This window comes from Aquarana catesbeiana, linkage group LG11 (genome assembly GCF_042186555.1).
Source record: "Aquarana catesbeiana isolate 2022-GZ linkage group LG11, ASM4218655v1, whole genome shotgun sequence".
NCBI classification, from domain to species: Eukaryota; Metazoa; Chordata; class Amphibia; order Anura; family Ranidae; genus Aquarana; species Aquarana catesbeiana.
Genome location: NC_133334.1, coordinates 9,633,268 through 9,694,215, shown reverse-complemented (window position 1 = coordinate 9,694,215; position 60,948 = coordinate 9,633,268). Strand labels below are relative to the sequence as shown.

At 43.5% G+C, this 60,948-nt stretch overlaps 1 protein-coding gene across 1 annotated transcript; it reads right to left on the bottom strand.

The window, feature by feature from the left end:
- Positions 1 to 239: 239 nt before the first annotated feature.
- Positions 240 to 40,366, bottom strand: LOC141112904 (vomeronasal type-2 receptor 26-like). The gene is made up of 6 exons (XM_073606008.1): positions 40,353 to 40,366; positions 38,025 to 38,316; positions 33,105 to 33,908; positions 24,483 to 24,710; positions 2,827 to 2,950; positions 240 to 1,144 (listed from the first exon to the last, which is right to left on the bottom strand). Exons 1-6 carry the CDS (start codon positions 40,364 to 40,366, stop codon positions 240 to 242), a joined length of 2,367 nt encoding a protein of 788 aa, XP_073462109.1.
- Between the last annotated feature and the right edge of the window lie 20,582 nt (positions 40,367 to 60,948).

The following is a 60,948-nucleotide window of genomic DNA, read 5'->3' as shown; positions in this document are numbered from 1 at the left end:
GAAGATGCAACTCTTTAATATCACTGTAAGGCTGAGTTCACACTGCCGCATGGAGCGGCTCACAGCAGGGGTCCAATGCGTCCCTGTTCACGGCTTTTTGGCTGAATTCGGACCTGAAATGGACCAGAAGACACATAGGACTCCTATGCAATTCACACTGGAGCAGCTCTCTTGACAAGTGAACTGGATGCAGGGAAGCCCGCAACCGATTTGTAATAGTGTGAACCCAGCCTAAAAATTTATTTGCATCTGTTGTCAAGCAAATGCTTCCTTGAATTTAAGTTGGGCTGACAAAGAATTTTGTAACATTTTGGAAAAAAGATACAAACTAGAAGTCCAGCATTTGAGGTCAGGATGGCAAAAATCTCCACAGCCACCATATATTTCCCTTTGGTGCTCAGATAGGCCGGGATCATGGCAATCCAGACACTGCAGAACACCAGCATGCTGAAGGTGATGTATTTGGCTTCATTAAAACTGTCCGGTAATGTCCTTGCTAAAAACGCTGTAATAAAACTGAAGGCAGCCAGGATCCCCATATAACCCAGGACAGAGTAGAACCCGATAACTGACCCTTCATTACACTGAACGATGATCTTTGTTTGATATGATCTTTTGTCCAACTCCTGGAACGGGGGAGAGATCGACAACCATGCAATGCAGATTAAAGCTTGCAATGATGAGCAGATGAAGACAACAGAATTGGGCAGCTTTTCTCCAACCCCTTTTTTCCACACGCTGCCCGGTTTGGTGGCTTTGAAAGCAAGCCAAACCATCACAGTCTTGCCCAACACAGAAGAGACCGCTATGGTAAAAAGAAATCCAAAAGATGTTTGGCGTAGCCAGCAGGTTGTATCCATGGGACGACCCAGGAACAAGAACACACAGAGGAAACCCAACATGATGGAGACCAGGAGGACAAAGCTGAGGCTCTTGTTATTGGCTCTGACAATGGGGGTATCTCCATATGAAATAAATACAGTCATTGTCAAAAAAGTTAAAATGCAAAGGAATAAAGAGATAACCATGAAAAATAAAGATAGATTATCAGTATAAGACAAAAACTCCATAAGCTTGGGATCACATTCAGTTTTGTTCTCATTTGGCCATTCGTGCTCCAGACACTTCATGCAGTTATCACTTCCTAAAAAAAAAAATTGTTGAATTGTGTTTGAACTTAGTTTTTAATTTACACAGATTAAAAAGTATTTTAGACAAAAACTCCACAACGTTTTCATATGGAAAAAGCCAACGTAATATACATATTAACCATTTGACCTCTGGAAGATTTAACCCCCTTCATGACTAGGCCATTTTTTTGCAATACGGCACTGTTTTATTTTAACTGACAGTTGCGCAGTCATGCAACGCTGTGTCAAAATGAAATTTATGTTCTTTGTTTCCCACAAATAGAGCTTTCTTTTGGTGGTATTTGATCACCTCTGCATTTTTATTTTTTTTTTGCACTATAAACCAAAAATACTGTCAATTTTGAAAAAAAAGAAACAATATTTTTTTACTTTCTGCTTTAAAACATCCAATTAAAAAAAATGTAAAAATCAAATTTCTTCATTTAGGCCAATATGTATTCTGCTACATGTTTTTGGTAAAAAAAAATAAATAAAAAATTCCCAATAAGCGTATATTGATTGGTTTGCGCAAATGTTATAACATCTACACACTATGGGATATATTTCAGGAATTTTTATTCTTTTTTATACTAGTAATGATCAACTACTTATATCTGGACTGCGATATTGCGGTGGACAATCGGACACTCACTGATATTTTTGTCACTTTGCAGGAACCAGCAACACCAAAACAGTGATCAGTGCTAAAAATATGCACGGTCACTGTACTAATGACACTGGCTGGGAAGGGGTTAAATATCTAGGACAATCATGGGGCTAGCTGTGTACCTAGCCTCTGTTTTTGTGTACTGTACTGAATCTCATAAAAGTGAGTACATCTCTCACATTTTGAGAGGTGTACTCTCCTTAGTCTGCTTGTCTTCAGCAAACTGTTTGTTGGCTCTCTTGTGCAGCATCTTTAGAAGAGGCTTCCTTCTGGGACGACAGCCATGCAGACCAATTTGATGCAGTGTGCGGCGTATGGTCTGAGCACTGACTGGCTGATCCCCCACCCCTTCAACCTCTGCAGCAATGCTGGCAGCACTCATACGTCTATTTCCCAAAGACAACCTCTGGATATGATGCTGAGCATGTGCACTCAACTTCTTTGGTGGACCATGGCAAGTCCTGTTCTGAGTGGAACCTGTCCTGTTAAACAACTGTATGGTCTTGGCCACCATGCTGAAGCTCAGTTTCAGGGTCTTTGCAATCTTCTTATAACCTAGGCCAACAAGTCTTTTTTTTCAGATCTACAGAGATTTCTTTGCCATGAGGTGCCATTTTGAACTTCCAGTGACCAGTATGAGAGAGTGAGAGCGATAACACCAAATTTAACACACCTGCTCCCCATTCACACCTGGGACCTTGTAACACTAACGAGTCACAGGACACTGGGGAGGGAAAATGGCTAATTGGGCCCAATTTGGACATTTTCACTTAGGGGTGTACTCACTTTTGTTGCCAGCAGTTTAGACTCTAATGGCTGTGTGTTGAGTTATTTTGAGGGGACAGCAAATTTACACTGTTATACAAGCTGTACACTCACTACTTTACATTGTAGACAAGTGTCATTTCTTCAGTGTTGTCACATAAAAAGATAGAATAAAATATTTACAAAAATGTGAGGGGTGCTATGGGTTTCCTTGCATTGCTTTTACCACCAACAGAAGTCTTAGAAAATAGTAGTAAAATCCACCTGTTTCATTGGACATCTCTCCTTCTGAGCATGGGACACAACCATGACAGCATTCATGTACATCTGAGCTCGGCACTTCTCTGTTTCCTGGTAAACAGTCCTCAGAACACTGCGATCTCGGGATCTAGACAAAGAAAATTTTTTGTTACTTTCAACTTTCAGGAAATACTTTTAACCACTTAAGGACCAAGCCTATTTTTCACACTTGTTGTTGACAAGTTAAATTTTTTTTTTGCTAAAAAAATTACCTAGAACCCCCAAACATTATATATATATATATATATATATATATATATATATATATATATATATATATATATATATATATTATTTTTTTCAGACACCCTAAAGAATAAAATGGAGATCCTTGCAATACTTGTCACACCGTATTTGGGCAGTGGTCTTACAATCGCAATTGTTTTGTAAAAAATACACATTTTTTAATAAAAAAAAATAAGACAACAGTAAAGTTAGCCCAATTTTTTTCTATATTGTGAAAGATAATGTTACGCCGAGTAAATTGATACCCAACATGTCAAGCTTCAAAGTTTCGCCCAGAATGGCGACAAACTTTGGCACTTAAAAATCTCCATAGGCGACGTTTAAAAATTTCTACAGGTTACCAGTTTTGACATACAGAGGAGGTCTAGGGCTAGAATTATTGCACTCGCTGTAACGATTGGGGTAATACTTCAGATGTGTGGTGTGACGAAACCCTGTCTTTAACAGGACTATGTCCGCCGTAAATGCTTCCTTTGTCCAAAACCAGCACTATCCAAGACCCTTTAGCCCACCCAGTCACCAGCCGTAACTCAGTGTAGGGTGAAAAACATCAGACTCTTTATTCAAACACATGTAACAACAGATATACAACTCAGCCACACTCCCCCCCTCCCTTGGATTCAGGGTGGGATAAACTTTCCAATAACAATAGACACACAGGTCAGGTGTATTCAAACTTCTCATCAGTAAACAGTCTTAGGAGGGGCTGCTGGAGGAATTCCCCCCCCTCCACATAGACATACATCCCATAATATACTTTTCTCCCAAGGCAGACAGACACAACAGAACCATGGGATACAACCACACCCAAAGTGACTCCCGTCACATGTGGTTTGAACACCGTTTACATATGTGAGTGTGACTTATGTATGCGTTTGCTTCTGCGTGTGAGCACGGAGAGACAGGGGCACTTTTTTCTAATTTATTTTCATTTTTATTTTTCCGTTTTTTTATTTTTACTCTTTCCCTTTAAAAAAATTATTTTGGATCACTTTAATTCCTTTTACAAGGAATGTAAACATCCCTTGTAATATAACCTCAGATATTACACTTAAAAGCAATAAAAAAAAAGATTTTTTTTTTTCAATTAAAAAAAATTGTCCCTTTAAGGCCGTTGGGTGGAAGTGATTTTTCATGCCACTCCGGTCCTCCAAGGATATAGAGTCGAGTGGGGGCCATCATGCCCTCACTCGACTTCCTGTCCATCAGGTAAAAGGATTGGTATGTCTCCGTTTCTTCCAATGGCTCCGGAAAGCTGCGGGGATCCCCGGGATGCGGCGGGAGGGGGGCACCTTTCCCGCCGCCCATAAAAGTGATTTCCTGGTGAATCTGCCGCAGAGACCACTTTTATCTTAGAGCGGACCACCCACCGGGGTTATGGCAGCTATCTGCTGCTATAACAACGGTATAACAACGGTATTTAATGTCAAAGTAGCGATGTATAACGAAGGTTGATAGTCCGGAAATGGTTTATCCACTTGCCGACCGCCTGCCGTCGTTAAACGTCGGCTGATTGAAGAGGAATATCATTGTTATGGCAGCAGCTAGCTACCTCTTCTGAGGCGGGCGGTCGGCTTTCAGATAAAAGTGGTCTCTGCAGCGGATTTGCCACAAAATCACTTTTATCGGTGGCGGGAGAGACCCCCCTCCCATGCTCCGGTGCCCTCCGCCACTTACCAGTGCCATTGGTAGCGGCGGAGGCGATCGGATCCTTCTTGGTCTGTGGTATGGAGCTGACTGAGGAGAAGATGGCCCCCGCTCGGCTCCATACCATTGCAGGGCAGAAGCAACGTCAAAACATCACTTATACCCATAGCTCCTAAAGGAACTTTTTTTTTTTTCAAACAACATTTTTTTTATTGCATGTTAGTGTAAATATGAGATCTGAGGTCTTTTTGACCCCAGATCTCACATTTAGAGGTCCTGTCATGCTTTTTTTCTATTACAAAGGGATGTTTACATTTCTTGCAATAGGAATAAAAGTGACACATTTTTTTTTTAAAGTTTAAAAATAAAAAGTAAAATAAATAAGAATTTTTTTTTTTTAACGCGCCCCATCCCGCAGAAGTCAACGCATACATGAGCAACGCCCACATATGAATACAGTGTTCAAACTACACATGTGAGGTATCACTGTGATCGTTAGAGCAAGAGCAATAATTCTCACCCTAGACCTCCTCTGTAACTCAAAACATGCAACCTGTAAAAATGTTTAAACACCGCCTATGGAGATTTTTAAGGGTAAAAGTTTGTCACCATTCCACGAGTGGGCACAATTTTGAAGCGTGACATGTTGGGTATCAATTTACTCGGCATAACATTATCTTTCGCAATATAAAAAAATTGGGCTATTTTATTTTTTATTTTTATATTTTAATTTAAAAAAGTGTATTTTTTCCAAAAAAAGTGCGCTTGAAAGACCGCTGCGCAAAAGTGGTGTGATAGAAAGTATTGCAACAACCGCCATTTTATTTTCTAGGGTGTTAGAAAAATATATATATAATGTTTGGGGGTTCTAAGTAATTTTCTAGCAAAAAAAAATTATTTTAACTTGTAAACACCAAATCTCAAAACGAGGCTCGGTCCTTAAGTGGTTAAATAACAATATAATCCCTTTTTCTTTAACAACTTTAGTACAAGCCTGTATATACCCCTTTATACCATGTCATCTTTTCAGGATAGCTTAACTAAAAATTAACATAGCCATGCCACACTGTGCCCAAATTAATTGTATATATATATATATATATATATATATATATATATATATATATATATATATATATATATATATTTTATGTAAATAATAAAAAAAAATTGATTTTAGATATTTAAGGCTGCATAGTAAAGGCCCAACTTCTGTTCAGCATAACTGTAAAAACACATTTCCACCCTGTTGAGTTACACTTTAATCTTTTTAATGTTAACGTCTGCAGCACATTGCTTCTTAATTTATGGGACTGCAAGCAGTAGACATGTGCACTGCTGAAAAATTACGGTAATTCATTCTGGTTTTTGTTTAATTTGTTTTTTTTTTGGGGGGGGGGGGGTTCCGTTTTTCGGGTCATTTGTTATGATCGAAATTCAAAAATTTGAAATTTGAAAATTTGAAAATTAATAACTAACCCATAACAACTGACTATTAAATTATAGGTATTGGAATTTCCTTTAAAATTTGGCTGTTAGGGAACGTAACGAATACGAATTTATCCAAAGTTACGAATTATCCGAAATAACAAATGCCGCATCTAAACAAATGGAACATAATTAATTAATAAAAAATAAATAATAATAATAAAAAAGTTTGTATTATTCTTATTTTATATTAATAATTTTTTGCGTTCCATTTGTTTAGATGCGGCATTCATTATTTCGGATAATTCGTAACTTCGGATAAATTTGTTACGTTCACTAACAGCCAAATTTTAAAGGAAATTGCAGTACCTATAATTTAATAGTTAGTAATAATAATTATTATTAGTTAGTTAGTTAGTTATTATTAGATTTTTGGGTTTTGGAATTTTTACATTTTCGTTTATTTTGGATTTTCATTCTTTTGAATTTTTGGAATGCCATGTGTGAGAAATAACTTGGTAACATGCCAATTTTGTGGAAAAATTTCTTCATTTTCCAAACAATTGTGGGAAAAAATTGCAACTTCAAAAAACTTGCCATGTCTCTTACTAAATACTTTAGACTGCCTTCTTTCCAAACAGGGTCATTTGGGGGGTATTTGTACTGTCCTGACATTTTTGGGCCTCAAGAAATGAGATAGGCCAACAGTATATCAGGATTGATCAATTTTAAATGATACGTAGCCTAGTTTGTAGGCACTATAGCTTTAAACAAAGCAATCATCATGCACTTATCAGGATTTTTTTTACCAAATACATGTAGCAGAATACATTCTGACCTAAAATTATGATGAAATGTGATTTTGTTGGATTTAAAAAAAACAGAATGTAGAAAATATTGTTTTTTTGTTTTGTTTTGTTTTTTTGCTCTTTTTTCGCTTATATAAAAAAATGACTCCCCTGCTGAATCGCCGTAGCTGTGTGGTGGGCACTTTAAGGGGTATAGGGGGCGCGCCCGCCGCGGTAGTAAGGGGGCCGATGCGCGTGCCCAGAGGCCGCGATGTCCGCTGGGCACACGCGATCGCCCCTGACAAAGCCAAAACGAGGATCTGTGTGTGTAAACACACAAATCCACATTCTGACAGGGGAGAGGAAACAGATTGTGTGTTCCTAGTATATAGGAACACCGATCAGTCTCCTCCCCAGGCAGTCCCATCCCCCCACAGTTAGAACACACAGAGGGGACACATTTAACCCCTTGATCGCCCCCTAGTGTTAACCTCTTCCCTGCCAGTGACATTTATACAGTAATTAGTGGCTATTTATAGCTCTGATCGCTGTATAAATGTCAGTGGTTCCAAAAAAGTGTCAAAAGTGTCCGATCTGTGTGCCGCAATGTCGCAGTCCCAATAAAAATTGCAGATCACCGCCATTATTAGTAAAAAAAAATGTATAAAAATGCCATAAATCTATCCCCTATTTTGTAGACGCTATAACTTTTGCGTAAACCAATCAATATACGCTTATTGCGATTGTTTTTTTTTTACCAAAAATAATTAGAAGATTACATATCGGCCTAAACTGAGGAAAAAATGTGATTTTTTTTTTAAATTGGGGGATATTTATTATAGAAAAAAGTAAAAAATATTGATTTTTTTTCAAAATTGTTGCTCTTTTTTGTTTATAGCGCAAAAATTAAAAACCGCAGAGGTGATCAAATACCACTACAAGTAAGTTCTATTTGTGGGGAAAAAAGGACGTAAATTTTGTTTAGGTACAGTGTCGCATGACCGCGCAATTGTCAGTTAAAGCGACGCAGTATCATATCGCAAAAAATCGCCCCGTCAGGAAGGGGGTAAATCTTTCCGGGGCTGAAGAGATTAAAATGCATCTAGAAATTTTAATTGCACCTTCATAACACCCTGAAAATGAGCCTTTTGTTTCCTGTTTTTCTCTCTTCAGAACTGTATATCTGCAGTGTAATATCATCTAAGGTGCTGCTGCCTCTGACTGATGGTCTCACTAGATGATTTGAAGTGAGATTTGATGATGTCACTACTGTGCTGATCACTGTTCTTCTTGCTGGAAAGAAAGCTGTACATGAGGGCCTGCAGTGCAGGGATCCCCCTGCTTCTTTTTTGTCTATTCTGTGGATCTTTGCTTCCTCCGCATCTACTACTTCTTTCTAAACATTTCCCAACATTCATCAAGTGGGTAACTCTGACATTACGAAGCAAAATGCTACTCCATTACCAAGATGGCTACCTTTACAGAGACCTGACAAAGCGGGATAAGCCAGTGATAGGGAAAGATCACAGGCCTCTTACATAATACAGGTCCTTGTTAACCATTCGCTGAATGGCTCATGCCGATATACATCGGCAAAGTGGCACAGGTGCGCAAAACAATGTACCCATACGTTGCTGCGTCATTCCCGAAATGGGTTAATTTACACCTCTCACATTTTAAGAGGTGTAAATTTGCTGTCCCCTCAAAATAACCGTGGAACTACAATATTCCATCCTTAATTCTCATGTAGAAAAATAATTATCTGCATAGTCTTATCAGAAATGGGTTAAATATGTTCCTATGTATGTTTAACTGTAATATTCCACCCATAATCCCCACATAGAAAAATCATTTTATGCATATTCCTATCAGAAATGGGTTAAATATGTTCCTATGTATGTATAACTGTAATATTTCACACATAATCCCCATGTAGAAAATTATTATATGCATATTCTTATCAGAAATGGGTTAAATATGTTCCTATGTATATTTAACTCTAATATTCCACCCATAATCCCCATGTAGAAAAATAATTATCTGCATAGTCTTATCAGAAATGGGTTAAATATGTTCCTATGTATGTTTAACTGTAATATTCCACCCATAATCCCCATGTAGAAAAATAATTATCTGCATAGTCTTATCAGAAATGGGTTAAATATGTTCTTATGTATGTTTAACTGTAATATTACACCCATAATTCCCATGTAGAAAATCAATGATATGCTTATTCTTATCATAAATAGATTAAATATATTCCTCCCATAATCCCCATGTAGAAAAATAATTATATGCATATTTTTATCAGAAATGGGTTAAATATGTTCCTATGTATGTTTAACGGTATTTTTCCACCCATAATCCCCATGTAGAAAAAAAGTTATATGCATTTTCTTATGAGAAATAGGTTCAATATGTTCCTATGTATATTTAACTGTAATATTCCACCCATAATCCCAATGTAGAAAAATAATTATATGCATATTCTTATCAGAAATAGGTTAAATATGTTCCTACGTATGTTTAAGTATGATATTCCACCCATATTCCCGATGTAGAAAAATAATGATATGCATATTATTACCATATCAGAAATAGGTTAAATGTGTTCCTAGGTATGTTTACCTGTAATATTCCACCCATAATCCCCATGTAGAAAAATAATTATATGCATATTCTTATCAGAAATGAGTTAACCCCATCCCGACCAGCCGCCGGAGTTGTACTCCGGCATGTTGGCTCCCCTGGCCGAACCAACGTTACCTTATGTCGGTTCGATGCTTGACCATTAGGGGCGCGCACGTTCCACTGATGGCATGTGCGCTGCGGCCGCATCTCGTTGCTGGAGCTGATGTGAGTGTCCGACGAGCGCAATGACCGCTTGGCACCCGCTTGGCGATTGCTCCTGATAGAGCGACAACCGAGATCTGTGTGTGTAAACACACAGATCCTGTTTCTCTCAGGGGAGAGGAGACAGATCGTGTGTTCATACTAAGTATGAAACTGATCTCTCTCTCCTCCTAGGCAGTCCCATCACCCCACAGTTAGAACACACCTAGGGATCATAGTTAACCCCTTGATCGCCCCCTAGTGTTAACCCCTTCCCTGCGGGTGACATTTATACAGTAATCAGTGCATTGTTATAGCACTGATCGCTGTATAATTGTCACTGGTCTCAAAAATGTGTCAAAAGTGTCAGACCTTTCTGCCGCAATATCGCATTCCCAATAAAAATCGCTTATCACCGTCATCACCGTAGTTTATAGCGCAAAAATAAAAACCACAGACGTTATATACCAAATACCACCAAAAGAAAGCTCTATTTGTGGGAAAAAATTTTGTTTCGGTACAGCGTCGCATGACCGAGCAATTGTCTGTTAACCTGTTACCGCCCACCCACCGTCATATGATGGGAGCGGTGTGGCTTTTGTTCTGGGCGGCTGATTGACACAGGGCATGCGCACAATCGCGGGCATGCAGACCTGCTCTGTCAGTGTCGCCGTGTCCCCGGGACACAGCCCGTCACCGACAGGGGTGAACAGCCATTGGGCATGGCTGTTCACCATGTGATCGGCCGTGATTACGTCACGGCCGATCACAAAGGGGTATTCCCCGCTTTAGACCGTGCATGCACACGATCGGGAGCGTGTAGCGCAGTCACGTCGGTGGCGGCGTGTTCCCAGGAACACTGCTCGTCACCAACAAGGGTAAACAGCCAATGGATGGCGGCTGTTTACCACATGATCGGCTGTGATCCATTCACAGCCGATCACTAAATGTAAACATAGACCAGTTACTAGCTGTTACCGGCTCTTCTCTCCTCACACACCTTTTCCAGTGTGAGGAGAGAAGAACCAGGAGCAGTGAGTGACCGATCTATGTGTGTTTTGTAGTGTACTGCACCAACACCACAAAGAGAACCTGTCACATCGCCCCCCCCATTACAGTTGTCACCCAACAGTCCCCACACAGTGCTTATAAAAGTGCACCTGTCACTCATCAGTGCCAACAAAGTGCACCAGTCACCTATCAGTGCCCACAAAGTGCACCTGTCACCCATCAGTGCCCACAAAGTGCACCTGTCACCCATCAGTGCCCACAAAGTGCATCTGTCACTGTCAGAGACTGCCGTCAGTGGTGCACCTGTCACCCTTCAGTGACCATCATCAGTGACCATCATCAGTGACCGCCATCAGTGACCGTCATCAGTGACCCATCCGTGACCCTCACCTGTCACCTATCAGTCCCATAAAGTGCACCAGTCACCATCAGAGACTGCCATCAGAGACTGTCAACCGTTACCTGTCACCTGTCACCCACCAGTGACCGTCACACGTCACCTGCTACCCACCAGTGACCGTCACACGTCACCTGTCACCCATCAGTGACCGTCACCTGTCACCGATCACCTGTCGCCCATCAGTGATCGTCAGCTGTCACCCATCACCTGTCACCCATCAGTAACCGTAGTTTGTCACCTGTCACACAGCCCATCAGAAAAATTGTCCAAAAGATTCTATACAAGTGAGGAGGCATTCCAGATCCTCTCCATGACTGATTAGAGCAGCGGCGTGTTCTCATCAGATTCAAATGCCAACTCCGATTGTGAATCAAATTCAGCATTTGAACTGACCGATAGTAGTGGATCGGCAGACGAATCAGAGGAAGAATGGATCCCTCCTAAAAGAGCACGGTGCTCTGGAAATCAGGCAGCCACCAGCAATATACCCCAGGATCAAATTCCCAGGCCCAGTACCAGCGCTGCTACCAGCGATAGACCCCAAAACCAAAGGCCCAGTACCAGAGATGCTGCCAGCAAAAGGCCACAAGAAATGCCCAGTACCAACACTTCTGCAGCATCACGCCCAAATGCCAGCACAGGAACTCCAACTACCAGCACTGGAGTGCCACGTCCCCCAAGAGCCAGGGCCGCTACATATCTCCCAGATTGTCTTGCCAATCCAACAGGGCTGCCTTTCGACTCAGGATCAGCAAGAATTCCACCTTTCACCATACAGCCAGGTGTGCAGGCCAATACCCAAAATTTTTCTGAAATTGATTGTTTTAATTTATTTTTGCCCAACACTTTGCTGCAACTCATCGTGGACCAGACCAATTTATATGCCCAGCAGCATATTGCCAACAACCCCCAATCTTCATACGCCTGTCAATTCGAGTGCAAGGATTTGACACTGGAGGAGTTCAAAATGTTTATGAGCCTCACCATAAACATGGGGCTTACAAAAAAATGAAGGACGTGCCTATTGGTCCACCCACCCCATTCACCACATGCCCATTTATTCTTCTGTAATGTCCAGGTCCCGATACAAGATGATAATGGGCTTTCTTCATTTCAGTGACAACACCCAGTGCCCTCCCCGCAATCATCCAAATTACGATAAATTATATAAAATTCGCCCACTCGTTAATTTCTTTTCCTAACGATTTGCAGAACTCTATGTCCCCGATAAGCATATATGTGTAGATGAGTCCCTGGTACCCTTTTCAGGCCGGCTAGGAATAAAATAATACATTCCTAGCAAAAGGGCCAAATACGGAGTGAAATTTTATAAGCTTTGTGAGAGAGTCACGGGATATCTGTATGCGTTCCGCATATACGAAGAAAGAGATTCCCAGCTCCAGCCCCCTGAGTGCCCGGCCTACATGGGCACAACTGGTAAAATTGTATAGGACCTGGCATACCCACTGCTGAAGAAAGGTTACCACATATACCTGGATAACTTCTACACAAGCCTGCCTCTTTTCAAACACCTATACCTCGCACAAACCCTGGCCTGTGGAACCTCCAGAAAGAATAGGAAAGGCTTCCCACAAGCCATAGTAAATAGGAAATTGCAAAGGGGAGAAAGAGCAACTTTGAGATGCAACAAAGTGCTGACCTTGAGGTGGAAGGATACCAGGAATGTGTACATGATGTCCACCATCCATGACGACGACACTACAGTTGAAGTTCAGAGAAGATGAGGTCCCATTGTAAAGACAAAATGTGTACAAGATTACAATCTGTACATGGGGGTGGATTTCAACGACCAAATGCTTCAGCCCTATTATCAATAAGTAGGTCCCGTTTCTGGTACAAGAAAGTAGCACTCTATTTAATTAATTTGGCCATTTATAATGCCTACATAATTTACACCAAATCCACCGAAAGCCCTGCCCACTTTCTAAAATTCATTGAAGAAGTTGTCACGTCCCTCATCTACCATCAAAGACCCCCCCAGAAAACCTTCGCTCTGATGCTGTTAGCCGACTTCATGAATGCCACTTCCCAGGCCACGTTCCACCATCTGAAGCAGGCCGAGGACGCCAAAAAAAGTTGAGTATGCAGCAGTAAAGGATTTCGAAGAGATACCAGCTACCATTGTCCCCAGTGTCCCCTTGAACCCAGCCTTTGCATTGGTGAATGCTTCAGACTATATCACACATCCCTAAAATATTAGCCCATATTCTTAACCATCTCCCCATTTTCATCATCTGTGCTTACCATTTCTCATGCTTCCTCAAATAATCATGCCACTGTCTTCTATGTGAACTGACCCTGGCCTGTTTTTTGACTATGCCTCTGCCAACCGTTTGGACTGCTTACATGTGAACTGACCCTGGCCTGTTTTACCAACTACGCTTCTGCCTACCATTTGGACTGCTTCCACATTATCTGACCCTGGCCTGTTTTATGGACTATGCTTTTGCCTCCTGCTTGGACTGATCTGTTGCCCTGCTACTGTAGGACACAGGGGTCTCACATGTGAAGGGCTCCAGAAATGTTTTTCCGGATGGAGAAAACAATTTTTTTTGTTGTCTCCGGGTTTCGTAATTTCCGGATTAAGGTCTGGAGTCCGGAGGCTTCATAGAGATTTAGGTGGGTCGAAGCATCTACCCCTGTGCACAGGTCTTACCTGATTGCGGCCCTCAGCCTGCTGCTGACTTACTGCCGCCATCCACCTGCCTGCAGCATAAACTGACCACACCTCTGCCTGCTACCTGGACTATGGAAATAATTAGCTGTAGCAGGGGCGTGACCGGATGTGGGAGTGAGAGGGTGTGTGAGATCTCCTCTCCCTCCGCTCTGACCAGCTAAGCTACGGGCTGAGGAGACTACCGGTGTGTTCAGCAGCACAAGCGGCAGTGTAAGCAGCGTTGTCCGGCTAACTATAGCACTACTGAGCAGATCGGTCCCCCGGCGCAGACGCGGTGGATGGAGCTGAGGTGGGGTGTGAGAGACCCCTGTGGCGTGCTAACGGCCGGGTGAGGGGATGCTCCGGTGGCGGCCATAGCAGCACCAGCAGTGGCGGCGTCAGTGAGTGTGGTGGTGGTGAGCCAGGAAGACGGAGCCATAGGGGTGGTGTGAGAGGCCCCCCCTCCGGGTTATCAGCAGCAATCAAATTTGGCCGAACACAGCAGCAGCAGCGGGGCAGTGAACGAAGTAAACCATCAGAATCAATATCGCAACACTGTGAATCTGGAGAGTTGCTAAGAAGACCCCAGACATAGGTGAAAACTTTCCTATTTTTTTTTATTATATATACTATGTTTGTGGCGGATGACTTTTTTCCCTGGTCCCTGGCCAAAGAGTTGGACTGTGAGTTGGCCTTGGATTGATTGGTTCTTGAAGAAACCTAATTGAGTCTGTAATGTGAAACCTGGGTTAAATAGAAACATGCTGCCTTATTACTTTCTGAGTTTATTTATCCTATTGAAGTAACATCTGAAATAGACAGAGGAAAATAGTAACCCCAGTCCGAAGTGGGAGACGGACGGGATACTGGCGTATGAGGTTTCACCTTTTTGTTTTTTAAAGCAATAATAGAACCAGTGGAACTGTGTGATGTAAGCTGCTTATTATAATCAACAGCTGTAAGTGTAACGGCGTTGCTTAAGTACTTGTTCACTGTCCCAAGAGTTATTGATCTGACGCTGGCAGAGTTATACGGAGAGCTATCTTGGTGATACCTCTTTTCTTTTTTCTCCATGCAAAACTAGTAGTCCGGGACTGCAACAATTTCATATCTCAATTTGCTAAAAGGAAAAGAATTTCCCTTTTTTTTTTTTCTCCTACCCCCCCCCTCTTTTTTTTTTGTTTTTTCTTTTTTCTCTCTCCCTCCCCCATGGCATAATAGCATGGCTGGGAAGCGGACAGCAGAGGAAAAATCAAACCAGCATCAGTTACAAAATCAGCCGCATCAAGCAGGAGGCCAGGTTACACGCTCGGCCAGAAACCAGACAAACCAAGCGAAAGTCGCAGCAGCAGCTGCAGTAGCGGCAGCAACAAAATTAGAGCGTTTTTCCAGGACATCCCTATCACCAGTAAAATCCCAACAGCTAACTCAAGCGAGTACCCAAGCGAGTAGGAAAAGTCAAAGTCAAAGCAGCGGGCCAATATCGGCCGCAACAAGCCCACTCGCAGTTCCGCCCTCAAAAAGTCACGAAGCAGGAAAACTTGCCCCTATAAGCGGTGACACAGACCCTAAAAGGCTACCCAACACAACTGAGCCCGGGATGGAGAGTAGCCAAAGTGGAGGAGCGGAAGAGCCATCAATGAGGGACCTCCTGTATGCGATTACTGCATGTAAGGAATCAATTTCTGGTTTGGATGTTCAGCTAAAAAGCATAAGAGAAGATCTGATTGCGTTGGGAGGCAGATTGAAAGAAACGGAGGGAAGAACAACAGTCCTAGAGGAAAGATTAAGCCTGGTGGAAGATATTCTATCTCCGCTTAGACAAGATATGACTGATATGAAGAAACGCATAGAAAATCAATCCGCCAAAATAGATGAACTAGAAAATAGAAATCGAAGAAACAACATAAGAGTAATAGGCATGCCTGAACGGAGCGAGGGACCTGATCCTATTGAATTTTTGGAGGGATGGATCAAGGAGACATTTGGGGCCACATCTTTTTCTCTTTTCTTTGGCATTGAACGCGCCCATCGAATCCCCAATAAATCTCGGCAGGGCAAGGAGTACCCAAGACCTATAATTATGAAAATGTTCAACTTTAGAGATAAGGTGTCTTTGCTTCGGAAAGCGAGAGAAATGAGAGAAATCCTGTATAGGGGAGCGCGAATTTCACTATATCAAGACTTCTCCCCAGACCTGCAAAAGCTCAGGGCGGCATACATGCCAACTAAACGTGTGCTTCAGCAAAAAAAGATGGATTATGCACTACTGTACCCCGCCCGTATGAGAATAACTACCAGGAATGGAACATTCTTCTTTGACTCTCCCCGCAAAGTGGAAGATTGGCTGGAGAATGCAGAGAGAATAACACGGAAGGAAGGAGAGGAGAGACTAGAGACTGATTAGATCAAGGAGGGGGGGTTGTTTTGTTTTGTTTTCTTGTTTCCTTGGGTCCCTCCTTTTTCTCTTCCCTCCCCCCCTTTTTTTTTTTTTTTTTTTTTTTTTTTTTTTTTTTTCTCCTCTCTCGTCCTTCTGTGGTACTAGGGAGGGGGGAGAGAAGAGGGGAGGGTGAAACAATGAGTAACACGCTAAAGAATTAAGTAAATGATGTGTTGCAGGTAGAGTTGAGAAAGAGGTACAGGGATAGATCATAAAGTAGTAAAGGTTAGTATACACTTACTTAATTCACTGGATTGACACGACAGATTATTTCTTATACGAACACAAAAAATTAAAAACATATGAATAGCACTAATAAGGTTGAAGGAACAGGATTATAAATTAGCACTAGTGGGATATTCACTTTTTAGAATACACTGAGCTGCTACGATAAACGATTTTGTTTACAAGTATAATAAATTAGAACACTTGAATAGCACTAAAATGGTCAGGGAGGGGGGGAGGGGGTGGGATAGGGACCCTCGGGTCAAAGAGGTATCGTAAATGTTTGGCACTGGCAAGGTATGCCAGTGTAGTATGGGGAATGAGTGTAAGTGGGAGGTCCGGAACATAGCCCCTAGGGTAGGCCCAGCTGGGCAGGGAGGGAAGGAAGGAGGTGGGTGGGAGAGGGGGTGGGGGAGACAGGAGGGAGAGGGGTGGGAGGGGGGGTGGAGTGGGGTGGGAGGGGGGGGGAGGATGGGGAGGGGTGGGTGGGAAAGTCACAATTCAAACAAATAATGAAAAACACCACAAATATAAAATCATATACAAATACCTCCTATGTTCCACCAAGGATGGTAAGGGGATTAGGAGGAATGCTGACTGTTATGTATTACTCATTGAGGGGACCCAAGGGGCAGGTAAAATTCTGAGGGACAATTGTATTCTCATTCCCTGCTCATGTTGTTGTCTCTTGCCTTATAGTTATTTGAATTGGTATGATCCCCTATATGAGTAAGGAAACTGGGAAAAGGAAAGGCCTACTCTTGATGACATGGAATGTGAGAGGGTTGGGGGATAGCGACAAGAGAAGGGCAATGTTTAGATTTTTTGATATAATGAAACCTCAGATAATCTGTTTACAGGAAACGCATTTGTGTTCCAACTCTGTCCACCTACTGCGCTCAAGGAGATACCCGACTCAGTTCCACTCCATGTACACCTCACACTCAAGAGGAGTCAGTATAGTGGTCTCCTCGGATGTCTCCTTTGAATGCATAGAACAGAGGGTGGACAGGGAAGGAAAATTTGTCTTCTTGCTATGTAAAATTAACGGTCTAACGTGCATAATTGCATCAATATACATTCCACCACCATTCTCACCAGCTTCTCTCGGGTGTCTATCACAATTCATAGCCTCATACCCGGATGTCCCGGTATTAGCACTGGGTGACTACAATAACATTTTAGACAACTCCCAGGATAGAATGTCTCTGACATCTAGAACTATGAAACAGTCAACCGGCAGGACTGCTTTCGCAGCCCTGATTATGGAAATAGGACTCCGGGATGTATGGAGAGAGAGACACGAAGAGGATAGATGCTATTCATGTTATTCTGCAACACATGATGTCCTCTCCCGTATCGACCTGGGTTTAGGGAATGAGGCACTCCTGCAGTTAGTGGAGGACTCAGCGTATGAGCCACGTTTATTATCTGACCACTCCCCATTCTGGGTGCGGTTAGGCACCACTGGAAAGCTGGGGCGACCATTATGGAAGGTGAACCCCTACTGGTTATCTCTGTTTCCCCAAGTAGATAGTACAAGAGAGGCGCTACGGGAGTTCCTGCAATTTAATAGGGGGTCTGCAAGCGCCATGGTAATATGGGATACATTTAAGGCATTCTTGAGGGGATGTCTTATTAAACAAATTGCGGGAATTAAAACACGCTCCAGGGAATGGGAAAACAAGGTACGGATAGAACTGATAGAAAGGGAACAGGTTTTGATAAGGGATCCATCAAAATCTAATCAAGAATCCTGGAGAGAGGTACAAGCGATATACAGCTCGGTTTGGTTATCAGCAGCAGAGAAGAGAAGATACTTTCAACAACAAAGCTACTTTGAAGAGGGGGAAAACACTGGCCGCCTTTTGGCCCTTATAGCCAGAGAGCAAAGAGATCCTACTACTATCCAGGTTGTGAGGGCTAAATCCGGGGAGAGGCAGACCCGTAGTTCAGACATCTTGAGTAGCTTTCAGCAGTTCTACGGGGATTTGTACTCCAGCAAAACTAGATATAACCCGTCTGAGTTGATGCAGTTTTTGCAGACCTGTCCGCTCCCGCAATTATCGGAAGCGGACAGGGAACTGTTGAACTGCCCAATCACATTAGTGGAATTAAGAGAAGCACTGGAGGGGACAGGTCACCATAAATCACCAGGCCCAGACGGGATTCCGGCAGAGGTATACTCCCATTATAGAGAGGACCTCTTACCATCATTACTGCAGGCTATAAGGGAGGCTGAGGAACTGGGCTATCTACCGGATAGCATGCGTGAGGCAATAATAACAGTAATTTTAAAGCCTGGGAAAGATAATTTTCTATTAGACTCATATCGTCCAATATCGCTACTAAATGCGGATGTCAAACTGTTCGCAAGTGTCCTGGCCAAAAGGTTATCTCGAGTGATTAGCAAGTTGGTCCATCGTGATCAGTCTGGCTTTATACCTACCCGATCTACATCAGATAATATAAGGAGACTCTACATGAACCTTCAGATGCCAGTGGATAACCCGGGGAGTAGGGCCATTCTATCTCTCGACGCCTCAAAAGCGTTTGATAGTGTTGAGTGGCCCTACCTCATGGAAACACTGAAAAGATTCGGGTTGGGAAGTAGGTTTGTAGCTTGGGTAGAGATACTTTATTTTAAACCCAGAGCCAGAATACGCATTAATGGTGACCTTTCGCCTCCATTTGAATTGCATAGGGGGACGAGACAGGGTTGTCCATTGTCTCCATTACTGTTCGCTTTGGCAATAGAGCCTTTAGCTATAAAGATCCGGAATTCAATGGAGGTGGTGGGGTTCCGTAGACATCAGAGAGAAGAAAAAATATCTTTATATGCAGACGATGCACTTATATATCTGGGTGACATGACCTCATCCTTGCGGGCAGTGATGGAGATAGTGAGAGAATATGGCAGTTTCTCAGGTTTTGTCATTAACTGGTCAAAATCAACGTTAATGCCTATAGACCAGCAGAGGGACCGACTACCAATGGGAACGGAACAAATAACAATAGTTGATAGTTTTAAGTACTTGGGAGTGATGGTGTCCCCAAACCCGGCCGAGTATCTCCGGTTGAACCTGGAACCACTGCTCTCCAGGCAGAAACAAAAAAGCAACAGCTGGTGCAGGCTCCCCCTATCAGTTATAGGACGAGCAAACCTAATAAAAATGGTGTGGGCACCACAGCAATTATATGTCTTCCACAACTCTCCGATATGGATATCAAAAAAATGGTTTAAGCAAATTGACACACTAATGAGGGAATTGATATGGAAAAAAAAGACACCCAGAATTAGCTTAGAAACATTGCAATACGAAAAGGATAGAGGAGGGCTTGCAATACCCAACTCTAGGCTATATTTCCTGGCATCACAATTTCAACAAATGGCAGGATGGGGTCGAAAGGGAAATGAGGACCCTACATACCAATTGGTGACTATGATGGAACCCACACTAGAAGCGGCCTCTCATCTGGAAATGGATTTGCCAAGCATGAAGGGGGTAGATCCAATAAGTACGCTTTTTAAAAAGGTATGGGGTGAGGTTCGGAAAATCCTAAAAATAACAGGCGTGCTTTCATTCACGCCGATCTGGCACAATAGTAGATACTCTGAGATCCAGGGATTACAGGGGTTCACACAATGGCAAGAAAAGGGGATTCAGTTCTTCCCACAATTATATGAGGGAGAGGCGTTGAAGACATACGAACAATTATGTAGGGAATTCCACTTGAATCCGAGGGGCTTTTTCCAGTACCTCCAACTACGCCATGCGATACAGGCACAACAAATAACACACTCCCAGACAGTACCGGCAGTTTCATTTCTGAATGAGATCTTTTTGGCAGATACAAGGAAAGGGTTAATATCCAAAATATATAAGGAGTTGCTGAGGTCAGTCCAGGATCATACATTGTTAAAGTGCCGAAATAAATGGGTAGAGGACATAGGAGAAATAGATGAAAAACAATGGGAAATGGCGCTCGAGGCTATTCCAGTGGTGTCACTCTCCGCAACCCAAAGACTGTCACAATTACTCATTCTTCACAGGGCCTATAGGACATCAGTACAGCTCTATAAATGGGGTCGAGGAGACTCCCCACTGTGTCCCAAGTGTAAGGTACACAGAGGGGACTTTATTCATCTAATTTGGAGGTGCCCAAAGCTGCATAGGTACTGGGATGAGGTTTCCCAACATATTTCAAGGTTGGCGCGGGTCCCCATCCCCCTTAATCCGACCGTATACCTGCTCGGAGCTATAAGTGTAAAGATGTACCCGGGAGGAAAGTACTTCATGTTATCTAGACTGATGTATCTTGCCAGGAAACTTATTGCAAAGTACTGGATGGCTTCAACTGTCCCTACAGCTAAGCAATGGATTGCCTATGTCAATTCGTTTCTCCCCAGAGAACGACTGGCCTACGCCCGTAGAAGCGATCAGAGTAAATTCAACAAGATATGGTACCCATGGCTGGGGGATGCGGACCTGGCCCCACATCAATTGATAGTAGAAAGGCTTCAGATGTAGTGACTGGGGGGGGGTGATGCAGAGAGGAAGAACGAGATTGAGATACCCGAGGGGAAGGAAAGCGAGAGTAAGTACATAGGGGGGGGAGAAGAAGGAGGAACAGGAAGATGGCCTGTAAAATTAATGATAACAAAATCAGATAAATAAGAACATTGGATAGGAGGGAAACCCGCGGTAGTTGTATAGGTGGTGCAAGAACCATCAAAGGTAATATGAAAGGTTTGTTGTGACGGAGGGGGGGTGGGACAGGGAGGGGTGGAGGGGAGGGTTGGAATAAAATGAAGGGAAAAGGAGGAACGAACTAGCAATAGAGATATGATTTTGTATGGAGGAAGGGCGGGAACACGAGAATAGGACTACATAAACTACACACTCTATACCATGTTTTGCTTTACAATATAATGTGAATGATTGAAATTATGCTTTTCCTTTTTTTGCCAGACATAGCCCCTGTGTGGGTCGACCTGGCTTTTGTCTTATATTGTTATAATTTATTGGCATATGTGCAATAAAAATGATTGAGATTGAAAAAAAAAAAAAAAAAAAAAAAAAAAAAATTAGCTGTAGCAAGAGGCAGTATGTTTATGAAGGGCTGGAGAGCTGTACAATAATGAGTGCAGGGAGGTAACGGTGTACCAGGACCAATATTATGGCTGTGCTGGCTGTCTGTGCCTGGACAATTTCTATGGACAAATGCTTTGGCTGTGCTGACGATATCCTTGTGCTGACTATAGACAATATTAATGCCTGCTGCCTGGATAATTACTATTGTTGCTAAGCACATCCCTGCCTGCTGCCTTCTGCCTGCACCAATTCTCTCCTCTGGAGACACTACTAAAACCACAGGTAATACTTTTTTTATACCCTTTCCTCAATAGAATTTATTTTGGAGTGTAATTTTTGGTATGTAAATGCTATGTGTTAGAAATATAAGGGCCTTCAAAAATAATAGGTTGTCAGGAAATTAGATGTGTAATTTATGCTTGTAGAATGCCTGAAGGTGCTACTTCAATGGTGGGCCTCTGTATGTGGGTAGGCTGTGTAAAAGTCTGACACATGTGGTATCGCCATACTCAGGAGGAGTAGCAGAATGTATTTTGGGGTGTCATTTTTGCTATGTACATGCTATGTGTTGAAAATATCTTAAAAATGGACAACTTTGTGGAAAAAAATGCGTTTTCATTTTTTTCCCACATTTTCAAAAAACTTCTGGAAAAAAATGAACAGTTCAAAAGACTCATTATGCCTCATAGATTATACATTGGGGTGTCTGCTTTCCAAAATGGGGTCATTTTGTGGGCATTTCCATTGTCCTATGGGGCTCCAGGGCCTTCAAAACTGTAATAGGTGGTTGAGAAATGAGATGTGTAATTTATGCTTGTAGAACACCTGAAGGTGCTCCTTCCCTGGCGGGCCTCTGTATGTGGCCAGGCTGTGTAAAAGTCTAACACATGTGGTATCGTCATACTCAGGAGGAGTAGCAGAATGTATTTTGGGGTGTCATTTTTGCTATGTACATGCTATGTGTTGAAAATATCTTAAAAATGGACAACTTTGTGGGGAAAAAAATGCGTTTTCATTTTTTTTACACATTTTCCAAAAACTTCTGGAAAAAAATGAACAGTTCAAAAGACTCATTATGCCTCATAGATTATACATTGGGGTGTCTGCTTTCCAAAATGGGGTCATTTTGGGGGCGTTTCCATTGTCCCGGGGGTTCCAGGGCCTTCAAAACTGTAATAGGTGGTTGAGAAATGAGATGTGCAATTTATGCTTGTAGAACACCTGAAGGTGCTCCTTCCCTGGTGGGCCTCTGTATGTGGCCAGGCTGTGTAAAAGTCTCACACATGTGGTATCGCCATACTCAGGAGGAGTAGCAGAATGTATTTTGGGGTGTCATTTTTGCTATGTATATGCTATGTGTTGGCAATATCTTAAAAATGGACAACTTTGTGGAAAAAAAATGCGTTTTCACTTTTTTTCCCACATTTTCCTAAAACTTCTGGAAAAAAATGAACAGTTCAAAAGACTCATTATGCCTCATAGATTATAAGTTGGGGTGCCTGCTTTCCAAAATGGGGTCATTTTGTGGGTATTTGTACTTTCCTGGCTTGTTAGTGTCTCAAGAAATGAGATAGGTCTTCAGTACATCAGGTGTGATCAGGTGTGATCAATTTTCAATGATTTGCACCCTAGCTTATAGACTCTATAACTTTCACAAAAACCAAATAATATACACTAATTAGGGTTATTTTTACCAAAGATATGTAGTCGTATAAATTTTGGCCAAAATTTATGAAGAAATGTTACTAATTTGCAAAATTTTATGACAGAAACAAAGAAAAAGGCATTTTTCCACCAAAATTTCAGTCTTTTTTTATTTATAGCACAAAAAATAAAAAAACCCACTAGTGATTAAATACCACCAAAAGAAAGCTCTATTTGTGTGAAAAAAAGGACGCAAATTTCATTTGGGTACAGTGTTGCATGACTGAGTACCGTAATTGTCATTCAAAGTGTGAGAGCGCTGAAAGCTGAAAATTGGTCTGGGCAGGAGGGGGTGAAAGTGCCCTGTGGGCAAGTGGTTATTGTGCTGTATTGTGCTGTATTAAGTGCTGTATTGCTAAAAATGGCCTGGTCATTGAGCAGCCAAATCTTCTGGGGCTGGAGTGGTTAAATATGTTCCTAGGAATGTTTAACTGTAATATTCCACCCATAATCCGCATGTAGAAAAATAATTATATGCATATTCTTATCAGAAATAGCTTTAATATGTTCATTGTTAGGTGTTAACATGATATTCCACCCATAATCCCCCCAAAAAATAATAATTCTACCCATATTTCCATCAAAAACAGGTCAAATTTAATTTTCCATTAGTTCTGTATAATTTATTATGAACCTGTTGTACAGCTGTGTATATATCAGCAAGTTAACAGTTAAACATTAGCAACTGCTTCTTGCAACATTGTATCAAGCACTGCAGAAAAGAATACCATAACTTGAGAAACAACAGAGTTATTACCATATATATATATGTGTGTGTATAAATTACACTGACATCTAGTGAGAGTTCTGAGTATTGCAGCCAATAATCCAATCACCCCATCATCCCAATAGGCAGTTTAGTATATCCCAAAATATTGCTTTTTTTTTTCAAAATTGTCGCTCTTTGTTTTTTGATAGCGCAAAAAAGAAACGCAGAGGTGATCAAATACCACCAAAAGAAAGCTCTATTTGTGGGGAAAAAAGGACATCAATTTTGTTTGGGTACAATGTCGCACAACCGCGCAATTGTCAGTTAAAACGACGCAGTGCCGTATCGCAAAAAAGGGCTTGGTCAGGAAGGGGGTAAATGCTTCCAAACTGCTTCCAGTGAAGTGGTTAATCTTACCTCTTTTTGGTGATTCTTCCATTTTATTAAACTTGCATTGATAAAAATGCTCTGTCCTCTGGAAATAGATTGCTCAAATAATCCAACATCGTTAGTGAGAATAGTTTTGTTGACTAATAAATGGTTTTGGATTACATATTGTGTAACAAATTCTCCGTCTTCATTAAAGTATTGATGTGAAGTGTCTTCGGAAAAGTAGTATGAAGCTTGTATATATCGGTGCAACTTCTGCAGGAGAACAAAATTTGATTGAAACTATAATGCAGTTTAATGGACACTTGTTGAGCCATGGACCTCGTGTTTTCTGGAGGGCTGGACTTATTCCATGAGGTCACTATCTATGCTGTTAATACCTCAAGTGCCACCTTACAGTATGTACGAAGGTTGCCAAGCTACTCTAAAATCCACCCAACCTAACATTCCAATTTTTTGTGAACAGCAATAGTTTTGGTAGAGTTTCTCATGATATTCTTCCACTGGACAATATATACTTATTCCCCACTTAAAGCACAGCTCCAGTCATTTTTTTTTTAAAGCACCCCCATGATAGTTGCAGCTTATGCCATTCAAATTGGCATAAGCTGCATATGCAATTGTTTGTGTTCCTTGTAAATGCAATGTGACTCACTGTCTCCTCTCAATTCTGTAGGCATCCATCATCAGTGTGTGCATCTGAAGCCCGGTTGGACTTTCTCCAAGGATACAGTGCAGCTGACTACCCAGCATTCACCTCCTAATCATGCGCCTGCACAGTGTGAAGAAAGTGAGGCACACTCGGCAAGGTGCGGAAGATCCCAGTTGACCGATAGCTACTGGGATATGTGTGTCATCAATCCCAAATGGGTGGGAGGATATGACGTACCTCGCTGTGGCAAGGTAATACAGAAGTGCAGCGCTTCAGGATGCCTAAGGTATGTAAACATTAGAAAAAAATATTCCCAAACATTGATGGCATAGCGGAAAGCAGTGCCTGGGGTCAATAGGGTTCAATATTGAGTTGGTCCACCCTTTGCAGCTATAACAGCTTCAACACTTCTGGGAAGTCTGTCCACAAGGTTTAGGAGTGTGTCTATGGGAATGTTTGACCATTCTTCCAGAAGCGCATTTATGAGGTCAGGTACTGATCTGGCTCACAGTCTCAGCTCAAATTCATCCCAAATGTATGCTATCGGGTTAAGGTCAGGTCTCTGTGCAGGCCAGTCAAGTTCCTCCACCCCAAACTTGCTCATCCATGTCTTTATGGACCTTACTTTGTGCACTGGTGCGAAGTCATGTTGAAATAGGAAGGGGCCATCCCCAAACTGTTCCCACAAAGTTGGGAACATGAAATTGTCCAAAATGTCTTGGTATGCTGACGCCTTAAGAGTTCACTTCACTGGAACTAAGGGGCCAAGACCGACACCTGGAAAACAACCCCACACCATAATCCCCCCTCCACCAAATGATTTGGACCAGTGCACAAAGTAAGGTCCATAAAGACATGTAGGAGCGAGTTTGGGGTTGAGGAACTTGACTGGCCTGCACGGAGTCCTCACCTCAACCTGATAGAACACCTTTGGGATCAATTAGACTAGAGACTATGATCCAGGCCTTCTCGTCCAACATCAGTGCCTGACCTCACAAATGCACTTCTGGAAGAATGGTCAAACATTACCATAGACACACCACTCCTAAACCTTGTGGACAGCCTTCTCAGAAGAGTTGAAGCTGTTATAGCTGCAAAGGGTGGGCCAACTCAATATTGAACCCTATGGACCAAGACTGGGATACCATTAAAGTTCATGTGCCTCTAAAGGCATGCGTCCCAATACTTTTGGCGATATACAGTGCCTTGCAAAAGTATTCACCCCCTTGGAATTTTTCGTGTTTTTTTGCCTCACAACCTGGAATTAACATGGATTGTTTGAGAATTTGCATCATTTAATTTACAGAACATGCCCACAACTTTGAAGATTTTTTTTTATTATTGTGAAGCAAACAACAAATAGGACAAAATAACCGAAAAAGTCAATGTCCATAACTATTCACCCCCCCCAAAGTCAATATTTTGTAGAGCCACCTTTTGCGGCTATCACTGCTCCAAGTCGCTTTGGATAAGTCTCTATGAGTCTTGCCACATCTTACCATTGGGATTTTTGCCCATTCCTCCTTGCAAAATTGCTCCAGCTCCTTCAAGTTGGATGGTTTGCGCTCATGAACAGCAATCTTTAAGTCTGACCACAGATTTACTATTGGATTGAGGTCTGGGCTTTGACTAGGCCATTCCAACACATTTACATGTTTCCCCTTAAACCACTGAAGTGTTGCTTTAGCAGTGTGTTTGGGGTCATTGTCCTGCTGGAAGGTGGACCTCCGTCCTAGCCTCAAATCACACACAGAGTGGTACAGGTTTTGCTCAAGAATATCCCTATATTTAGCACATCTATCTTTCCCTCAACTCTGACCAGTTTCCCAGTCCTGACTGCTGAAAAACATCCCCACAGCATGACGTTGCCACCACTATGTTTCACTGTGGGGATGGTGTTCTTTGGGTGATGTGATGTGTTGGTTTTGTGCCAGACATAGCATTTTCTTTGATGGCCAAAAAGTTCAATTTTAGTTGAACTCATCAGGCCAGAGCACCTTCCTCCATACATTTTGGGAGTCTTCCACATGCCTTTTCACAAACTCAAAACATGCCATTTTTTTTTTTGCTGAAAGTAATGACTTTCTTCTGGCCACTCTGCCATAAAGCCCAACTCTATGGAGCGTACGGCTTATTGTCGTCCTATGTCCAGATACTCCAGATACTTAACTTAGGTCTTTGTGCTGCCTCTCTGATTAATGCCCTCCTTGCCCATTCTGTGAGTTTTGGTGTGCGGCCGTCTCTTGGCAGGTTTGCTGTTGTGCCATGTTCTTTCCATTTGGTTATGATAGATTTGATGGTGCTCCTAGGGATCATCAAAGATTTTGATGTTTTTTTATAACCTAACCCTGATTTGTACTTCTCAACAACATTGTCCCTTACTTGTTTGGAGAGATCCTTGGTCTTCATGGCAGGGTTTGGTTGGTGGTGCCTCTTGCTTAGGTGTTGCAGCCTCTGGGGCCTTTCAAAAAGGTGTGTGTATATGTAATGACAGATCATGTGACACTTAGATTGCACACAGGCGGAGATCATTTCACTAATTATGTGACTTCTGAAGGTAATTGGTTGCACCAGAGCTTTTTATGGGCTTCATCACAAAGGGGGTGAATAGATACACACGTGCCAATCATCAGTTTTTTATTTCTGAAAAATAGTTTTATGTATATATTTTTTTAATTTTACTTCACCAACTTAGACTATTGTGTTCTGATCATCACATATAATTCAGATTAAAAAACATTGAACTAAAGGCTGTAATGTAACAAAATAGGTAAAAAGCCAATACTTTTGCATGGCACTGTAGTGTATATATACAGCCTGTCAAAAAATCAGCAGTACAGTACCTTCAATCATACAGCCAGGTACTGTGCTGTAGGGGAAGGCAGAGAACACAGCACACTTCATTTGCTTTCACTTTGCAGTGTCTTCACTGTCTGACGGAGCTCCCAATGCCGATACACGATGGGGAGTTTTGTTTGACCGCCTCTCTCTACCAGTTGCACGGGCCCCCCAGAGCAGAGCCATTGCGACCCCTGCAACCCCTGTTGCTACACCACTGTGTGGCTGTGATTAGGAATACTGACTGGTGACAGTTGTTAAATGTAAATCATTTTTTTATTCAATTATTTTAAAGCCTTTTATTCAACATTTTTTTCTTGTTTTTTTCTTTTTTACATACTCTCATCAGAGTAGTTCAGTGTCACCATAGTAACACTGTACTACTCTGGGGAGGTGATCAAGCATTTTTTTTTCTTTTTTACACTTTGATTACTGTTACAATGGTGATCACAGTAAGAGTAATATTTTCAACTGTCATGAATGGGTTACATGCATGACAGCTGTGAATACTAGGGATCTGTGATTGGCTACAGCTAATCACATGTTACAGGGTGCTGTGATTGGCCCAGGTACCATATGATAGCTGTGTGCCAATCACTCATCACTCTGCAGGAAACACAGCTGTTAAGAATGAAATTCATGCACAATAGCTTTGTTGGCATTGTGATCAGGTAATCGCATAGTGATTCCTGGACTGGGATCCACAATCTTCTGTGTCCAGGGAAGTAGCATGCAGCATGCCCCTAACCCAGAAAAGGGCTGGTTCATGTAAATGTACGTGATCCAAGCTGTCCATGTCGGCCGCCCACCGTAAATGTATAGTGGGCGGCTGGCAAGTGGTTAATTAATAAATAAATCACAAAAAAATACAATTGCCCCTGATGTAAATCCAAGATTAAACGCATTGCCCAACAATGTAGGTACATCATCCCTGATGACCTGCCAGACAATAAGTCCCATGCAAAAATGATCCTCTCCTGTTGATATTCCAATCACAAATGACAGCTCCCTGGCCAGCTGCTGAATGTCAACCAACTGGTCAAGTGTCCAAGCATGATCGTGACCATATTTGGTCAATGACATCACTCAGGATACCCTTCCAATTGGTTGACATTCAGCGGCTGGCCTAGGAGCTGTCATATGCAACAAGAGAAGCAGAAGGATTATTGGTGGGTCATCAGGGCATCATTTATTGTGATCAATGTTGGGTCTACATAGCTGGATGGTATAAATGGCATTGAATTTACATTGAGGGATGATGTTTTTTTATTTTTGTACTTTTTTAATTCAGGATTTTTCACATTATCTCTGTGTTTATTTACCATTTTACTTTTTACCGTGAAGGATAAACAAGGGGTACTATGCACTCCTCACTCACATAGGGGGTCCCAAAATGTTAAATTCCCCCCATCTTAAAGGGACATCCAGATTTTGATAAGTCTCCTCCGCAGAACCTCACATCTTTCTTGCCTTTTCTCCCAATAACATGGGGGCTGGGTGTACTTCCAGGGGAGCTTAGCAAGGTACCCATGCAATGTTGATAGCATGCGATTCGGTATGGCTCAAGAGGGAGCGGAGGCTGCAAGCTCACTGCCCCTCCCTTCCCTGGACACCCAGGCAGCGTGCTAAAGTTGGTCTGGTATGACATTGTCAGGGGGGATATTGTGATCAATACCTAGAAGTGTTATATCTAGGCATGCGCAATTCATTTAGTTCCGAATCGAAATTATGAAGATGTTTTCGTTATGTGGAAATTCAGATGTATCTGAATTTCCGAATTACAATAGGAACGAATTTAAATTAATCCAAAATAATTCAACGAAATTCAGCCGAAATTCTAATTCAAATTGAATTGAATCTAAAAATGAATTTAAAATTGAATTTGAAAACAAGAATAGAATAAAATAGAATAGAAAATAGAGGAATAACATAGAAAAGAATAGAATACAGTAAAAAAGAACATATAGAGAAGAAAATATAAGAATATTATAAAATATAATAGAAAACAAAAGGAAAAGAATGTAAAAAGAATAGGATAGAAAAACAACAGAATAGAATAGAATAGAATAGAAAGAATATAACAGACTTCCGAAACTTGAATTTTGAATTAAATAAATTTGAATAGAAAAGATTAGATGTTCTGCCCACATCTAGTTACACTTGCATATTACTTAACCAGTTGCCGACCAGCCGCCGTCGTTATACGGCAACAGGTGGGCTCTCCTGCGTGAATCGCCGTAGCTGTACGGCGGCTCGCGCAGGCGCAGTTGCGCGGGGCATGCGCACATGCACACTGCGCACGTTTGCCTGCTGGTTGGGCGGACTCGATGTCCACTGGCGGCCCGCGATCTCCTAGTATAGAGGCAGAATGGGGATCTGCTTTTGTGAATAAGGTGGATCCCTATTCTGACAGGGGACATGTCAGAGATCTACTGTTTCCAGTCATCGGGAACAGTGGTCTCTATCATGTCCCTGCCAGCCGATCCCCCCTACAGTTAGAACACACCCAGGGAACACATTTAACCCCTTGATTGCCCACTAGTGTTAACTCCTTCCCTGCCAGTTGATCAGTGCATTTTTATTGCACTGATCAATGTAATAATGTCACTGTTCCCCAAAAAGTGTCATTTGGGGTCAGATTTGTCCGCCACAATGTCGCACTCCCACTAAAAATCTCAGATCGCCGCCATTACCAGTAAAAACAATAAAAGAAATAAAAGTCCCTAAATCTATCCCATAGTTTGTAGACGCTATAACTTTTGTGAAAACCAATCAATATACGTCTATTGCGATTTTTTTAACGAAAAATATGTAGAAGAGTATTTATTGGCGTATAACACGCACCTTAACTTTAAGAGGGAAGTTTCTGCGAAAAACCTTAAATCTTAAAATAAGGGTCAGTGCTCTGCAGCCTCACCAGTGCCCATCAATGCAGACTGATCTATGCCCATCTGCAGCCTCTAATGTGCCCATCATTGCAGCCTGTTTAGTACACATCTGTAGACTCGCCTTTGCCAAGGCGATTGCAGCCGCGCCAGTGCTGGATGACACAGATCCGCCTATCTCCTGTGTATCCGGCGCTCAGTCACTCACAGTCCTGCCCGGCTCATATGATGGACAGAACAGTGGTCCAATGCCGGGCCAGGGGGGCGGGACTGTATGTGACTGAGCACCGGATACACAGGAGATTGCGGCTGTGTCTAATCCAGCGACGCTCGTCCCCTACTTCCACTCCAAGGCAGCGGGGATTGGCATATAACACGCACACACGATTTCCCCCTGATTTTAAGGGGGAAAAAGTGCATGTTATATGCCGATAAATACTGTATAGTGGCCTAAACTGATGAATACATTTGTTTTTTTATAGCAAAAAGTAAAAAAATATTTTTTTTTTCAAAATTGTCGGTCTTTGTTTATAGGGCAAAAAATAAAAACCGCAGAGGTGATCAATTATCCCCAAAAGAAAGCTCTATTTGAAGGAAAAAAGGACATAAATTGTGTTTGGGTAGAGCGTCGCACGCCCGCACAATTGTCAGTTAAAGCGGCGCAGTACCATATCGCGAAAAAATGGCCTGGTCATTATGGGGGCAAATTCTTCCGGGCCTAGTTAACATGCATGGTTAAGGACATTAAAATAATAAATGAAATGAATTGCAGTTTACCAGTCCTTGGATGTGGTGGCTGCATTCGTTTTCATTTTCAGCAAGAACAAAAAAAAAGCCTGCTGATCTTCCCAGAAATGTGATGTTGTTGTCATTTCTCAGGAACAGAGCTTGAAGCAAAACAATGTTATCTTTCTTTGTAAACAGCACTGACTTCCAAAATTTAAGTTTTGAATTGAATAGATTTGAATAAAATAGATTAGAATAGAATGGAAAAGAATTGACTAGAACGGAATAGAAAATAATAGATTAAAAAATAGAATAGCTTTCAATAGAATAGTTTAGAATAGAAAAGAATAAAATAAAAAAATAAAAGAATAGAAAAATAGAATATAAAAAAACATTAAACTAGAATAGAGTTGAATAAAAATAGAAAGAATATAACCACCTTCCAAAATTCTAATTTTAAATAGAATAAATTTGAATTCAAATAGAATAGATTAGAATAGATAAGAATAGAATATTAAAGAAAAAAATAGAATAAAATAGAAAAAAAAGAGAATAGAATAGAATAAAATAGAAAGAATATAATCGTCTTCCAAAATATAAATTTTGAATAGAATAAATTTGAATGCCAATTCAAATTTTTCAAATTCGGACAAATTGAATTCAATTATTTAAATAATAAATCAAAAAGAAACAAATTGTTTTCACTCTTGCACACTTGCACATTACGTAACATGCATTGTTAAGGACATTAAAATATATCAATAGATTAAATGTATTGCAGTTTAACAGTCCTTGGATGTGGTGGCTGCATTAGTTTTGATTTTCAGCAAGAAAAAAAAAACCTTTTGATCTTGCCAGAAATGTGATGTTGTTGTAATTTCTCATGAACTGAGCTGGAAGCGAAACAATGTTATCTTTCCCATTACTCCCAAAAAATAGACAGACGTGTTTCAAGTCCAGCCTGGCTGGCAAGCATGAATTCCTCCATAGATACAGTGGAGAACTTAGTGAAGCCACCCAGGGACAAGTAGTGTGAGTTATTTGCTGGGTTACAAAGATAAAAGGGAAAAAGTGATTCAGATATGCTTTACTCTAATGCCCCGTACACACGGTCGGACATTGATCGGACATTTTGACAACAAAATCCATGGATTTTTTCCGACGAATGTTGGCTCGAACTTGTCTTGCATACACACGGTCACACAAAGTTGTCGGAAAATCTGATCGTTCTGAACGTGGTGACGTAAAACACGTACATCGGGACTATAAACGGGGCAGTAGCCAATAGCTTTCATTTCTTAATGTATTCTGAGCATGCGTGGCACTTTGTGTGTCGAATTTGTGTACACACAATCGGAATTTCCGAAAACGGATTTTGTTGTCGGAAAATTTTATAGCCTGCTCTCAAACTTTGTATGTCGGAAATTCCTATGGAAAATGTGTGATGGAGCCTACACACGGTTGGAATTTCTGACAACGAGGTCCTATCACACATTTTCCATCGGAAAATCCTATCGTGTGTACATGGCATAAGTAGGCTGCACTCACCTGGTGATTAAAGTCAGATAAATGGCTTCCAGATGTCTTCATGAATCCAAGCATATCATGTAGGGCGGTGGCCATAGAGTAAACCGCGAGATACACTTGGTGGGCATTACCGCCATGGAAGAAGTGTTGGATATCAGTAATATGTTCTGTGCCATTGCACTCATGAAGTGACCTTTTATATAAATATTCAAAGAGAAGATTTTTGTGTTTATCTACAGAAGAACAACCAAATTCAATCATCGACAGATCTTCAAGTAATTTGTCGTCTGGCTTTTTTTGAGGTTGGAATTCATTAACAAAATTCTGAAATTCTGCAATACTTGTGGACTTGGCCCCAAAGGACAAACTACAATTAAATATTTCTGGGTGTTTACCAATGAGGACAATGTTTGCTGCCCAGACAGGACTAAGGATGATCGTTCCGTCTTCTACATAACCTCTTATAAAATGTAGAAAGTCAGTGTCAAAATCAAACAACGTCCCACAGATTACAATGACATTGACAGATCCTTTTTTAATAGAATGTGCTTGTTCATCTAACTTTCTAAACATGGATTCCCGCACAGCAACTTCTATTTTAAAGGAAATGCAAATTTTATAGAGATTCATGACTTTCCTCAAAACCATATACTCTTCGCTCCCGCTGTCATCATCAGATCTAATAATTCCTATCCAGGTCCACCCAAAATACTTCAGCATTTGAGCCAAGTTAGAATAAATTACAAAATCATTTCGAAGCATCCGGAACAAGGTTGGGAAAACCCTCTTGTCTTTCAGTGATGGACTGGTTGCACCATAACTGATCTATAAAACATGAATTGACAATGCTACAAATCTGCATGATATATAAAAACATGGTGGACCTGGCTGGCCAAAGATTACATTCTGGATTTCAGCAGAAGCGTTTTGTAATCAGTGATGAGTTCTAATTAGGGATGAGCTTAGTGTTTGGTCTGAACGCTAATTCAGACGTTCATGCAAAAGTCAAACATTTAGGGCGTTCAGAGTGGATGGGCGTTCAGTGGTTGCTAAGGAACCAGAAGCTGCTTTCACCCGCTGTTTCCATACCAACCACTGTCATAACCCATTAATTTACAGTCCACGGCTATGTAAGCAAATGAGCGGGTAATTGAGCGGGTTACATCATTACCTTTATATGGCCACATGGTTAAATTTGGGAAATTACATTAATCTGGACAGGGAATGTGGGAATGGGGCCCTTGTCCTTACCAATAGAAAGACAAAGTGCTTTGCTGAGAGGGACCTCCCTGGCAAAGCTCAATCCACATGTTGAGGGCATGTGACTCTTGTCCCCACCTTTCTTGGCCAGTCAGGCTGAATGCTCAGGTTTAGGGTCCGAAGTGAATTTTTAGAGGGACCTCACACATTTTTTTTTTGCATGGACTTCACTTCAAGACCAAGGAATTCCTGAGTGACCTCACACCATTTTTAAAATTGTATTTTTCATTTTTACCCCCTTCCTGCCCAGGACAATTTTCAGATTTCAGCGCTGTCACACTTTGAATGACCATTGCGCGGTCATGGAACACTGTATCCAAACTAAATTTTTATCATTTTGTTCACATAACTCAAGCTTTCTTTTGGTGATATTTAATCACCACTGCCTTTTTTGCTAAATAAATGAAAAAAAGGCTGGAAATTTTGAAAAAAATTTTTAATTTCTATTACAATTTTTTTGCAAATAACAAATTGTTCTACGTTTCTTTGGTGAAAATAACCCAAATCAGTGTATATTATTTAGTCTGTAGGAAGGTTATAGAATCCACAAACTATTGGATATATATCTGAAAATCGATCAATCCTCTCATTTCTTGAGGTCCAAAAATACCAGTACAGTACAAATACCCCCAAATGATCCCTTTTTAAGTAGATAGTCCAAGTTATTTAGTAACTTGGACTATCCGACTTGTTAAAGGGACGAAAGCCTTTGGGCTCACCATCTGTGACCTATCCCATATCACTACTAAAAAGTGCATTTAAAAGCTACTATTCATGAATGAGGCCCTTCATTTGGCTGTTTAATGCCTCTCTATACCCCCCTTGGAGCCGGTCAAGCAAGATTTTCTCTCTCCCTTCCCCTCTTCTCCTTCACAGTGGCTTGGATGCCTCGCGCTTCCCATATTTTGGTCATGTCCCAATTAGATCTCCTGAGGACGCTTTGGGTGAAACGCGTAGTGATCTATTGGTGCTGGTATTGTGATTCCGTTGGTTGGCCTTCAGATAGAAGACTATTGTAAAGGAATACACTCATTATTTTTGTGGCCACCTGTACAGGTCTCCTTGTTTAGCCATATCTGTAATAGATGGGAGAATGTATATGTACAGTGACATATCTATGCACTTGTCTTTGTGACATGTTTTTAAGATGATATTTAATAAATGTTAATATTTTATTTATACTTTTGAGTACCCCCTTTTTTCCCCATTGGGATTATAGTGGCAGCCCTTAAAGTCTGTTTTCCAATTTCACTTTTTCTACTGATCATGATTACAGATGATGTGATAAAACCATAAAAAATAAATAACCCAAAAAGTAAGCTAATTTATATATTTTGTATTTTTTTTTTGTTTAACAATAAATAAAAAAGGCAAAAATAAAATTCCAATAGTTTCCATTCATTATTTTTTGTAGGTAGTACACAGTTACACAGTTACACAGTTGATCTGGTTGAAAAAAGACACAAGTCCAAGTTAATCAGCCAAAAAAAAAACCACACACACAAATAGAAAACCTCCATATATACTATTCTGTACCCACAGTAGAGGAAGGTGAAAAAAACTCAATAAAGCATTATACAATTTGCTCCAGCGGGGTAAAAAATCCTTCTTGATCCCCCAAGAGGCAATCGGATACTCCCTGGATCAACTTTACCTATAAATATTAGTATTCAGTTAAATTATGTACATTTAGGAAATAATCAAGGCTTTTTTTTTTTAAAGCAATCTACTGAGTTGGCCAGAACCGGCTCTTGAGGGAGTCTATTTCACATTTTCACAGCTCTTACTGTGAAGAAGCCTTTCTGTATTTGGAGATTAAATCTCTTTTCCTCAAGACGTAAAGAATGCCCCCTTGTTCTCTGTTATGACCCTGAAATTGAATAACTCATCTCCAAGTTCACTTTATGGACCACTTATGTAGCACCCTGGTGTTTAGGCAGGGTTGCTCTTAAATTTACCTGCCAGGTATAGCTGGCTTGGCTAATTGTTAAGGATCAATTGATTTCACGTTAAGTCTGTAATTGCTGCACTTCACTCTTTTGCTGCTAGGTGGCTGGGTACTTGGTGGTAATAGATATGGGAAGGGCAATGCAAGGTCAGATTATAGGTGTATGGGGTATCCCAGCCAATGGGCAGGGGTTTTCTTGAATCCCTTGGTCTGCGCGGAGAACCTATATATTTGGGTGGAGTCAGGTGATCAATGTTCTGTGCCACCTGGACGGCAGTCTGAGTGGATGTGTGTTGTATTGCCTGGGCTGGAAGGCCAGAGTTTGGGCCTATCCCAGGCACATATGGCTGCTAGGCTGTCTGAGGGCCTATCCAGAAGCAAGAGAATAGGGCAGGATTGGGATTGCGGCTTGCAGTCCAACCAGAAGTGACGGCCGGAGAACCTGTCATGGTCGGGACCAAGGGATCATCCACCTTATTATCAGGGACCACAGTGAGTAGCTGAAGCAAATACCAGAGCAGTATTCTCACCAAGAATCAGGAAACTTCAGTGGGTATCATGCCAGGCACCCAGCCAGCGGAGGTGACGCTTGCAGAGCAGCCTTGTGTGTCAATCTAGGGACCAAGCAGGCCAGTGGAGTGAAGCTTGAGAAGTATCTCGAGTGCCAAGCTAGGGACCCAGCAGCGAGGCGGGGGTGACGCTTGAGGAAGATACCACCATGAAGATTTGGAGGAGCTCAAGGGATTCAGTGACAGTGAATCATCTAGTCTAGTGAGAGACTGGGAGCTCAGTGGGCTGAAGTACTACAAGAAGTGATTGTAGTGGAAGTGAAGAAACTGTTACATTTTTTGTTAGGAACTGTTAAAGATGGTTGCCATGGGAGACAGCATTCCTATACATGCAGATGTGGTGTCTTGCTGGATGCCTTTCCCTGAATGGCTGTTCTCCTGTTGAAGTCTCGGAGTCTGCCAATTATTCTTGCAAGGGTGTCCTGGCCCTAACCCTCTCTCCCAAAGTTCTATTAAGAGAAATAAAATCTCTTTTGCATTCAAGAAGTATCTGGCGCCCAATCAATCTACCTTGCATTACACTCACTATGCCATGCAACCCACCATATTCAGAAGGATGTCAGCTATCTCTGGCCCTGGAGGTTCTCTTTAGACCATAGGAGGCCTGGTACCTTGCTACACTTACATAGTATTAATTGATCACATTGAGCTGGACCTGTTCTATAACACTAAAGAGGTTTTGACACTTATCCAAGTAGCTTCCTCTGTTCTAATGAGTGACAGAATAAAGCCCCATCATTTATTTCCACATGGGACGTAACTTAATCACTTAACCACTTAACTTAATCACTTAATCACCCAGAATCAAACACCATGGAGGGTGTCAATACAGATGCTGATTGTCCCACAACATGATGGGACATGTTTGTGTTCTAATTACATAATCCAAACCCCATGGTGCCATGGTATCTAGGACAGGTAATAATTACTCAGGTCATATAGCTATAAGTGTTAATCATTATCAAATTGCCGGTGTAGAATTGTTAAAATGATATTATATGTAGGTGACAGATGGTATTGAAGACCATTAACAATGGTCCTGGCTGGTAAGGCCATTGCTATATGATCAGATCTGAACATTTGAAAATGAAATTTAGACCGTCTCACAATAAACTGTTTTAATGGAGTCAACTTAAATTCTAAAAGAAAAAAGGCCTTACTGACCTGCGCATAATGATATAAAGCCAATATCTGTGCTATAGATGCAGTGGTTGAAGAGCTCTGGTCTCCAATGAAGCCCAGTATTTTTTTACGTTCTCTGCAAGAGTAATTTGGGACCATCTTTCCTGGTCCAGATAAAATCTGCAATGTGTTTTTTATCGCCTTTCTGCTCTCCCGACAGGAGTCATATATGTGATATCCAAGAGTAATATTTGGTAACATTGTAGGGTTATTGTTAATTTCATCAATGGCATAAAAAAAAGTCAACAGATCCTTATAAAAGTGTGGCTGAGGACTGCAAAACAAAAAACAAAAACGTATGATTTGGGGTTTTCAGTTATTTGGGGGGTATATTGGTTTTTATTTGTGAGAAAGGACCTTCATTTTAGAGTACATTTTTTTTAAATTTTATGTTGATAGGGCCTTTATTTAAGTTTGGGTGGTCAAAGCAAAGCATTCACATGTTACTTACCATCTTTTCTTGAGATGATGTCATCTCTCTGCTCGCCTGCTTCACCCCCAACAGTGTCTTTTGTTCGCCGCACACCGCTACATTATTTGAAAGAAAATGTAAAAGTAGTGTACACTTTTACCATCTCACACTTTATCACTCACATTCATTGCACCCTCTGTCCCAATAGAGAAAATAAAAGTTAGGCATATAGCAGTTAGGCCTACTATCCCTAACTCAAACTGTTCTACTGCCCAATTTTACTCTGCGGTATCCTCTACAGCAGAGGTCTCAAACCCCTGGGCCGCATCCCACTACCGGGCCGCAGCTTGTTTGCAGCTGGGCTGCGAAGTCTGAACTATCTGAGGTGTGGCGGCGGGCGAGCAGAGAGATCACCGACATCACTGCACTTCCGCCCACACAGCCCTGCAGCTACACTGTTGGGGGTGAAGCAGGCGAGCAGAGAGATGACATCATCTCCCACCACCCACACACATCACCACTGTTCTGCCCACACAGCCCAGCCGGTATACTGTTGGAGGTAAAGCCGGTGAGCAGAGAGACGACATCATCTCTCACCACCCGCCCCACATCACTGCTGTTCTCCCTCACACGGAACCCACCACTCCAGTGCACCGCCTCTGTGGCAGGAGACAGCGGCATGTGCAATCTGCATCTGGTGGCATGTGACTGTGGCAATCTGCATCTGGTGGCATGTGGCAATCTGCATCTGGTGGCATGTGACTGTGGCAAGTGACTGTGGCCATCTGCACCTGGTGGCATGTGACTGTGGCATGTGGCAATATGCATCTGGTGGCATGTGGCAAGTGACTGTGGCAATCTGCATCTGGATGCATGTGACTATCTGCATCTGGTGGCATGTGGCAATCTGCATCTGGTGGCATGTGGCAATCTGCATTTGGTGGCATGTGACTGTGGCATGTGGCAATCTGCATCTGGTGGCATCTGACTGTGGCATGTGGAAATCTGCATCTGGTGGCATGTGACTGTGGCATGTGACAATCTGTATCTCGTGGCATGTGGCAATCTGCATCTGGTGGCAAGTGACTGTGGCATGTGGCAATATGCATCTGGTGGAAATCTGCATCTGGTGGCATGTGACTGTGGCATGTTGAAAACTGCATCTGGTGGCATGTGACTGTGCCATGTGGCAATCTGCATCTGGTGGCATGTGACTGTGGCAATCTGAATCTGGTGGCATGTGGCAATCTGCATCTGGTGGCAAGCTGCATCTGGTGGCAAGTGAAAAGCTGTATCTGGTGGCAGATTCTGCATTATGGTGAGTTGAACTATTTAATCTTATATTACAATATAATAATAAAAATATTGCGCTTCAATCATCCTGACACCATATCAACCATGGTGTTGTGATGATTGAAGTGCTAACACCAGCCATTTCCTGACAAATTGGCTGTGAAAAAACGCATTATCACCCAGACACCCCCCCCACCCCCCCCCACCTTGGGCCTTGGCACAATTTTCATCCACAATGCCGGTCCCTGGTGCCAAAAAGGTTGGGGACCACTGCTCTACAGTATCTTAATCCTTGTAGTAAAACCCCAAGCTGTGCTCCTTGACTTTAGTACATTTCATCCTTGCTTTGCACATTAAAAGTGATAGTAGGCCGAGGAAGAGGTGAGCATGCCTCAAAACGCATTTCTACTGCGCATGCCCAGAATGTGATGTCAGATGAGGGAGTTCCTTGTGTCCCTGGTGTCTCTTTCAGTTCCCGTGCGTTACCCAGGGGATTCCACAATGGGATCGGTGCCCACCTTCCAGGCTTTCCCATGCCTGTTGCCGAAGCTGGAGAGACTTTCCTTGTGAGACTTTTATGTTCCACCGTAGCTCACAATACCCACCTGTACTTTGTCATCTTTGTAAGTGCAGTTTTATTGTTTAATAAATGTATATGCTTTTATTACTGTGATTTTCTCTCCTTGTTTGCATGCACCAGCTCCTGTATACCCAGCATCATCACTTACATAGGTAGAGTAGTTGGCTGCCATTTAGTTTTGAGCTGCCCACCTTTATCTTTGTGTCATTTGTTATTGTGGTTAAAGTGGTTGTAAACCCTGTTACACCACTTGTACCTATAGGTAAGCCTATAATAAGGCTTGCCTGTAGGTACTGTAAATATATTTACCATATACACTTGCACCAACGTCATCAGCGCATGTGCACTGAAGAAATGGCTCGCTCGTGCCATTTCTTCAGCAGCCGTGCCATGACCAGCGGCTCCCTCGAGCATTGCGCAGGAGTGACGGCATTGCGGCTCCAGCCAATCACAGCATCGGAGCCCTCAAACCCGGAAATAACTCCGGGTGTACAGTGGACTGCTGCCACAGCATCGATCTAAGGTAAGTATTTTATATTGAGCCTTGGTCTTACAGGGTTTTTTTTTTCTGAGATTACAACCTCTTTAATTCTGTGTGTTCACATTGTCACAGTTCACAGTTTATTCTTACACCATTTTATTTTTACCTTTATTTTGGTTTTTGGCCTTCTTTCCTTGCCACCTGCATTGGGGGCAACTTAGATTGCACGCTGTGGTCCCTGGGGGTACCCCATGAGTTCTTCTTTCCTTGATCCTTTTGCACACCAGCAGGGCCACCATCAGGGGGTTCAGCCGTTACAACTGTAAGGGGCCTGCCCATGCCAGAAGAAGGCAGGATGTGTGAAGGGGATCCGTGGTGTGCAGTATAGAAACAATCTCACAGTTTCTGCAGTTCTCATTGATTTTAGACATCAAGCTCTTTACAGCCACCTCTGGCTACTATGTGCATGTGCACTCCTCGTGTAACAGTGATCTGCCTGTACTGTGCTTCTCACCAACATGTCAGCTTTGTAAAAACGAGCTGGGACCAGGTAGGAAGTAGGGGCTGTGAAGGAAAGGGAGGGGGCTGTTTGTGTACAGGGAGGGGCCAGAGGCTTGTGTGTGTACAGATTTGTGTATGTGGGACTGCCATATATACAGGTGTGTGGGGGGGTGCTGATATATATACAGGTGTGTGTGAGGGGGGCTGACTTATATACAGGTGTGTGTGAGGGGGGCTGCCATATATATGCAACATCACTAAAGTGACCAGTGTTAAACCATAAAAATTTATACAAAATTGTGCAAATTATCCATCATATATAGTGACTGATGTGCTGTGACCAGTAATAGTTGGATAGGAAAAGTTCCGTTTATGAAAAAACAAGTTCTTTTTAAAATTGTTTTGATGTGTTCAATCCCTGAGGGTCAAATATCTGTAGGAAAACTTCTTATCCCCTGCAGGGGAAAGAAAAATCTGGTGAGTGCAAGCATTGTCAGAGCATGCAGACAAGGCACTAATTAAAGAAACCAGCACCTGGATAAGAAGCTTTCCTACAGATATTTGACCCTCAGGGATTGAACACTTCAAAACAATTTTAAAAAGAACTTGTTTTTTCATAAACGGAACTTTTCCTATCCAACTATTACTGGTCACAGCACATCAGTCACTATATATGATGGATAATTTGCACAATTTTGTATAAATTTTTATGGTTTAACACTGGTCACTTTAGTGATGTTGCACCATGCACTTTTGTTGAATAATTGAAGCACCCTATGTTGCAATTGTACCTTTAATAGTAAGTACTTAGCACCAGTCACAGATTTTATTTAATTATTTGGCGCACACAGGCTTATGCTGGCCATACACTATACAGAAAATCGGCCGAACCCATTTTCGAAAAACGAACGTTCGACCGTGACCGCAAACGATCGTGCCATCATATAATGTCCGATAATCTGTTCAGTGGACATGAATAAATAATTTTGTGTTCGTTTTTTTACATATACCTAGTGCAGGCAGTTCGGACGGGAAACACATTAACCTTGCAATTTATCGTACGTTCGGCAGAAATTTTCCAAACATGCCGTTCGTTTTTTTTCCACAAAAACGTCACAAACGATTATCGATTTGTACCCACTAACTTGCCGAAAAACGAACGAAGTGTCCATACGAATGATTTTTCGGCCGATTTTTCGTATAGTGTATGGCCAGCATTAGAAGCAATACTTTAGGAATTATAGAGCTATTGTTTATTTTAAAGAAAAAGTCCTTTTGTCTCCATAAGGGCAGCGCCATACTACTCCTGTTTTCCTTTTTTATACTTTCCACTTAGGTGGTATTGTATCCATATCCATAACTATTTACCTAATTTATTACCTAATTTAAAGCGCACAATGCACCTTTGCTGAATAATTGGAGCACTATATGTTGCATTTTTCACTTTTAATAGAAAAAATCGTCACCAGTCACAGTTTTTATTCAACCTTTTGACACATACAGGTTTTAGAAGCAATTCTTTAGGAATAAGGTCACTAGGTAACACATTTACTACAAAGAAGAAAAATATCTTTTTGTCTCCATAAGGGCAGCGCCATACTACTCTTGCTTTTTTACCATTTTCTAATACTTTCCACTTAGGTGGTATTGTATGTGTAGAGGCAGCAGCCATATCCACAACTAAAATACCCAAATCATAGCGCGGATTTACCCCATACACCTACTCCTCACCACAGTCCACACACGTCTGACTTCTCCCATGACCCCCATCCCGGCGGTGCTTCCACTCTTGACTCCTCTCCAGACTCCCTCGGAGAATGTGGACATGATACAGGAGATGGTCAGAGACTGCAGACATGATACAAGAGCTCAATGCAGCCTCACCAGTGCCCATCAAATGCAGCCTCATCAGTGCCAATCCATTACAGCCTCACTGTGCCCATCAATTGCAGCCTCACTGTGCCCACCAATTACAGCCTCACTGTGATAATCAAATACAGCCTCACTGTGCCTATCAATGCAGCCTCACTGTGCCAATCAAATACAGCCTCACTGTGCCCATCAATTGCAGCCTCACTGTGCCCATCAATTGCAGCCTCACTGTGCCCACCAATGCAGCCTCACTGTGATAATCAAATACAGCCTCACTGTGCCTATCAATGCAGCCTCACTGTGCCAATCAAATACAGCCTCACTGTGCCCATCAATTGCAGCCTCACTGTGCCCATCAATTGCAGCCTCACTGTGCCCACCAATGCAGCCTCACTGTGCCCATCAATGCAGCCTCACTGTGCCCACCATTGCAGCCTCACTGTGCCCATAAATGCAGCCTTACTGTGCTCATCAATGCAGTGTTACTGTGCCCGTGAATGTGGTCTCACTGTGCCATCAAACGTAGCCTTGCTGGGCCTCTGAATGCAGCCTCACTGTGCCCATCAAAAGCAGCCTCACTGTGTCCAAGAATGCAGCATCACTGTGTCCAAGAATGCAGCATCACCATGCCCATTATTGCAGCATCACTGTGACCATCATTGTGCCCACCAATGCAGCCTTACTGTGATAATCAAATACAGCCTCACTGTGCCTATCAATGCAGCCTCACTGTGCCAATCAAATACAGCTTCACTGTGACCATCATTGCACCCTTACTGTACCCACCATTGCAGCCTCACTGTGCCCATGAATGCAGCCTCACTGTGCCCACCATTGCAGCATCACTGTGCCCATGAATGCAACATCACTGTGCCCATGAATGCAACATCACTGTGCCCATCATTGCAGTCTTGCTGTGCCAGTGAATGCAGCCTTACTGTGCCTGTGAATGCAGCCTAACTGTGCCCACCATTGCAGCCTCACTGTTCCCGTGAATGCAGCCTCATTGTGCCCACCATTGCAGCCTCACTGTGCCCATGAATGCAGCATCACTGTGCCCATCATTGCAGCCTCACTGTGGCCATCAATGCAGCCTCACTGCCCATCAATGCAGCATCACTGTGCCCATAAAATGCAGCTTTACTGTGTCCGTGAATGCAGCCTCACTGTGCCCGTGAATGGAGCCTCACTGTGCCCATGAATGGAGCCTCACTGTGCCCGTGAATGCAGCCTCACTATGCCCATCAAATAGAGCCTCACTGTGTCCATGAATGCAGTCTTACTGTGCCCACCATTGCAGCCCCACTGTGCCCGTGAATGCAGCCTCACTGTACCCACCATTGCAGCTTCACTGTGTCCACCATTGCACCCTCACTGTGCCCACCATTACAGCCGCACTGTGCCCATGAATGCAGTCTCACTGTGCCAATTAATATAGACTCACCATCGCCTGGTAACACACACACACAGCGGGTATCTCCTCCTGAGTGTCACAGAGCTTGCTGGGTCTGTGTTCGGCAGCCACGCTGTAACAAGGTCCCGCCCCCCTAGACCGGCTTGTGTGATAGGCGGAACACTGTTTTAATCTACACGAGTTGGTCTAGGGAGGCGGGACCTTGTTACAGCACGGTCGCCGAACACAGACCCAGCCAGCTCCATGATACACAGGAGGAGGAGAGCGGAGTGCTGCAGCTGCAACTCAAAGCGGGCCCAGGGCAGGCGGCCTACCAGGAAATTTCCCGGTATCCCGGTAGGCCAGTCTGGCCCTGCCAGTACCAGTGTCACTGTCAGGAATCAGCAGCCCAGCCTAAGGTGCAAAAAGACTTCATTTAATATTTGTACATCTCAGATGTTTGAATCCTATGGGTAATAGGTTTATGAAGGTTCTCATTTATCCAGGTCATGGTATAGCTCGTCATAGTCACATTCATTCATGTAATGGTGAAGACAATTCATAGCTTATCAAAGCCACTTCTTTACTGAAATGTGTAAAGGGGAGACAATGCAGGAGAGGAATTAGGAGATGGGGACAGAGCTTTCCACCCCATAACACCCTGAGCAAGGACCTCCAGGCATTATTTTAACCACTTCAGCTGCGGAAGGTTTACCCCCTTCCTATCCAGGCCATTTTTTGTGATACCGCACTGTTTTGCTTTAACAATTGCGCGGTCGTGCTGTACCCAAATAAAACTTATGTCCTTTTTTCCCACAAATAGAGCTTTCTTTTGGTGGTGTTTGGTCACCTCTGCAGTTTGTTTTTTTTTTTGCACTATAATCAAAAAAAAAAAAAAACGACAATTTTGAAAAAAAAAACAATATTTTTCCAATTAAAAAAATGTAAATAAAATCAAATTTCTTCCTCAATTTAGGCCAATATGTATTCTGCTACATATTTTTGGTAAAAAAGATTGCAAAAATATTGATTGGTTTGTGCAAAAGTTATAGCGTCTACAAACTTTGGGATAGATGTATGGACCTTTGATTTTTTTTAATTGTTTTTACTAGTAATGGTGGCGACCAGCCATTTTTAGCGGGATTGCGACATTGCGGCAGACAAATCTGTAAACTAAGTAGAGCTGCACGATTCAAGACTAAAATGAGAATCAAAATTTTTTTTTTGCTTAACAAAAAGATCACGATTCTCTCATGAAAATATGTATAATGTTTGGGGGTTCTAAGTAATTTTCTAGCAAAAAATACTGATTTTAACTTTGTAAGAAACAAGTGTCAGAAAAAGGTTTAGTTTTTAAGGAGTTAAACTGACCTCATCTACACACAGAAGTTCATCCCTTTGATCTAACAACCAAAAGCTACAATGTTTATAGTTAATCTACTAGCCTGGACAATGTTGTGAAAAACTTGGCAGGCTGCCCGGGTTTTTTCTTTTGACAGCTGAGTGAGCAGAGAACTCTCTACACTTTTTACATGAAAATATCGTGAATTCCTCTATAGAGATCGTAAGGGGTGTTGAATCGAGATCACAATTTTTTAATGATTAATCCTGCAGCTCTAACACTAAGTGACACTTTTTGGGGACCAGTGACACTAATATAGTGATCAGTGCTAAATAAAAAAAATGCACTGTCACTGTATAAATGACACTGGCAGGGAGAGGGTTATTATCAAGGGTGATCAACGGGTTAAGTGTGCTCCTAGGGGGTGCTTTCTAACTGTGTGGGGGATGGACTGACTGGAGGAAGCAAGACATCTGTGTTCCTGATTAGCAGGAACACAAGATCTCTCTCTTCCTTTCTGACAGAACGATGGTCTGCCTTGTTTACAGCGCCGTTCTGCCTCTCCTACGAATGATCGCGGGTGGGCATTGCAGCCACCGGAGCTGCTGATTGGCTCCTGCTGTGTCCAATCACAACAGGGATCACGTTGTCCCCCTGATGAAGTCACGTGAGTGTGACACTACGCCGTTGGGACAGACAGGCAAACCGGACGTGACATTCTTTGTGCACAAGCTCACCGCTTGTAGTTTACATGCTTTTAACTTGCTTTGGTCATGTGAGTACCACAGCTGGAAGCTGAATAAAGTACATTTTGTTTTTACGTTATCACACTATTTGGAACCCCCTTTCTCTTCACATATCTTTATGGGTGAACCCGGGAGGGGTACTCAAAACACACTAGATTTAAGAAGTACACCTTTATACCCTATCACTGGGGGATTTTCGATTAAACGCCACCTAGACGAAACCATTGGTATCTATCCATAAAGGCTTGTAACAAGATCGTCCAGGACATCTATTGTTTTCTACATGCAGTTTTCTTACAGCCATAAGGTAAGAGGCCACCTTGCACCTAGGTGTCACGGCACAAGAAAGAAAAGACACCCACCTTTATGTCACCTCGATATTTGTATTTTGCACAAGAGACCTTTCACCTTTATAAGATATCACTACTATTACTGAAGATTTTAACCACTTCGGCCCCGGAAGATTTGGCTGCTGAATGACCGGGCCATTTTTTGCGATGTGGCACTGCGTTGCATTAACTGACAATTGCGCGGTCATGCAACGCTGCACTCAAACAAAATTTACGTTCTTTTTTTCCCACAAATAGAGTTTTCTTTTGGTGGTATTTGATTGCCTCTGCGGGTTTTATTTTTTGCGCTATAAACAAAAAAAGCGACAATTTTGAAAAAAACTCAATATTTTGTACTTTTTGCTATATCCCCATTTTTTTTTTTTAAAAAGCTAATTATTTCTTAGTTTAGGCCAATATGTATTCTTCTACATATTTTTGGTAAAAAAAATTGCAATAAGTTTATATTGATTGGTTTGCGCAAAAGTTATAGCATCTACAAAATAGGGGATAGATTTATAGCATTTTTATTATTATTATTTTTTTTTACTAGTAATGGTGGCGATTTTTATCAGGACTGCGATATTATGGCAGACACATTGGACACTTTTGACACATTTTTTGGGACCATTGACATTTATACAGCAATCAGTGCTATAAAAATGCACTAATTACTGTAAAAATGTCACTGGAAGGGAAGGGGCAGTGGCAGAACTATAGGGGTCACTGCAGTCGCACTTGCGACTGGGCCTTGCCATTCTGCCGCTGTGGGGGGGCCCAAGACCCGGCATCTCTCCCTGCACCTCTGGCTTGCCATTTGGAATGCAGTGGGGGGAGGTGGGAGGCAGCGATCGGCAGCTCTCTTGTTCCTGTGGGCGGTGGGATCTCCCTGCAGCTTGTAGTTCTTCCCCAGTGTCAGTGTATACAGTGGAGAGAAGAGGGGAGGGGCCTCTGACCCAGGCAGGTATCAGTTTCACTTTCAGCGAGTCGGCTCTACTTGTACACTGCTGCTGATACCTGCCCGGGTCAGAGGCCCCTCCCCTCTCCACTGTATACACTCAGGAGAAGAACTACAAGCCTCATGGAGATTCCACTGCCTGTGGACACCATAGAGCTGCTGATCGCCGTCTCCCACCTCCACCAGCCAGGTACATGGGGAACCTCTTGAAGGAGGGGGGGTCAGCAGTCTGGGGACCCTGATGTAAGGGGGGGCTTTCTGGGGACATTAATGTAAGGAGGGGCTCTCTGGGGACCCTGATGTAAGGAGGGGCTCTCTGGGGACCCTGATGTAAGGAGGGGCTCTCTGGGGACCCTGATGTATGGGGGGGCTCTCTGGGGACCCTGATGTCTTGGGGGGGCTCTCTGGGGACCCTGATGTCTTGGGGGGGCTCTCTGGGTACCCTGATGTAAGGGGGATCCCTGGGGACCCTGATGTAAGGAGGGAGGCTCTCTAGGGACCCTAATGTAGGGGGGCTCTCTGGGGACCCTGATGTAAGGAGGGCTCCCTGGGGACCCTGATGTAAGGGGAGGCTCTCTGGGGATCCTGATGTAAGGGGGGCTCTCTGGGGACCCTGATGTAAGGAGGGGCTCTCTGGGGACCCTGATGTTAGGGGTACTCTCTGGGGACCCTGATGTAAGGAAAGGGGTCTCTGGGGACCCTGATGTAATGAAAGGGGTCTCTGGGGCAGTGGCATCTCCAGCTTTCATATTTAGGGGGGGCACATGGGGGGACAGGGACAAAAGTAGGGGGGCAACTATAAAATGCAAATATATATATCCTGGGGCCCTTTACTATGACCCCACAACGGGCCCTTTCACATGTTCGGCAGTACGCTCCCTTCTTACTGTATTGGAGTCCCCCAGGGAGGCAGAAAACAAGAGTTATATGTCACCAGCATACCAAGAAAATATAAGGGTCCAAAGCAGTGGGAGAACTATCAGGGTTGCAAAGGTTGTCTTGCCTCCGGGCCCTGGTGTTCTGCCACTGTGGGGTTCCCCAGCCTCCTCTTGCTGTCCTGCCCCTGCTATTGACAGCGCTGGTCTGCCATCTCTTGGAACTTACAGGCTGGTTCTCCTGTCCTAAGGATGGGACAAATCAGTCTGTTTTTTCAGTAACTGAGAGTCCTGGTGGAGTCCTTCCTGCAACTCGCTCTTCTCCCTGCCAATGAGGATGCAGGGGAAGGAGCAGATCGGGCGGCCGTGGTTGTGTGAGCGCTCGCATTATGCAGTGTCAGCGAGCAGAGGGAGGGGGGAGGAATCACCCGCAGGAGCTGACTGGGGACTCTCTCCCTCTTAGACATTGATTTTTTGTAAAAAAAATAAATAATTTTTTTTTAATTGGGGGGCACATGGTGGGGCACAGCATAATGTTGGGGGGGTCAGGGCCCCCTCTGCCCCCCCCCTAGGGACGCCATTGCTCTGGGGACCCTGATGTAAGGAGGGGACTCTCTGGGGACCCTGATGTAGGGGGGCTCTCTGGGGACCCTGATGTAAGGGAGGCTCTCTGGGGACACTAATGTAGGGGGGCTCTCTGAGTACCCTGATGTAAGGGGGGATCCCTGGGGACCCTTATGTAAGGAGGGAGGCTCTCTGGGACCCTAATATAGGGGGAGGCTCTCTAAGGACCCTGATGTAAGGGGGGGCTCTCTGGGGACCCTGATATAATGAGGGGGGCTCTGAGGACCCTAATATAAGTAGGGAGGCTCTCTTGGGACCCTGATGTAAGGGGAGGCTCTCTAGGGACCCTAATGTAGGGGGGGCTCTCTGGGGACCCTGATGTAAGGAGGGCTCCCTGGGGACCCTGATGTAAGGGGGGTTCTCTGGGGACCCTGATGTAAGGGGAGAATCTCTGGGGACCATAATATAGGGGGAGGCTCTCTAAGGACCCTGATGTAAGGGGAGGCTGTCTGGGGACCCTTATGTAAGGGAGGCTCTCTGGGGACCCTGATGTAAGGAGGGGCTCCCTGGGAACTCTGATGTAAGTGGGGCTCTCTGGGTACCCTGATGTAAGGGGGGATCCCTGGGGACCTGTATGTAAGGAGGGAGGCTCTCTGGGGACCCTAATATAGGGGGAGGCTCTCTAAGGACCCTGATGTAAGGGGGGGCTCTTTGGGGACCCTGATGTAGGTGGTGGATCCCTGGGGACACTGATGTAAGTGGGGGATCTGCATTCAGATATGTAACAATATATATATATATATATATATATATATACATATACATACACATATATATTATATATATGTGTATGCCCGCCAAAGTGTATGACTTTCCTTACTTAGCTGCTATGGGCTCTAGCCTGAGATCTTTTGTAGACCTAGCAATGCCATTGGTGGGGGCCCTTCATGGTTTCTTGCACCGGGGCCCTGAAGATTCTAGTTATGCCCCTGGGAAGGGGTTAACACTAGGGGTGATGAGTTAAATGTGTTCCTTGCTACATGTTTCTAACTGTAGGGGGAGGTGACTGAAGAGAGGAAGTGACGGATCGTGGTCCTAACTAATATGAACTAATAGGGTGGCACAGTGGTGTAGTGGGTAGCACTCTTGCCTAGCAGTAAGAAGGGTCGCTGGTTCGAATCCCGACCACGACACTACCTGCCTGGAGTTTGCATGTTCTCCCTGTGTCTGCGTGGGTTTCCTCCGGGTACTCCGGTTTCCTCCCACACTCCAAAGACATGCTGGTAGGTTAATTGGATCCTGTCTAAATTGGCCCTAGTATGTATGAATGTGAGTTAGGGACCTTAGATTGTAAGCTCCTTGAGGGTAGGGACTGATGTGAATGTATAATATATATGTAAAGCGCTGCGTAAATTGACGGCGCTATATAAGTACCATAAATAAATAAATAAATAAAAATAGGAACACACGACCTGTCACTCCTCTTAGAACAGAACAAGGATTTGTGTGTTTACACACACTTCCCTGTTCTGCCTCTCGTGCTCATAATCACTCGTGGCTGGCGGTCATTGTGACCGTCAGCCATGAGCATCGGCATTCCCGCTGTGCAGTGTGCGCGTGCCTGCTATCCCGATCCCGCGAGCCGACGTATGGCTACAACGGTTCGCGGGATCGTGCCGACCTGACGCCGGCTGGTCGGCAAGCGGTTACGGTTTTTTAAATTTCACTTTTTTTTCACATTTTAATGTTTATGTATTTATTCTATTAGTAGCAGTGCAGCACCAGTCACTCTATATACAGGAATCACGTACAGGTACGTTATTTTGCGCTTAAAGGCTGCCCTGCCACAGTAAATGTACATGGGGTGGTCCTTAAATGGTTAATGAAAGCTGCAGATTTATAGAGACTGAAAATGACTTTTGACATTAACATGTTAAATCTTCTATGAGATTTTAGTGATTGGGATCACGTCTATTTTTAATATCAGGTTACGTCTGATTGCTTTCCTGTGTGTGAAGTCTAACACTGCATTGCTCAAGTTTCAGCTCTTACATTGCATCCCGGCTTTGTCTGCTTTGTCACAGTGTGCAGGATTCCTGTCTCCCAACTTTGTTATTGGTGCACTGTTTGACAGAAAGGCTTACGATCTAAATGAAATTCCGACCTTCTGCAACCCAAAACCCCTACAAAGGTGTCTGCGTATGTTTGGGATGACACCGGTCTGCTGCCAGCGTGGTCTTCGCCGTACCCGGGAATCCCTCACACTGTGAGATCAGAGACAAAGCAAACAAAGCCGGGATCAATACTGAGGATACAATGTAGGAGCTGAAACTAGAGCAATGCAGTGTTAGACTTCATAGAGAAAATCTGAGACACAAACCCACATTTTGTGGCACCACATCCAAAATTATGTAGTATAGGGAAAAAATGAATTTGGAAAGCTGGACTTTGACGGCTGCCACTGCAATCCCATTGAGGAAGAAAGTACTCGACAATGTATAAAAATTACAAAATTTATTGAAACAACATAGAACATTTAAATTCAAAATGTAATGTTTTTATGTTGTTTCAATACACTTTGCAATTTTTACACATTATCGAGTACTTTCTTCCCTATTGGGATTGCAGTGGCAGCCGTCAAAATCCAGCTTTCCAAATTCATTTTTCCCCAGTGTTAAGCCTCGTACACACGATCGGATTGTTGGCTTTACAGAGCGTCAGACTTTTGTCAAAAGGGTGTGTGCCAGGAACTTGTCTTGCATACTAACGGCACACAATTGTTGGCCAACAAACACGAACGTATTGACGTACTACATGGAATCTCAGCTCTTGAGCGCCACCCTTTGGGCACCTTCTGCTAATGTCTTGTTTGGTGAGCATTGATTCCGAGCATGAGTGTTTGTACTTTGAACTTTTGTGTGACGGACTTGTGTATTGACGATATGAAAATCTAACAACAGACCGCTGCCTGCCAAAAATCTACTAGCCTGCAATCCAACATTTGTTGGCCAAAAGTTGGACAACAATTGTCTGATGGAGCATACTAATGGTTGGATTTTAGGCCAACAGTCTGTCATCATACAATCCCCTGCCAACAATCTGATCGTGTGCATGGGGTTTTAGACTTCACACACAGGAAAGCAATCAGACGTAACCTGCTATTAAAATAGACGTGATCCCAATCACTAAAATCTCCTAGAAGCTTTAACATGTTAATGTCAAAAGTCATTTTCAGTCTTTGTAGATCTGCAGCTTTCAATAAAATAAAGCCTGGTGATCCTGCCATGGAGGTCCTTGCTCAGGGTGTTATGGGGTGGAGAGATCTGTTCCTGTCTCCTAATTCTTCTCCTGCATTGTCACACATTTTAACTTTTTTTTGAGATAGGTTCTCTTTTACATATGAGGCAGGATACTCACTTCAAACACCACATCATAAAAAAAATTTTGAGCATAGTTAGAGAGTCATCGATGGCTCCTCTTAAAAGACTATTGACAGTGAAGACCCCTCCGATTATAACATCTCCATCCTGATAATACTCATAGTCTTCATATACGGCGGCTGCCTCTGGTACGTAGGTTAGTGCCAGTCTTGGGTTTTCGGTGTCAGTGGTACAAGGTGTCACATATAGAAGGAGCACACACAATTCTCCAATCTGTGTATGAGATGTCAGTATAATTCTACACAGTACAACAGCAAGGAGATGAAGGGAGGTCACTATAACCCGGTATAACATTATCTGGGAATACACAAGGCTACAGATCATGTCTATGGAATAAAACTGTATCCTCTTATATAGAGTGCTGTGCAGCTGCAATATGGTTACATATAATAATTTTATTTTCTGTTAATATCAGACTTTATCTTTGAATAAGAGAAAGAGAAGAAAATAAATGACAAACATTTGTAGGTGAGTCTTTTTTTTAAATGTTATCAGCAGGCATTAAAATTAGTTGTTCCTAAACCAGTGTTATCCAAACTCAATGGCAAACAAATGTTAATAAAAACAGTAAATGGCCGATTTTCAGCTAATAGACAATGGATGGTCAAACAGTTGACATGGGGGGGTATGGGCATTGCCCTGGGGGACATTCAAATTAACGGAACCCCTCCTCACTACTAGTGATGAAATAAAGGCACCCCACGTTCAGTTTGGGGAATGTTACAGAAGTTCAGGTGCCAGTTCTGAACACCTCCGAACTCAATTGAAAACAAATGTTAAAAACAGTAAATGTCCAATTTTTGGTTAATAGGCAATGGAAGGTCAAACAATTGGCATGGGGTGGTCTGGGCATTGCTCTGGGGGACATTCGAATTAACAGAACCCCTCCTCACTACTAGTAATGAAATGAAGGTACCCCCCCATTCGGTTTGTGGAACGTTACTTAAGTTCAGGTGCCGGTTCTGAACCCCCCCGAACTCAATGGGAAACAAATGTCAGAAAACAGTAATGGACAATTTTTGGTTAATAGGCAATGGATGATCAAACAAATGATATGGGGGGTATGTTTGTGTCAGGGGGGTGATGTTAGGGGGGGCATTACTGTGGCTGGGGGGCAGAGGAAACTGCTATGGGGGCCAGAAGAAACTGCTTTGGGGGTGGTGATGTAAAGGAGGAATAAAACACTGCAATAGGGGGGCAGAGTACACTACTGTATGTGGGGGGCAGAGTACATTACTGTATGTGAGGGAAGAAGTGAAAGAGGCACTGCTATAGGGGAACAGAGGACACTACACTTGAGTGGGAGGTGATGTGAAGAGGGCAGAGGCCAATGCAATGGTGGGGGGGCAGAGGACACTACAGTGGGGGAGTGATGTGAACCGGGGCTGAGGACACTGCTATGGGAGGGGCAGAGGAAACTACTGTGGGGGGGTGATGTGAATGGGGGAAGAGCAAAATGCTATGGGCAGGCAGAAGACACTACAGTGGGGGAGTGATGTGAACCAGGGCAGAGGACACTACACTTGAGTGGGGGTGATGTAAAGGGGCAGAGGACACTAAAGTGGGGGAGTGATGTGAACCAGGGCAAAGGACACTGCTATAGAGGGGCAGAGAACATTACACTTGAGTGGGTGGGGGATGTGAAGAGGGCATTGACCAATGCTATGGGGGGCAGAAGACACTACAGTGGAGAAGTGATGTGAACCGGGGCTGAGGACACTGCTACGGGAGGGGCAGAGGACACTACACTTAGGTGGGGGGTGATGTAAAGGGGCAGAGGACACTAAAGTGGGGGAGTAATGTGAACCAGGGCAGAGGACATTGCTATAGGGGCAGAGGACACTACACTTGAGTGGTAGGTGATGTGAAGAGGGCAGAGACCAATGCAATGGGGGGGCAGAGGACACTACAGTGGGGGAGTGATGTGAACCGGGGCTGAGGACACTGCTACGGGAGGGACAGAGGACACTTCTGTAGGGGGGGTGATCTGAAGGGAGGCAGAATATACTACTGTGGGAGGTGATGGGAAGTGAAGTGAAGGGGGCAGAGGATACTACTGGGGGGAGAAAGGTGAAGCAGGGCAGAGGACAGAGGACACTGTTGTGACACACTATGTGTTCTTCATGCCGTCATTTATTGGGGGCTTTTCTTTTGATGTCTTTAAAAAGGGCACCGCTCCCCCCTGGGGACCTTTGATTTCTTCCATGTTGTCCAGGTAGATCTCAACCTCTAAAAGGTTGCCTACCTGGACAACTCACAGCAACAATTAAAAAAAATGACCTTTTGAGTCTGGTGTGGATTTTATGGGTCAGATGGTAGACGCACCAACTAGAAATAAAACATTACTGGATCTACTGATTACCAACAATACAGACCTGATCACAGATGTGGAAATACGGGGCAATTTAGGTAACAGCGATCACAGGTCAATTAGTTTCAATATAAATCACACAAATAGGAAACATGAAGGGAACACAAAGACACTGAATTTCAAAAGAGCCAACTTCCCTAAACTACAAACCTTGCTAAAAGGCATAAATTGGGATAAAATATTAGGAACAAAGAATACGGAGGAGAGATGGGTTTGCTTTAAGAGCATATTAAATAAGGGCATTAGCCAATGTATCCCATTGGGTAATAAATTTAAAAGAGCAAACAAAAATCCTGGATGGCTTAACTCCAATGTAAAAATGCATATAAAAGCAAAGGAGAAGGCCTTCAAAAAATACAAGGTTGAGGGATCATCCTCAGCATTCAGACTTTATAAAGAATGCAATAAGAAATGTAAGGGTGCAATTAGGACGGCTAAGATAGAACATGAAAGACACATAGCGGAGGAGAGCAAAAAAAATCCCAAGAAATTCTTTACGTATGTAAACAGTAAAAAAGGGAGGACAGACCATATTGGCCCCATAAAGAATGAGGAAGGACATCTGGTTACAAAGGATGGGGAGATGGCAAAGGTATTGAATTTATTCTTCTCCTCAGTCTTTACGGGTGAATCGGGGGGCTTCAGTAACCAAAACTGCAGTGTTTATCCTCATGACACAACACAGGAAGCACCTACATGGTTAACAGAGGACGGAATTAAAATTAGACTTGAGGGGGGCGGGACCGGAAGTTGCCCTGCATGGACGCCTGAACCTCCAGCTCTCCACCAGCCCACAGCGTTAAGGCCTAAAAGGGGGACTTTTAGCCACATTTTATGGGAGGCAGCAGGAGAACCAGATCCTCCAAAACCAGGGGATCATCCCAAACGCCGTCCGGCTCCACAACAACCCTCCACGGGTATTTTAAACCCTCCTCTATGTCCGAGGACGAGCGGGACAAGATGGCGCCGACGGCCCCTGCCTCCTCCACGAGGCAGTCACCGCAGCGGAGCTCGGCATCCCCTCCACTACTCCAGAGCACAGCGGACCTGGATCGGGAGACAGAGGACCGGAGGAGCAGGGGATCGGCAGCGGTGAGTCCACCCCCTCCTCTCCCAGCACAAGGGAAGCATCCCGGCCCGCCTCAGGATGCCTTACTAGGCCTCACTGCCAACCCCTACACGCAGTGCTCACAGGCCTTCCCGCAGCTGCTGCGCACCATGTCTGACCCATCCCTATCCCTGGGGGGAACGGCATCCCCCACACCTTCACTGCAACTCCGTGATTTTCCCCCGCTGCCAGGACCAGAGAACATGGGGGACATTGGACTGATATCAGGGATGAACTATGACAGAGACACCCTCCAACCAATGTTCGGCCCCCCCCCCTGTCTCCCCTCAGCCGCAGCGACAAATCCGCCATAATGCCTCCAGGCCCACAGAGCAAAGATCAAGCCAGACAAAATCATATGCCCAGGTGACAAGCTCGCCGACCTTGATCCCTATGGAGGTTATGGAAGGAGGCCCCCCCTCTCATTCACAGAGGCCTTTATGGGGGGACATGAAAGTTCCTCAACCACAATCTTGGGACTCTAGGAGATCAGCACCCTCCCCATTTGCAAGGGAACCATCCCCACCACACAGCCCACAACGCCACACAGAGCACGCCCAACGCTTCCAGCACCCCACCTCGTGGCAGGACTGCCTCCAGGCTATTCCCACTAAGGAGGACTTCAGGCTCCTTACTGAAGAGGTCAAGTCTGCATGCCGAGCAGAAATTCAAGTGATACATGCTAACCTTAAACACCTATCTGAAAGGGTGGAGATGGCGGAGGAGGAAATTCAGGAGACCAAGCTGGCGGTACATCGCACCCAAGTACAGGGGGCCGACCATATAATGCTCCGGAACATGCAGCGTCATATTGAAGACTTGGATAACCGAGGACGTCGAAACAACATCCGTGTCAGGGGTCTGCCTGAGTCAGAGGGTCCCGAAGATCTTCACGAAATTCTGCAACTCCTGTTTAACAACCTTCTGGGGGACCCCCCAAACAAACCCATTGAATTGGACCGTGCCCACCGTGCCCTCCGCCCCAAGGGGCCCGTCTCCAGACCCCGAGACGTCATATGCAGAGTCCATTCCTTTCCTCTGAAAGAAGACATTATGCGCAAAGCCTGCACCACAAAAAAGGTACTTTTTGAAAACACGCAAGTCCAGCTATTTCCAGACCTTTCCTGGATAACTTTACAGAAACGCAGACTGCTCCAACCCCTGCTTATTCTGCTCCAAGAAAACGACATCACATACCGATGGGGATTCCCCTTCAGCCTCACTGCCCGTCGGCAGGGAAAATCAGCAGTGCTACGCTTTCCAGAAGACTTGGAAAATTTTTGTGACACCATGGAGATCCCTCTACCTCACCTGCCTGAATGGGACTTAGTGGATTTGCCCACGCCACCTCCCGTGGTGTGGCAGAAGATTCCACCAACTAAGCGCCCCAGAGACCGGGACTCCCCCAGCGGATCTACCAAAGCAAAGCCTAAAAAAGGATGACTGTCTTTCTCCCCTCTCCTGCCCCTCCCAACGCAGTTATAAGTTATTCCCCCTAGGCCTCCCCCGCCTATCACTTCATTAGCAATATTGGGCACCCCCTTTTGTTGGAGACGTGTCAGTAGTGGCTCTTCTGGTCACTGATCCCCCCCTAGAGGTTAACCCTACTAGAGTTCCCTATTGTCACTCTGTTTTGAGGACTTGAACACAGTTGATTTTGTTTTGAGTTGTTCGCTATGCCCCCCCGGACTGGGCCCTTGTTGGGGGCCCCGATCGGGGGGACCTACTGGAACCTATCAGAATCTGGGCGGTATATACTGTCCGGGACAACAACAAAATGTTTATTTCTAAATGATATGCTACTAACCATTTTTCTCCTTTCTTTTTCTCCTCTCTACTTATTCTACTCCTTCCCTCTCCTCCCCATCCCTCCCCTCCTCATGGCTCGTCGCAGGTCTGGGGAGCTCACCTGGCTACATCTCACGCCTGAACCTCATCGCTCCTTGGATTTCCTGGAGGGCCCACGGCTGGATAAGCTAAGTAATCTGATGCACGCACACACCGATGACCATGGCTAAGATCTTATCGTTCAATGTCCACGGCTTGAACTCAAACAAAAAAAGGCATCTCGCATTGAGGGAGCTCAGGCAGATTGGGGCAGATGTAGCTATGCTGCAGGAGACACACTTCAATAGAGGGGGCGCTTTCACCTTTGCATTCAAACAGTACCCCCAGATTTATCAGGCCTTTAGTCCTCGTAAGCGTGCGGGTGTAGCCATCCTATTTAAAAGAGGCTCTCCATTTAAATGCTCCGAATCCTTCGTCGACCCGGGAGGACATTATATAATTCTGAGAGGTCAGTGGCAAACACAGGCGGTAACTTTCTGCAATATCTACGCACCCAACACCCATCAAATAAATTTCCTGTCCAGGGTCCTTGCACGCCTGTTTAGACAGCCCAATGATTATTTGATCATTGGCGGAGATTTCAACTTAGTGCACTCGGTAGGTCTAGACCGCCATGTGATTAATCCCACAACCCATCAGACTCGGGCCGCCCGTGATTCCAAGTTGTTTCGTCAACTAACCAGGCGCCATGCTTTATTCGATACATGGAGGGCTCTACACCCAGGAGATAGGCAATACACATTTTATTCTGCCCCCCACCACATGCATTCCCGCTTAGATTATTTCTTCGTTAATAATAACACCCTACGCGCCACCAAAACTGCCCGGATTCTCCCCATTTCTTGGTCCGACCACGCTCCAGTTCTTATATCACTAGAAATAGGCATCCCTACTCGCAAACCCAGTAATTGGCAGCTAAACAACTTCCTCCTACAACACATTCCGTCCAGATCGGAATTAGAGACAACTTTGCAGAATTAATTCTTAGAAAACAACACCCCTGAAGTCTCCCTACCCACTCTATGGGAGGCTCACAAGGCAGTCCTCAGGGGACGGTGTATAGCGATCTCTTCGGCTATGAAGAAAAATGCAATGGCATCTAAAATTCAAGCCGAGAGAGACCTTAAGACTCTAGAACTCCGCCTGCAGGTATCACCATCCCTAACCCTTCTCAAAAAAGTGGTCTGCCTCAGAAACACCCTCCGAGACCTGGCGTTAGGACATGTTGAGAAGGCACTTACTCGATGAAGACAAACATATTACGATAAAGGGAATAAGGCCCATACCATCCTGGCGCGCAAACTCTCGGAGCGCTCTCACATGTCCACACCCCACCAAATTAAAGATAAAAAGGGGGCTCTCCTGTCACACCCCCAAGACATAGCCCGGACCTTCAGAGAATTTTACACAACCCTATATAATAATCCTGAAATTCCCCGAGATCCGCCCCCTCCTGACATAAAAGACCGTATGAGACAATACCTGGAGGAAAGTGGACTCCCCAAAATACAGAAGACGGACCTAATGTCACTTAATGCTCCAATTACAGAGGAAGAGCTAACGGCCACTATCAAAACCCTGCCCTCTCATAAATCCCCTGGCCCAGACGGCCTTCCTTATGAGTATTATAAGGCATTCCTCCCGATTCTACTGCCCTATATGTGTAGGATGTTTAACGCCTTCTTTCAGAAAACCTCCATTCCCACTGATATGCAGAGGTCGTTCCTCACGCTGATTCCCAAACCTGACAAGGATCCTTCTGTATGTGCCAGCTACAGGCCAATCGCACTCCTAAACTCTGATTTAAAAATCTTTACTAAACTCCTCTCAATGCGACTGAACCTGATACTTCCCTCGCTAATACACAAGGATCAGGTGGGATTCGTCCCCCTACGTCAGGCGGGGGATAACACGAGACGAATTATTGACCTGATAGACGTGGCGAACAGGAATAAGCTGCAGGCGTTAGTTCTTGGTTTAGACGCAGAAAAAGCTTTCGACCGCCTTGGCTGGTCCTTCCTCTTCGCCACGTTGAACTGCATGGGATTTCAGGGCCCATTTCTCCAAGCTATCAGACATCTGTATACTAACCCTTCATCTCAAGTAAAAACTCCCTTTGCCCTATCACAGGCTTTTCCAATCGCGAATGGAACCCGCCAGGGGTGCCCACTCTCACCGTTACTTTTTGCGCTGTGTGTCGAGCCTCTGGCGGCGTCCATTCGAAAAAATCCGAATATTCACGGCATCCCGTTGAAAGATAGGGAATTTAAACTAGCCTTGTTTGCTGATGATATTATTCTCACCCTAACCCAGCCCAGAATATCACTCCCTAACTTGCACGCCGAACTTGACTTATATAGATCCCTCTCGGGGTACAAGATAAATGCAGCTAAATCAGAAGCCCTATACAAAAGAAAAAAGTCTGAAAAGATTCCAAAAAAGCAGTTTCTTCAATGAGGACACACTGATATTAAGCTTAACTATCTTTATTAGAAACCCTCAGGTAGAAAAGTTCATATATAAACAAATTAACAATAATACAGAAATTAAAGATGAAAATAATCCTCCCTCCAGCTAGAATTAAAAATAAGACTGACGTCTTACATGGGACATTGGGTGGCCACCTTACCCTATATACACACCTCCATCAATCACTCGTCTTGCATACACATACAGACAAAAAGTCCTTGACCCGGGTCTTATTGAGTAAATATTGTTCAAATGTTGCTCAGATATATAAAGTGATAAAAGTAGAGTACCATGGGCATATACGCAGGACAATTGACTGTATCA

Excerpts from the sequence above, each read along its gene's own strand:
- LOC141112904 (XM_073606008.1), bottom strand. Across the intron at positions 2,951-24,482 it reads GGAAGAATCACCAAAAAGAG|ATCCCGAGATCGCAGTGTTC; the intron begins GTAAGATTAACC and ends TTCTTTGTCTAG. Across the intron at positions 1,145-2,826 it reads AGAGATGTCCAATGAAACAG|GAAGTGATAACTGCATGAAG; the intron begins GTGGATTTTACT and ends TTTTTTTTTTAG.